At 43.9% G+C, this 71,205-nt stretch overlaps 3 protein-coding genes across 3 annotated transcripts; all 3 read right to left on the reverse strand.

The window, feature by feature from the left end:
• Window positions 1-21,567: 21,567 nt before the first annotated feature.
• LOC140909922 (interleukin-8-like) lies at window positions 21,568-24,622 on the reverse strand. Its single transcript, XM_073340012.2, has 4 exons — window positions 24,480-24,622; window positions 23,656-23,791; window positions 22,853-22,936; window positions 21,568-22,333 (listed from the first exon to the last, which is right to left on the reverse strand). The coding sequence occupies exons 1-4, from the start codon at window positions 24,541-24,543 to the stop codon at window positions 22,303-22,305; spliced, it is 315 nt and encodes a 104-aa protein (XP_073196113.1). The 5' UTR covers window positions 24,544-24,622; the 3' UTR covers window positions 21,568-22,302.
• A 6,355-nt stretch (window positions 24,623-30,977) lies between these two features.
• On the reverse strand, window positions 30,978-34,217 carry LOC140910126 (interleukin-8-like). Its single transcript, XM_073340367.2, has 4 exons — window positions 34,071-34,217; window positions 33,123-33,258; window positions 32,297-32,380; window positions 30,978-31,776 (listed from the first exon to the last, which is right to left on the reverse strand). Exons 1-4 carry the CDS (start codon window positions 34,132-34,134, stop codon window positions 31,746-31,748), a joined length of 315 nt encoding a protein of 104 aa, XP_073196468.1. The 5' UTR covers window positions 34,135-34,217; the 3' UTR covers window positions 30,978-31,745.
• Window positions 34,218-41,068: 6,851 nt separating this feature from the next.
• On the reverse strand, window positions 41,069-44,398 carry LOC140910127 (interleukin-8). Its single transcript, XM_073340368.2, has 4 exons — window positions 44,228-44,398; window positions 43,281-43,416; window positions 42,448-42,531; window positions 41,069-41,927 (listed from the first exon to the last, which is right to left on the reverse strand). The coding sequence occupies exons 1-4, from the start codon at window positions 44,289-44,291 to the stop codon at window positions 41,897-41,899; spliced, it is 315 nt and encodes a 104-aa protein (XP_073196469.1). The 5' UTR covers window positions 44,292-44,398; the 3' UTR covers window positions 41,069-41,896.
• Between the last annotated feature and the right edge of the window lie 26,807 nt (window positions 44,399-71,205).

The following is a 71,205-nucleotide window of genomic DNA, read 5'->3' on the forward strand; positions in this document are numbered from 1 at the left end:
GATAAACATCACTACTCTCATTTTACATATGGGGAGCCTGAATTACTGAGTGTGACACTGTGCCCCCATATTCTTCATAGAAATAGTGTTATGAAATGACAATGGCATAACTATGATATTTTTATACCAGATAGGTCATGTGAGGTGTCATTTAAAAGGTTATGATTTACTGAATATGATTATCCTATTTGTATGCATGTATCATTTTTGTATCTGAAGTTAGGAATATTATCTATGCACCTATTACAAATGTGTTTACGTCTGGAGAACGCCCACTAGACAGAATGCAATCAGTCTGGAGGGCTAATTGGGAATGGTCATTAGGGAAAACAGTAGGTCTTTGAAGATGCTAATCACTCACTGAGAAGTCTTCCTGGGGAGGCTACAAACAGCCTCTGAGTTATGGCTGCAAGGTCAGGTGACCATGTCACCTGGTACTGGACTCCAGGATAATATTAGTATTTTTCCACTGACCGAGGGTGGGAATCACACTGGGAGACAAAGGATTCCCGCCATATGGAAAAACTATTTAAGGTAGGGGAGTGACATCATCGTGGTTCATTCTTCACTAACTCCCCACCCACGAAAGAAGGCTGCTGGAAACACCTGAGCAACAAAGAGATTGAGCTGGGGCAGGGGGAGGGGAAGGGCTGAACCCAGGCTAGAAGATTGGCTAGCCTGTGCATGGATTATCTGAAGTTTTAAACTGCAAGCAAGTCTCTGCAGTCTGCCTAAAACACCATTTAGGGTGAGAATTTGCTACTTGGAACCAGTTTCTTTAGTATATTAAGCTTAGATTGTGTTTTGCTTTATTTGCTGGGTAATCTGCTTTGATCTGTTTGCTATATCTTATAATCACTTAACAGCTATTATTCTGTAGTTAATAAACTTGGTTTTATTTTGTCTAAAACCCAGTGTGTGGAATTCATAACTGGGGTGGGGGTGGGCAAAAAGCTGTTGCATATCTCTCTCCAAATTGAGGAAGGGGACAAATTTCATGAGCTCACGCTGTACAAATCTCTGAGCAGTGCAAGACAGTACAATTTTGGGTTTGCACTCTAGAAGGGGGGGTGGGCATTTGAGTACTGGGCAGTTCCTTGGCTGAGCAGATCTCAGCATCTGTGTATAAAGCTGCAGCTGGGTGGGTCCCTACCTGTATGTGTGCTGGTTAAGTCTGAAGCCTGCGGGAAGGCTTGGCTCAGCCATACAGTGTAAAGGGAGCCCAGGCTGGGGGTCAGGCGGGCTCAGTGGCATCCCAGTCCGCACCCCAAAGAAGTCGGGGGAAACTCATCACATTGAGAGGGAAGGTGACTTATTCAAAGCCACCCAGGAAGCCAAGTTGGGAATAGATCCCAAGTCTTTGGGGTCCCAGTCCAGTACACCCTCCATTAAGCTGCACTGCTTTCAGTTTATGAATGTTTCTGAAAGTTTGTAATATCATTGGATTAAAGGTATCTGAACTAGAGCTAAATAAGTCTGACTACTCAACCCCAAAAGAAAGGTTTGATTTTTAATATGAACTAATATAACTGGAAGATTTACAATTCTCACGACTGTATTGTGAATCTCGAGATATTTGGTAGTTTTTCTTAAAGCCCCCAGTGTTGGGAGCAAAAGCATATTTAGGCCTGACAGAAGCCTGCTGTAGATGTTAAGACTCTCTTCTGATAACCTTTAACAGTGTAAGCATAAGTAGAGCTGTGTATGTGTAAGAAATTGCAGAGTAATTATGTTTCGTGTTGTGCGTGGGTAAGAAACTGTAGAATCATCATCGTTGTGAAAGCAAAATAAAGTAACTAAAAAGCTAGAAAGGACTGGTTTGGACTAACACTAAACCTGTACTGACTGGTGGAGGAAAGTTAACATAGGGATGAAAGACTAATAAATATGTATAAGAAAAGACAACAAAAAGTTATTAACAAGTTTGTGTAACAAAGGGAAGTTGAAGCTATATTGTCCGGTGGGGAGGCAACTGTGGTGAATTGTCCTGATGAGCTTTCCACTTGTGAGTAATTGAATAGTAGCCCTCCATATTAATATTTCTGGAACCTGAGGAAGAGGTATGGGCTCATTCTGTTTAAGTGCCATCTGTCCCTAGAAAGGCAGAATTCTTTCACCCATCTAGAGAAGGGGTTTACTTTTTTTTCCAGGATTTAAATTTTTTTTTCAGCACCCTATCCTAGCTTCCCTTATGGTTTCAAGGGCTTTAGGGAGTTTGAATCCATTCTAGAACCAAGCGAGACCTTTGCCCATCCCTTAATCTTTGTCATGCATCATTCCACATCTTGACAATGAAAAGACATAGGAAGTTCATCAGGGTCAGGTCTGGAAGAGACCATTTTCAGTACAAGGTGCTGTCTTCTGGGTTGGTGAACTCCCCAAAGAGGTTCACCACATGTCTGCCAGTGCAGTCTGTACATCGTCTTTGTCAGACTTTACAGGTGTACCTCCTGCCAAAACACTGGCTTAAAGAATATGATCTGATCAAATGGTGCCTCACACCGGGACACCAAAATGAGAGCCTCGCTGACAGTGGAGAAATGAATGGTGATCACACTGTGGAAATTTGCAGCACCATATTGCTACCGGTCAGCTCGGAATCAATTTGGAGCCAGGAAACCGACCACAGAGGCTCTTGTCATGCATCTGTGATGCTGGCAGACTAGGTGCCAGCTCATGTCAAGGTCCCAGGCTGCACTGAACACTTACAAATGCATAGCTTGGAACAAGTTGTTTTTACCCCTGTGTTAGCATCATCAAGATAGATATTATAGATGACGTTGATAAGAACATGTTTAATTTTAGACATTATAAAATGTTTATAGGATCCTGCAAGTATTGATCTCACTTATAACCTCTATAGCCCAGACGGTATAAAGTTATACTGAGTGTTTGCATTGTAAACCTCTGTGACTGTGTAACTAGTGCAAACAGAAAAAGAAGCTCTGATTACAGGTAAAGTGCTTGCCCTGCATACAAGAATGGCCAGTTGAAGACAATTGACATATTGTGTAACATCAAAGGACAGAGATTTTGATGATTGCATTCCTAACTCCCTCTAGGAAGGAGAGACCTACATAAGAACTCATCCCACCATTTCTGAACACTACAAAAGAAGGGATAAAAATCCCTGACAAGGAGAAACTGAATCTCTTTTATGCTGTCTGGACTCTGAGATATAAGGATTCCTAAACATAAGCATAGAGATTCCCATGCTGCTTGGCATGGGTTAGCCCTGAAGAAAGACATTTTGCAGTCACAGATCACTACAACTCTATCACTCTTAGGATTTAGACTACAACTCATTTGTATTATATGCTTGCTTGCTTTAACGTGTAAATAACTCATTTCTTTTTCTTAGTTAATACACCTCCAGTTAGTTATTATAGAATTGGCTACAAGCGTTGTCTCTGGTGTGAGATTTAAGATACCAGTTGATGTGGGGTAAGTGACTGGTCTCTTGGGACTGGAAGCAACCTGAATTTTGGTGTAAGTGACCATTTATCACTAAGTCCAGCTTGTCTGGCTGGCAAAGTAGACTGGAGACCCTAAGGGGTCTGTCTGTGATTCTATGATAAAACTGATATAGTGAACCAGGAGTTACTGGGTTAGTGAAGTCTAATGATAGAACATACCACCAGTTTGGGGTACATGTCGTACCCCTTCTCCTGCATCCCCCAAGCAATGTGCTCATAGATGGCGATGTTTCTACAGCTGGTTTAGGCAGTGTCTGCATAGCCTTCTCTCCCCACAGGCCCAGGAGATCCAATACCTTCTGTCTACTCCAGGCAGGAGTGCATCTGGAGCGTGTAGCCGGCCTGGTCAGCTGGGCAGTGGCACTGAACAATGGAGAGCTGCTGGATGTGCTCAACAAGCCGGCAACCAGGAAAAGGAATTTCAAAAATTGGTGGGGCTTTAAAGGGCAGGATGGGCTTCTGGCCTCTGTGACCTCTGGGCAGCAGAGTTCACAATGGTGACCAGAACGGTCAGTTTGGGGCATTGTCGGGCAGTTGCTGCAGGAGATTTAAGACTGACATAAGTTATGCAGTGTCTACATTCACACTGCATCAACCTAAGTACATTGACTGTGGCTATATGCTGCTCGGCATGGTGGTGTTATTAACTTGGCGTAACGGGACACTTATGTCAGCAGGAGCCAAATTTAAGTGTAGACACAAGCACAAGTAAGTCAGTGTAAGCTGCCTTGCCTGGACCTGACTGTGTAGCAAAGACCAGGCCTAAGCCCTGGTCTACATTAGGACTTTAGGTCAAATTTAGCAGCATTAAATCGATGTAAACCTGCACCCGTCCACACGATGAAGCCCTTTATTTCGACTTAAAGGGCTCTTAAAATCAATTTCCTTACTCCACCCCTGACAAGTGGATTAGCGCTTAAATCGGCCTTGCTGGCTCGAATTTGGGGTACTGTGGACACAATTTGACGGTTTTGGCCTCCGGGAGCTATCCCAGAGTGCTCCATTATGACCGCTCTGGACAGCACTCTCAACTCAGATGCACTGGCCAGGTAGACAGGAAAAGAACCGCGAACTTTTGAATCTCATTTCCTGTTTGGCCAGCGTGGCAAGCTGCAGGTGACCATGCAGAGCTCATCAGCACAGGTGACCATGATGGAGTCCCAGAATCGCAAAAGAGCTCCAGCATGGACCGAACGGGAGGTACGGGATCTGATCGCTGTATGGGGAGAGGAATCCATGCTATCAGAACTCCATTCCAGTTTTCGAAATGCCAAAACCTTTGTCAAAATCTCCCAGGGCATGAAGGACAGAGGCCATAACAGGGACCCAAAGCAGTGCCGCGTGAAACTGAAGGAGCTGAGGCAAGCCTACCAGAAAACCAGAGAGGCGAAAGGCCGCTCCGGGTCAGAGCCCCAAACATGCCGCTTCTATGATGAGCTGCATGCCATTTTAGGGGGTTCAGCCACCACTACCCCAGCCGTGTTGTTTGACTCCTTCAATGGAGATGGAGGCAATACGGAAGCAGGTTTTGGGGATGAAGAAAATGATGATGATGATGATGATGAGGTTGTAGATAGCTCACAGCAAGCAAGCGGAGAAACCGGTTTTCCCGACAGCCAGGAACTGTTTCTCACCCTGGACCTGGAGCCAGTATCCCCCAAACCCACCCAAAGCTGCCTCCTGGACCCAGCAGGCGGAGAAGGGACCTCCGGTGAGTGTACCTTTTAAAATACTATACATGGTTTAAAAGCAAGCATGTGAAAGGATTACTTTGCCCTGGCATTCGCGGCTCTCCTGGATGTACTCCCAAAGCCTTTGCAAAAGGTTTCTGGGGAGGGCAGCCTTATTGCGTCCTTCATGGTAGGACACTTTACCACTCCAGGCCAGTAACACGTACTCGGGAATATTGTACAACAAAGCATTGCAGTGTATGTTTGCTGGCGTTCAAACAACATCCGTTCTTTATCTCTCTGTGTTATCCTCAGGAGAGTGAGATATAATTCATGGTCACCTGGTTGAAATAGAGTGCTTTTCTTCAGGGGACACTCAGAGGAGCCCATTCCTGCTGGGCTGTTTGCCTGTGGCTAAACAGAAATGTTCCCCGCTGTTAGCCAGAGGGAGGGGGGAAGGTTGAGGGGGTAGCCACGCGGTGGGGGGAGGCAAAATGCGACCTTGTAACGAAAGCACATGTGCTATGTATGTAATGTTAACAGCAAGGTTTACCCTGAAAGAGTGTAGCCACTGTTTTATAAAATGTGTCTTTTTAAATACCGCTGTCCTTTTTTTTTTCTCCACCAGCTGCATGTGTTTCAATGATCACAGGATCTTCTCCTTCCCAGAGGCTAGTGAAGCTTAGAAAGAAACAAAAATGCACTCGAGATGAAATGTTCTCCGAGCTCATTCTGTCCTCCCACACTGACAGAGCACAGACGAATGCGTGGAGGCAAATAATGTCAGAGTGCAGGAAAGCACAAAATGACCGGGAGGAGAGGTGGCAGGCTGAAGAGAGTAAGTGGCGGGCTGAAGAGAGTAAGTGGCGGGCTGAAGACAGGGCTGAAGCTGAAAGGTGGCGGCAGCGTGATGAGAGGAGGCAGGATTCAATGCTGAGGCTGCTGCAGGACCAAACCAGTATGCTCCAGTGTATGGTTGAGCTGCAGCAAAGGCAGCTGGAGCACAGACTGCCACTACAGCCCCTGTGTAACCAACCGCCCTCCTCCCCAAGTTCCATAGCCTCCACACCCAGACACCCAAGAACATGGTGGGGGGGCCACCGGCCAACCAGCCACTCCGCCACAGAGGATTGCCCAAAAAAAAGAAGGCTGGCATTCAATAAATTTTAAAGTTGTAAACTTTTAAAGTGCTGTGTGGCATTTTCCTTCCCTCCTCCATCACCCCTCCTGGGCTACCTTGGTAGTCATCCCCCTATTTGTGTGATGAATGAATAAAGAATGCATGAATGTGAAGCAACAATGACTTTATTGCCTCTGCAAGTGGTGATTGAAGGGAGGAGGTGAGGGTGGTTAGCTTACAGGGAAGTAGAGTGAACCAAGGGGTGGGGGGTTTCATCAAGGAGAAACAAACAGAACTTTCACACCGTAGCCTGGCCAGTCATGAAACTGGTTTTCAAAGCTTCTCTGATGCGTACTGCGCCCTCCTGTGCTCTTCTAACCTCCCTGGTGTCTGGCTGCGCATAACCAGCAGCCAGGCGATTTGCCTCAACCTCCCACCCCGCCATAAACGTCTCCCCCTTACTCTCACAGATATTGTGGAGCACACAGCAAGCAGTAATAACAGTGGGAATATTGGTTTCGCTGAGGTCTAAGCGAGTCAGTAAACTGCGCCAGCGCGCCTTTAAACGTCCAAATGCCCATTCTACCATCATTCTGCACTTGCTCAGCCTGTAGTTGTACAGCTCCTGACTACTGTCCAGGCTGCCTGTGTACGACTTCATGAGCCATGGCATTAAGGGGTAGGCTGGGTCCCCAAGGATACATATAGGCATTTCAACATCCCCAACGGTTATTTTCTGGTCTGGGAATAAAGTCCCTTCCTGCAGCTTTTGAAACAGACCAGAGTTCCTGAAGATGCGAGCATCATGTACCTTTCCCGGCCATCCCACGTTGATGTTGGTGAAACGTCCCTTGTGATCCACCAGAGCTTGCAGCACTATTGAAAAGTACCCCTTGTGGTTTATGTACTCACCAGCTTGGTGCTCCGGTGCCAAGATAGGGATATGGGTTCCGTTTATGGCCCCACCACAGTTAGGGAATCCCATTGCAGCAAAGCCATCCACTATGACCTGCACATTTCCCAGGGTCACTACCCTTGATAGCAGCAGATCTTTGATTGCGTGGGCTACTTGCATCACAGCAGCCCCAACAGTAGATTTGCCCACTCCAAATTGATTCCCAACTGACCGGTAGCTGTCTGGCGTTGCAAGCTTCCACAGGGCTATCGCCACTCGCTTCTCAACTGTGAGGGCTGCTCTCATCTTGGTATTCTTGTGCCTCAGGGCAGGGGAAAGCAAGTCACAAAGTTCCATGAAAGTGCCCTTATGCATGCGAAAGTTTCGCAGCCACTGGGAATCGTCCCAGACCTGCAACACTATGCAGTCCCACCAGTCTGTGCTTGTTTCCCGAGCCCAGAATCAGCGTTCCACAGCATGAACCTGCCCCATTAGCACCATGATGCATGCATTGGCAGGGCCCATGCTTTCAGAGAAATCTGTGTCCATGTCTTGATCACTCACGTGACCGCGCTGACGTCGCCTCCTTGCCCGGTATCGCTTTTCCAGGTTCTGGTGCTGCATATACTGCTGGATAATGCGTATGGTGTTTAATGTGCTCCTAATTGCCAAAGTGAGCTGAGCGGCCTCCATGCTTGCCTTGGTATGGCGTCCGCACAGAAAAAAGGCACGGAACGATTGTCTGCCATTGCTCTGATGGAGGGAGGGGCGACTGACGACACAGCTTACAGGGTTGGCTTCAGGGAGCTAAAATCAACAAAGGGGGTGTCTTTACATCAAGGAGTATTTCAGGCAGGACTTCACGGAGGGTTCCAATAAGAAATGGTGCACCTAAGTTATTGTTCTTATTGGAACAAGGAGGTTAGCCTGGCCTCTGATTGATACATGGCTAGATTTACCTCGCTGCACCTTCTCTGTGAGTGTCTGCAGTGTGACCTAGAGGAATGAGTCCCCTAGACAGGAGAGGAGGCAAATGAGCACAAAACAAATCTGGTCTATTTCTTGTTTTGATCCACTCCATCTATCTTTTACATCTTTGGCTGGCAGCAGACGGTGCAGAAGGACTGCATGCCATCCACATCTCATGGCTGCTCAACAGAAGATGATGCAATAAGACTGCTAGCAATCCGTATCGCCTGCCTGCTCACCATAAGACAGTTCAATAGGACTGACTGCAGGACTAAAGAGAATGACCTGGTCAAATCACTCCAAATTTAGTCCCTGCGCCCATGTCTGCCCAGGCGCTCCCAGCTGACGTGGCCAGAGCACCTCGGACACGACGAGGTCGGCTACCAGTCGTACTGCACCGTCTGCTGCCAGAAGGCAATGGGTTGCTGCTACTGTGGAGCAATGCCGTACCGCGTCTGCCAGCACCCAGGAGACATAGGGTGACGGTTACCTGAGCGGGCTCCATGCTTGCAGTGGTATGGCGTCTGCACAGGTAACTCAGGAAAAAAGGCGCAAAATGATTGTCTGCCCTTGCTTTCACGGAGGGAGGGAGGGAACGGGGGCCTGACGATATGTACCCAGAACCACCCACGACAATGTTTTAGCGCCAACAGGCATTGGGATCTCAACCCAGAATTCCAATGGGCAGCGGAGACTGTGGGAACTGTGGGATAGCTCCCCACAGTGCAACGCTCCGGAAGTCGACGCTTGCCTCGGTACTGTGGAAGCGCTCCGCCGAGTTAATGCACTTAATGCACTTAGAGCATTTTCTGTGGGGACACACACACTCGAATATATAAAACCGATTTCTAAAAAAACGACTTCTATAAATTCGACCTTATTCCGTAGTGTAGACATACCCTAAGCAACTCACAGGGAGAAGTTAAGCTCCCCGGGTCCTTGTGCAATTGCTAGCATCTTGGTCTGAGGTGTGTGTGGCATCTTCAATCACTGGGGGAGGCTTGGGGCTGCTACAAGGGGAGGAGGGAGATTGCCTTTGACACTTTCCAAATGGCTTCTACAGGTTTCAGCCAAATGCCAAGTTTGGACGTGGAGGAAGCGCTTAGGTGGGGCTACTTGTTTCTGAGGCTGCAGAACACGCCAGCAAGAGGGAAAGAGGAACGTTAAACAGATGGAGGCCAGTTATAGGAGCTAGTGGCACCAGCTTCAATTTACACTCAGGACGTGAAAGCTTGTGAAGTTTCATTCTCTCTCCTTGTGCAGCTGAGCGGCTGTGTGGGAGAAAGCTGTAAGAGGTTTGTGATTCCCTCCGCTTTGTGGATGTCAGCACCGGTGCAGGAAGTGAGTGGGTAAGAAAGTGGCATGACTGGCCATTGTTTCTCAGTGGGTGGAAGGAAGAGAGACAAAGAATAACCAGGAGATATTAACAAGAAGAAGAAAAAATAAGGAAAGAGAAACTGATAATTACAGGAAAAAATAAGCATTTAAAAATACAAAATGATAGAGTATAAAAGACATAGTTACCATATGGAGCTTTTCAATAATCCCTCTCTTTTCTAGGAATCACTTTATCGAATGAGATGCAGCTTTCCTGTGCAGGTTGGTGCTGTATTACTGAAGCCTTTGCCAGAATATTTCTAATATTATTGAGGATATCCTTTTGGTTCTTTGGAGAGCGACCTTGGAGTCAGCTTAGGCCTTACACATGATGCCTCCGTGCATTTTGGGTGGAGTTCTGTCAGGGCTGTAATGAGGCCAGTATGACTATCCTGCAGGGGGAGATGTTCTGGCTCACCCGTAGCTCTTGAGGCTTGGGCTGGCTAGAAAGTGAGACTTGTTGCCATCGTCTCTCCGTGAACATAAAAGGAAAGAAAAATATAGGTACAAGGAAAGGCACGAGGAACAGGTAGGAAAGAGAGCTAGAAAGAGACACAGACAGTTAAAGAAAAAAAGACCGTTTTAGTTTATTTTAAAATAAATATTCTTCCCCGCATTTGGAAACCCCCGCATTAGCCTTCCTGCTTTTGAACTTTACTTTGTTTGAATCCCTTCATGCTGCCAGAGGAAAATTACACACACTGTCCAAGTCAGCCCACATGAATTGGTGTTGACGAGGGACTACCATTCTACTTCAACCTTATTTCCATCTTCAGAATAAAACCACAGAAAGTAAATATTGTGTGGATTATTCATCCTTGTCAGCAGAGCATGAAACTTGGCCAATGGAATTCTCAGAATGACTTTCAGAGTTTAAAAAAACAAACAATGGCTGTATTCTGACTACCCATGACCTTGGATAAATCAATTAAAGCTAGTCGTGCCATTTAGCCACAGGCTGGAGCAGCTCCTAGGGGACAGTTCCTGGGGGATGGCGATTGTCCACAATCTCAGTGTCCCAGGCTGTACAGAGGGAGCATGCATGCTGCAGCAACACACAGGATGGAACAGCCTGCTCCCCTCTCTGCTCCCAGCCAGCTCTGCAGGCTGTTATAGGGAAGGGACAGCTGTGATTCCACTTCTTCCCTGCCAGGGGCTTTGCATAGGAGAGGCAGGGGAGGGAAGTTCTTTGTACCTTCTCTCAAACTCTAGGGCAAGGGAGATGCTGGCCTTCAGTGACAGATAGAGCCAAAAAAGACCAGGCAGACTGGGAAACCTTGCAGATGACATCACCTGGTTGGTTGGTTAATTTTTAATTAACTCCCTTTTTACGGGCATCATGTAAGAAGTGAATCTTTCAGAGGGACTTGACGAAGGGTAGGATGATGGCTAGTGAAGCTGGATGGGGAAGGCTTTCCAAACGTAAGGTGGTCACATGACTAATTTGCAACATCTCTATTGCAGAGGGGGAAAGCTCTAGAAGACCCAGAAGAGACCAGTAATAAGTGTATCCCTGAGGAAAAGACACACGATTAAGAGGCACCACTGTGTTGCATCTGCTTTCAGTTCTCTCCCTTCCCATATGGGACCAGGCCAACAAGCTTACTCTCTGGAGAAAGGTCTACCAGGTCAATTATTAAGGAGGCTTTGGCAAAATCACCTGGGCCATCGAAAACCCACACAGATCTCAGGAAGGACAAACATTAAATGATCATTGATATACAATCCTTGAAGATGAATTCAGAGAGAGATTGTTCACAGTGATGAGACTGGGTACATAGCAGGGGAACAGAGTGCTTATTTTTGGACACACTGGATTTATCAAAGGTTTCATGCTCTGGGGGTGGAGCAGGCTCTGAAAATACCAGCTCTGTAAGTTACCCACCCTGGCTGGGGCTGTGTTTCTCAGTTTGCTCATGTTTCTATCATGGTCTGGGCAATGGGAGGTTGTCACTGGGTGGCTAGCCCCCTTTAAGGGAAGATGGGGGCCAGCCCCACCTGTGTCATAATTAATTAGCTGCTTCACAGCCTGAGGGGTTCGCAGTAAGGAGAGACAGGTGGTAATGGATACCTGGGCCTCATAAAAGGTTTGAGAGGGAGAGAGCTGTCTGGGCTACAGAACCACAAGAAGCAGGCAAGCTCCTGTGGAAGGCCCTGAGCCAAATTTTGCAAGAGATGAGGTTTTCCAGGGGAACCAACCTAGAAGCCAGAGCAAGGAAGGATACAAGTGACAGTGGCAAGCAAGGGGACTGGGGGCCGAAAGACACTGAGAATGGTACACCAGCCTGGGGACCAACCGGGGGCCAAGTACTCTACAGAGGAAAGAGTCAAAGGATGCCCAGAAAGGAGCTGAGAAGCCCATGAAGAGTGGGAGAAGCTTTTGTGTGTTGGGCCTTACTTTTGCTGTAAGTTTGTTTGTGCCTTAGGGCATGCCCTACGCTGGCAGTGCTGCAGTGGCTACCAGTACCAGACCAGCCGCGCCGCTGCAGTGCGTGTGGTGAAGACGCTCTATGCCGACGGGCGAGAGCTCTCCCGTCGGCATTTAAAAAAAACAAACCCCGCAAGCGGCGGAAGCTATGTCAGCAGGAGAAGCTCTCCTGCCGGCATAGTGCTATGCATGGTAGCACTTATGCTGGCGAAACTTATGTCGCTCAGGGGAGTGGAATATTCACACCCTTGAGTGACAGAAGTTTTGCCAACCTAAGTGGTAGTGTAGACACAGCCTTAGCCAGAGGGTTAAGCCACATCTCCAGCACTGACCTGTATGTGGAATGCTGACGAGACCCATCCTGGGGAAGGAAAGTGAGGCAGGGAATGCTGGCAGTGCCACGCTTAAGCAGAAGGGGGAGCTTTGGGATAGTCATGCCCTATGACAGAGTAATAAGCCAATATCTAAGACATGCATTGCAGAGGAGCTGTCCAACTGTTCCTGGGCAGTCCTGGCTGTAACCTTATGTATGTAAGCTACCAACAGATAGGATAAAGGGTTCGAGAATGTGGCTGGCATGGGTATGCAGCTCCTCTCAGTGATAGCTGCAGCACGGATTGTCCAGACAGGCTTTGCCCTGGATGCAATGGGAACTGTAAGGCGCTGAAGCCCATGGAGGGGGTTCCTAGGATGATGGGGGTGCTAGGATTTCAGCACCGTTGGAAACACTTAGCATTGATACTTAGCAGTGATAGGGGAAAACTGTCCAAAGAGAAGAAGAAAATGACTGAGAAGCACATCTCTGCACATCCTCACCTACCTGAATCTCATTATCATATGCAAATCACTCATCACTCTATTCTAATGAGATCTGTGCACTCAGGGAAGTTCTTGGAAAAGGTGAGACACTTTTAGGAAGGCACTTAGCATCCCAAAATACATACACCACATGGATGATGCATCAGGCGCGGGATGTTAAAGATGACTCTGCTCATGGCAAAGGAGCTGACAACCACAAGAAGGCCAAAAGATGGTCAGTCTCAGTAAGTGTAAAGTCAGTCTTGACCCAGCCAGAGTGCATACATGTTTTACACTGATATTTGTAATAAAACTGCTGCTTTCTATTACCCATTTGCCCGGCATGGCTGCTTGGTGCTAAAGGAAAGGTTGAGCCAAGACACCATATGTCCTGCTTCCTGTACTTGTGCAGCAGTCCTGACAGAGGAGAGAGCATGGTGGTTAACTATCACAAGGAATCATCTTGTGACTCCTCAGGTAGTTGTGCATTAGGTATAATTATCTCAAAGGGTCCTTGCAGTGTGTATGCGGGCCAATGGGCACTTAACCACACCCTAGCCCTGCCCTCAGACAGAGTGCACAATACTCAGGGGCTTGACAAGGACTTACACACTGTTGAAAATGCCTTGACCATCTAAAGGAGGTGAGAGTGGGGATGCTGTAGGCCACCCAAACCACCAATTTGGACAATGCAAGCTTCTGCAAATGTCAGCCAGCGCTTTTTAAGCACAAAACTGGCTGCTTGGCACTAACTTTTATGGCCTGCATGCCTCTACTGTGATTTCCTTCTCTGTGCCAATAAGTTTAAGTTCAAAGCTCAAACGAGACCATTGGCTTGCATGCGGTTATTGTGCTCTTGTCACTATTTCTGACATAAAAGATAGGTAGCTAACTGGAAATGGTTATTTGTTTGGCTGGTTACAATTGGGTGTTTCTCTGAACTCTGTTGGTCCCTGGCTTTCATTCAGCCAAAAAAAAAATTATCAGGCTTAGGTTATTTAACCTGAAACTTGGGTAGAGTCCAACTGTAAATTATAATAGAGCAGGAGGCCATTTCCTTTACATGCAAATTAGTTTCTTGTGGAGGGCATCATGATCAAATTTGATCAAACTTGTTTCCAAAGCCAATTACAATAGGCTTGTAAGTGAAGGAAATTCTTTGCTCCGGAGGAAGCACATAATATACTGGGTAAACAATCCTGCCCAAGGCAAGGCTCATTCTTCTTTAGATCCAAATCATGCCCTGGAAGATTTTTTTTAAAAAAAGAAATGAAGCTGTTTTCAAGGACTCCATGTCACCTGTCACCCTGACTAACAACGGTTGAAGCCCTCGTAAGCTCAGCACCACTTCCCAAACTGAAGCAATTTAAAGGTTTAGGGTCAAATCCTGTCTCCACTCCTTTGTGGTCGTGGAGGTCCCTGGCTGCAGTAGAACTGGTGTGTTTCTGGTGTCTGAGGAAAGGAAGAAGGCAGTGATCCTGGTCAAAGGTCTGGAATGCCCCCATCTTGCTATGGAACTAGTCAGGAGCTTCCTGAACTCCAGGTTGCAAGAGGGTTTGGGCTGACCAAGTGGAGGATCAGGGATGAGGCTTGGGAGATCCACATAGCTTCAGATACACTAGCGTAAGTGCAATCCTGGGACTGGGGATGGTGGAGGAGCTGTGGCAGCTATGCCAGTCTTCAGGCTGATGTGACAGCAAAGCAGTTCTCTTGCTACCCTGAGACCAGGAGGAGGATTCTTCCCTCCACCCCCATTCCTTGTAGCTCCTTCCCTGTGCTTTCTGCCTATTCTGCCAGAGAAGCAGTAACCTCCTCCAGGGAAGATCTCATTTATCCTCCTCAAAGACTCTCCTAAAAAGAGGCCTTTGAAGAGAGAGCATCCAGAAGGTGTTAATAGTAAGCAGGATGGATTTCATTGTGGGTTATTATGCAAACAAAGTGTTTGTGAGCAAAAGAATTCTTTAAAATGGGCAAATGTCTTTTGGTGTATTCAATGGGCCTTAATCCACATTACAACCTCATGCATTCTAAGTGGAATCGGGCCCCCAGAATCATGAGATTGGCTTTAAAAAGCATGAGATTTAAAATTAATAAATTCAGGGGGTTGTTATTTGCCTTCAAGTGTTTCAGCCTTTAGGGGTCATATTTTCAAGTTTTTCCTCTGCAATCATGAGGGCAAGAAACTTTTTTTTAAATGAAAGTTGAAAGTTTCGTGTCATCACATGACTCCAGGAGCTGGGGCTTTGAGGAAAACACCAAAATACTGGGAGACTTGTAATAAAATCATGAGAGTTGGTAACATTTCATTTCTCATGAAATTAGGGGCAAAATGACAACAGGTTTTGAATCAGAAACTTAATTTAATATATTGCAATTTAAAGATATTAACTGGTGGCTTTATGCCATCTCCATTTGGCCAAGCTGGGGGACACTTAAATGGCTTAAAACGATTTCCCTCCTTCTGGTTCTGTGCCAAGCACAGCTCAGCCGGAGCAGAGGAGATGGCCTCCTGTTTCCTGACCTGAAGGAAGGCACAAACAGAAGAAAAATCACAGACCTATACAAGTACTAGTGGAATTCCTTACTACAGACATAGCTTAAGCTAATAGAAGGAGTTTTTCTGGTGGTATAATAACACCACCTTCCTAATGACATTAGCGATGCTGACAAAAGCACTCTTCTAGCTGCATAGCTTTCTACACTGAGGGTTTTGCTGGCATAGTTATATCAGTTTAGGGGGGCTGTTGGTTCCCCCCCACACACATATCTGACCAACACAGTTATTCTAGCAAAACTTTGTCGTGTACAGGCTACAGTCCAGACAATAAATCAAAGGCCTATGAACTGTATTACTGCCAGCAAAGGGTGCTACAGGGAAACTGATTGTCATCAGGGGAGAAGGGGGACAGTCTAGAGAACAAGAAGACTGCTTGAACGGGGGACATTATTTCCAAGAGGTTTTTGAGCAAGGGTGCATGCAAAATCAAGAGGGCAAAGAACGGAGAGTCAAGAAATGTGAGCTATTTTTCCACAGACTAATTATGTAACCTAGGGCAAGTTATTTCACTTTCGTATGATTCCGTTTCCCCATTTGTAAAATGGAGATAGTTATGCTCACCCTCTTTCATAAAGGGCTTTGAGACGTAAGTTTTAGGCTTTATAACTTATCGCTAGTTTGGTTTGTATAATTGTAAATTAGAGCACAAATTGAACAATAGAACATTTGTTTCCTGCTTCAATATCTATTTATGCAACCAATCTCTTAATGTGTACTATGAACTAGCCTTGGAGACATGCCAGAGTCAACACTGCAATACTTTCTGTACTCCCTGCTTTGGGTATCTGGTGTTGGATTTTCCCATGCTGAGGATTTAACTGTGTCTCTTCCTTTATGGAGGTGGATGTTATTGTTTTTTGGAGAAAAACAAAAAGAATCCATTGTTTTGGAACCTCAGACCTGGCATAACGAGGGAACACATTCTTCTCTCAAAGAGGATTCCTTGTCCATGAGGTACAGCTCATCACAAGGGGCAAAAAACTTCCCAGAGCTTCCATCACCCAAAGGTTATGTATGCTTTATAAAACCCCTTCATAAGATGCTGCTGTGGCCTACCAGTTCTGCAGGCTGCTGCATTGTGATGGGCTGGAGCCATAGCCTCCTGCCTGCCCCTTCTCACCCCCTTTGAGGTGCTATTCATCCTCAGGGAGGTGGGGAAGGAGCAGTCCCTGTAAACTCCTTATGGACCCACTTTGGACCCTCCTTATGGACCAGGTGGAATCTGGCCTGCAGACTGTAATTCCCAAAGTAATTCCTTTTCTGGGCATTCAAGTGACTTTTCGGATGGGGATGCTCCCAGGAGCTGTTGCTATGTAGTGTCCTCAATGTCTGTTGGATCTCCTCATGCATATTAAGGTACATTCAGGGTTAGGTCAAAAGCAAAACCCTATTACGTTTTTGTGTAAGCTTTGTCTAAAAGTTACTGGTATGGTGGACGGTTATCAGATACACAGACTTGTTCCCTGCCACCCTGGAGCCAAGTTCTGAGGAGTGTGAGGAGTAATGGAGAGAATGAGACAGCAGTGGTCAAGTGGAAAGCATCTGCCTGTGGATGACTCTGCATGGCCTGCGGCAAGGTGTTCTATAGGGACACGCCACCCTGGCTTCCCTCCATTTCTATCGTCTCACTGCTAATGCTCTGACGGGAGCACGCTCAGGCCTCCAAGCTTAGGCCTAGGCTGCCCGAGAAAAGATTTGCCAACAGAGCCGAACTGGCAGAGCTCCTCTGCCAAACAGTCCTAGGCCTTGTCTACACTACCAAGTTTTGTCGCCAAAAACTGCCTTTTGGTGACAAAACAGCAAGAGTGTACACACTACCATGGGACTTTTGTCACAAAAAATGCCCAGTTTTGGCGGCCAAAAACTTCCACCCATAGGAGAGATTTTTGTCTTTTCCCCTCCCTTTATTGTCAGCAAAGAGCCAGTGTAGACACTGCTGATTGTTTTGTCAACAGAACTGGCTTCCGCCAGTATCCCACAATGCCTGCCCTGATTGCTCTGCTCCCTGTTGTGATCTCTGCTTGCCCTGCATGCGCCCCTCTCCTTTCAAAGCTCCGGGAAGTATCTGTGTGCTGCTGTGGGGGAGGGGACAGACTGCTGGGCTGCTTTGCCATTCCTCAGCAGGGAGAGCTCCCAAAGCTACTCCGGATGCTGCTCTCCACAGCTGAGGGGGCTGTGGGAGAACTCGGGAGAGAATCCCAAGATGCGCAGCGAACAGCTCTTCCTTCCCACAACGCTGTACTGGGGCACACCTACCCACGGTGCATTGCTCGCCCTGTCGATGATGGTGCCCCCAATGTGGACATGTTCTGTCGGCAGAGGCAGCAAGTGCGAACGCCCTTTGGCGATTTTTCTTTTGTCGAGTTTAGGGTGTCGACATAAGTTTTGTCAACAAAACTTGGAAGTGTAGATAAGCCCTACGTCATTCCATCACTGGGGAATTGTTAAGTGGTCCATGTAAAGCTTCCTAGCAGCTCTAGGGGGGTTTCCGCCAATGCCTTTGAATTTTAGGCTGCTTTTACTTGCAGTGGGACACCAGCTCAGTTCGGAGCTGCTTCCAGATTGGGAGGGGTGGGTGTGTGTGTGTGTGTGTGTGATGACACAAAAGTGAGTGAAGCCAACTTTTCAACTCTCCCTACACAGCAGAACTCAGGGCCAGCTTTTTAAAGGCATCTAAGGACCTAACGTGGCAGTTAGGTGCCTAATAGAATTTTCAAAAGCACGCAGATGCCTACATCCCCGGGGAGAGGCACAACACAAAGGTCTTTAGGGGCCTAAAGATGAAAATAGGTGCCTAGTTGGATTTTCAACAGAGACTAATTAGGCTAAATGCCTAACTCTCATTGAAACCAACAGAATTAGGCACCTAATCTGCTTCGGTGCATGTGAAAATCCCATTAGAAGCCTCAATACCCCTATACACCTTGCCTTGAGTGTTCCTGATGTCAGTGGAGGTACGCTCCTGATTGATATCAGTATAGTTGAGATCTGAATCAGTTTCCTCTTCTTGAGCTACTGAACTCTTTAAAAAGCAAACAAAAAATAACTGGAAAGACATAACACTTTACAAGCATGGTCCACGGACATGCGGCTGCAGATATCCATGGATATAAAATGAATATCCACATTTTTCAGGGTTCTACAGATGAGGAGTAGCTTCTCAAGCAGAAGTGGCAGAAGCTGGAGCAGGGACATATTGGGTTTGTGCACCATTAAGGCAGCACAGCTGTACAATTTTCCGTGGGGGTCGGTGGCATGGGAAGGGGGTAGAGTTTGATGGAACAGTGTCTGTGGGAGGGAAGGAGACAGAAGCAGAGGATCAGGCGTTACATGGATCTTCCAGTTTTCCCTCTACAGCAGCAGCAGCGTACTAAAGCCAGGGAGGCTATTCCAGCCGTGGTTGTAGCAATCACATCTGGCTTTTTGAATTTTCTGAAGTTCAGAGGTGTTTGAGTCTGAGGTTTTGGTTTGTCTCAATTTGGAAGTAGGGCCAGCCACTAAATTTGGATCTACACCTAAGTTTGGATGCAAGGCATTAGTGTGAGCTGGCTCATTTCTGCACAGTTATTGTTGCAAAGCTTGGTCATATCACCAGCATGAGGTTTAACTGAAACTCTTTCTGAGCATTGGTTGAAACTGCCTTGTAATTACTGTGACTAAATATTATTTGTTCACTCCTTTGTATCTCTTTCTACTTAATAATTCTTTGGGGGGGGGGAGTACAAAAATGATCATAGACCCTCTGAATACATTGAATTCAGTCAGTTGAGGAGGCACAGAGTCAGAAACTGTCAAGGTTCCTCCCCCACTCTGAACTCTAGGGTACAGATGTGGGGACCTGCATGAAAAACCTCCTAAGCTTATCTTTACCAGCTTAGGTCAAAACTTCCCCAAGGTACAAAATATTCCACCCGTTGTCCTTGGACTGGCCGCTACCACCACCAAACTAATACTGGTTACTGGGGAAGAGCTGTTTGGACGCGTCCTTCCCCCCAAAATACTTCCCAAAACCTTGCACCCCACTTCCTGGACAAGGTTTGGTAAAAAGCCTCACCAATTTGCCTAGGTGACTACAGACCCAGACCCTTGGATCTTAAGAACAATGAACAATCCTCCCAACACTTGCACCCCTCCTTTCCTGGGAAATGTTGGATAAAAAGCCTCACCAATTTGCATAGGTGACTACAGACCCAAACCCTTGGATCTAAGAACAATGAAAAAGCATTCAGTTTCTTACAAGAAGACTTTTAATAAAAATAGAAGTAAATAGAAATGAAGAAATCCCCCCTGTAAAATCAGGATGGTAGATATCTTACAGGGTAATTAGCTTCAAAAACATAGAGAACCCCTCTAGGCAAAACCTTAAGTTACAAAAAAGATACACAGACAGAAATAGTTATTCTATTCAGCACAAGTCTTTTCTCAGCCATTTAAAGAAATCATAATCTAACACATACCTAGCTAGATTTCTTACTAAAAGTTCTAAGACTCCATTCCTGGTCTATCCCCGACAAAGACCAGCATATAGACAGACCCACAGACCCTTTGTTTCTCTCCCTCCTCCCAGCTTTTGAAAGCATCTTGTCTCCTCATTGGTCATTTTGGTCAGGTGCCAGCGAGGTTACCTTTAGCTTCTTAACCCTTTACAGGTGAGAGGAGCTTTCCCCTGGCCAGGAAGGATTTCAAAGGGGTTTACCCTTCCCTTTATATTTATGACAGAAACAGTAGCGAGGTTGACCATAAATGGAGTTTACCCACTTCTCTTTTGGAAAATATTGAGTTATATTAGGTATTTAGCCCCTTTCTTGCCACTACACCACTGATCAGAAATAATTCTAGTCATGTTCCCTCAAAAACCAGTATTAGAAAGCATCTGTTACTAATTCACTATAGTCCGTTTGTTCCTATGACTCCAGCAATGCTGGGCAAGTTTCTTGGATATGTGGACTATGGTTTTCTAAAGTCCAAAACTCAAATATTTCCGACTACTAACAATATGCCTCTCTGAAAAGAAATGCTCCATTGAACCACATCAGAACCATGATGCCAGGAATGCATCCTCTACTTACTGGCTCATGGAGCTCCTCTGTACTCAACAGGTTTGCCCATGAGTTCAGTAGGAGAAATGATGCTATAAAGCTGTGGTTTTCAACCCGGGGTATGCATACCACTGGGGGTATGCAGAGGTCTTCTAGGGGGTACATCAACTCATCTGGATGTTTGCCTAGTTTTACAACAGGCTACATAAAAAGCACTAATGAAGTCAGTACAAACTAAAATTTCATACAGACAATGGCTTGTTTATTCTGCTCTGTGTGCTATACTGAAAGGTAACTACAATATTTATATTCCAGTTGATTTATTTTATAATTATATGGTAAAATGAGAAAATAAGCAATGTGTCCGTAATAGTGCGCTGTGACACTTTTGGATTTTTATGTCTGATTTTGTAAGCAAGTCGTTTTTAAGTGAGGGGAAACTTGGGGTACACAAGACAAATCGGACTCCTGAAAGGGGAGCAGTAGTCTGGAAAGGTTGAGAGCCACTGCTATAAAGAGCAGCCGTCCCCACAGCCCCAGCACGAATTCATCCCTTTCAGAACTGTGGAGACCAAACCCCATGGAGCACCCAGAGAAGAAGGTTAGGGGTGTGCATGGCATTGAGACAACAAAGTCCCCCATGTGCCTAAGACCAGGCCCAGTGGGTTCTGCTGCCCTCTGCTCATTGAGCTTGCATTTGGCCTTCATTTTGAGAAATGCCAGCTTCACCCTAACTGGGTTACTTCCACCTGCTGCAGATCTGCAGTTGAGCTCTACTTGACTCTGGGTAGAGATACATAAGAGCAGCCATACTGCATCAGATCAAAGGTCCATCTAGCCCAGTGCCCTGTCTTCCAACAGTGGCCAATGCCAGATGCCCCAGAGGGAATGAACACAACAGGTAATCATCAAGTGATCCATCCCCTGTCGCCAATTCCCAGCTTCTGGCAAACAGAGGTGAGGGACACCATCCCTGCCCATCCTGGTTAACAGCATTGATGGACCTATCCTTCATGAATTGATCTAGTTCTTTTTTTAAACCTTGATTTTTTTTTTAAACCCTGACTTTTTTTGATGACAAAGATTGTGCCAAGTGCCAACCAGTAAGAGAGAGAACACACCTATTTTTTTAAGCATATAGTTTAATGTAAAAATGATGGAATTCCAAAATGCGCAGGAATAAGAAAACTGGAACATGAGCCTCAACATTTTCCCATTCATTGAACAAAACAATTAACAACCAACACAACAGCAGGAATGTGAAATATTCTATTTTCATAAAGAATTAGCATATGAGAAAAAAATCCAGATGAATCAAAATAACTTAAATAAATAGAGCTTTTTCTACCCAAAGATTAACTTTTTAAATATATATCTATATAAACATTGATGTGCTATAGCACAATAAATAATGCCTCCCAAATAACAGCACTTTGGCGGCTTAATTTCTGAAAGCCACAAAGTCCCAATCAGTAGCTAGCCTCAGGCTGGCTAGGACTCACTGTGCTGTTGATACAACATACTCGTGCAGGGGAGGGGTAACTGTTACCCGTTTACTGCTCTACTAGTAAAAGAGCAAGGCTTAGACTAAATACAGCTGTGCTGCGAGTGCATTGCACTCATACAACCCTGTTCAGCTTAAGGGCTTTCCAAAGGGTCTTCATTTCCCTCAGCAAATCCCTTTTCTCTACCCAGGGTTTTCAACTTCAGAAAGTGGCATATCCCATAGACAACTGAGCCTTTTTAAAAAAAAAAAAAAAAAAAGTCTCTTAACATGATGCTCCTCAATAAATAAATAAATAAATACATACATAAATATATAAATAGAAAATAGATAATGCTAGCTGCAGTCCGCCTGAAAACATGTTAACAGAAGGAGGTGGGCTGCTTGCAGACTGATTGGCACTTTCACAGAGAGGTTTCCTTCAAGGGGAAACTGGAGAACATCGGGGATTTTTCTTCTTTGGCCTCTTTTAGCGTTTTGCCTCACCATTGGCTTCAGCTCTGGAAAGAGGGATAGAAAAGGAATCGTTTAAAAACCTGTTCATGGAACAATTATCAGTAGTTAGAACATGAGAACTCTTGGGGCTCTGAGCCTGCTCTCAGCCATATCAACTGAAACTTCATTAACTTTGACATAGCTCCTCATGGTTCACACCAAAGGAAAATCAGCTTGGGGGCGGAGGGTTTTTTTTTCAGAAGCACTGAGCACCTGTGAGACCAATAGTCTCCAGAAGGACTTGCAGCTGCCCAGCATATGTGGCCATTATCAATGACTTGCCCAAGCTCATACAGGAAGTCTGCAGCAGAGTAGGGAACAGGAAGAACCTAGTTCCATAATCTAACCACTAGGCCACCTTTAAGGTAGGATATGGTTTTATATTGGATTGAGAGAGACAAGTTTTGGGAGAGATTACTGTGCCCTGAGGAGAGGTAACTTTTAAGCAGTTTGTGCTAAGGAACCACCTAGTTCTGCCTTTAAAGTAACTTTTCAGGAAATCATTCTGAGAATGAATGACTCACTTGTCCAAAATTGCTTTAATGATGATCTTCACCCATGGAGCAGTGGGTTCCAAACACACTTCTCTACCGTCCTTAAGAGTAGCGCTGCAAAGAAGGAAAAACAAAGGTCAGGCATCTATCTACTTGGTGGGCTCTCATCAGGGTATCTTTCAACCTTTTAAAATACAGGCAAGGCTGGGGTCAGTTGACATAATTCCACTGACTTCACTAGAGAGCCACACCAATTTACACTAGCTAAGGATCTGGCCTGACATCATTTGTTTGGTTAAAAATGTTCCAGGTGTGGGGAAAACAAATCTCCATCCTCTTATATGTCTGCCTTCATGTTTTTTTAATATTGCCTGGTATCTCTCTCTGTACGTGTGTAGATATAAAAGGTCTTTATCTCCATTGGTATTGCTTTCTATGTGAAGGGCTGAATTCTGCATTCCTCTGGCAGGGAAACCACCTATGTACTCAGTGGGGAATTTACAGTGGGAGTTTTGTCTGTAGAAGGACTGGAGGAATTGCGTTGAAAGGTTGTATTGGGTATTAATAATTTTTCCTGTCCTTCTAATGCGGGTTCTAGAACTCGATAGATTATTCCCCATGGGGATTTGGACTTCCACCCCAGAGATGCTGGACACTAAGTGCATTACCTAAAATAATGTCTTTAGAAAGAATAAAAATCACTCTTAGGGAGTCTCCCTGAGTGGTGTGGGCCTGCAAGTGCTCCTCACCCCTTTGAAAACTACTGGCCCAGCACAATGCAAAGCAGTCTCCTCCTAGTTTAGCAGCAGGTAGAATTTTGCAAAACTACTTACATGATTTCAACGTTCTGGCAGTGAGGTCCGCTCGGGGTCAGCTTCACGTCCCGAAGGTACCTCGGAGGGATGAACTTGGAATGCGTGCTGATGCACTGGCATCGGAGCTCATTCCCCATCCTTGCCAGACTCATCCCTGGAAAAGAACAAGAGTTGTGTTCGGTTAGCTGGGTATCTCGCCATCTATATATGTGAAGCAGAGCACTTGGTTTTGCTTGATCAAACATGCTTGGTCTCTGTTTCTTCACAAGGGTCCAGGTTTTTTTTGTCGGATTTTTGTTTTAAACTTGGCCACATTCTTATCTAGTTACAATGATGATGAGTCTAGATTTAAAATCATGTCACTGAGATTAAGATCTGGCCTTTTGCTTTTCATCAGTTTTGAGGACTACCTCTGATCATGTTCTGTGCTCCTGTTGCTTATTCCCCACTCCAGGTTGCATCCTCCTGTGTTTGAGACAACGTGGTGTCACAAACAGGATGATGGACTCATGCAGGGAAGGAGCAAGAGGCGCAGATGAACATTGTAATCAGATGAGCCCGCCTTCGGTCAAATGCCTTTAGAACCAGGGGAAAAGCAGATAGTGAAAATGATGCAGAACCCTAACTTTCTAGAGCAAGTAGAATATTTCTCAAAACTTCCCACCAGGTGTCAGCAGCTCTTCAGAGCAGTGACTGACTTATAGCTCTCTCCAATGATGATCGTTTGAAAAAGTTTTAACAAGACATCAACTTTTTAAAAATCAGCCTAAAAGTGTCTCTCCAGGCATAATATGTGTATAACTAAGCAAAGTCCTTTGAGCACGAGGAATGATTTTGCTTACCTTCTGACACGGTTGCATAGATTAGGAAAAGAGCCAGGGCAGCAACAACCAATTTACAGCTCATGATGAGAGGCGAGGCGAGCTTTCCTCCTTGATTCGTCGGGCTCTGCTTGCCAGGAAGGAGCAGTGAGCTTCTCTTGTTATCTCGGAAGGTTTCTGATGTCTGAGGTGTGTAACCCAACCCTCTTATATACTGTCTTGGGGTGTGCAAGATAGCTCTGTGTTTGGATTGTGTCAGAGGAAATTCCCAAAGCGTGCAAGCCCCTATTGCAAAATGAGTCACATGACGGTGGGTAAACCCCCTTCCTAGATGACCGTGAAATTAGTTATCCTTCAAATATAGCTCCTTATTAATGAATTAAATATAAAAGCTGTACAACATCGCGATGTCGTTAGCTCAGTGTAACTGGTGGGTATCTATTACTTATTATTATTTTTTTATTATTAATTTGACTACCCCTTTATATTCTTTTGTCTTATTCTGTGGCTGGTTAAGGAGACATTCAACTCGTGACTTTCCCTGAGCATTTCTTTGATTAGGTATGCTGGGCGGGGTTCGTAGAAATTAATTATTCCTTAAATCCAGTGGCCTATCTCACAAGTAGCTCTCTCTCTATATATATTTTCTCTTTCTGAAAGTGGAGTTAGCTCCTACTTTTCTATTTACGTTGATTTTAAATACCTGAAGTTGCGGCCCCACTAAAATCAAGGTCAAAATTCCACACCGACTTCAATGGGGTTGGAAGTTCTGACCCTCTGTAGGATATAGTCTTATTCTCCTACAACCAGCATTTTCTCCTCTCCGCCCTAACCAGGAGTTTTCATCTAACACAATAGTTGCTATGTAGTGTCCTCAATGTCTGTTGGATCTCCTCATGCATACTGAGGTATGGCCAGTGTTTGGTCAAAAGCAAAATCCTATTATTCTTTTTTGTAAACTTTGTCGAAAAGTTACTGGTACGGTGGATGGTTATCAGATGAACAGACTTGTTCCCGGCCACCGTGGGGCCAAGTTCTGAGGAGTGTAAGGAGCAATAGAGAGAATGAGACAGTAGTGGGCAAGTGGAAAGCACTCTTGGAATGTGGCTGGTGAACATATTCATGATCTGAACCCACAGTGCTTAATTAAATGAAGAAGGTGCATGATGGAAAGAATAGCGGGACTAAGGGCAAGCGCATCCCAGTGAATCTGATTCCTACACCAGTTTGTGGCCTTCATCTTCTCCTGTGCCGGGGCAGCTGTGTGCCACTCCAGTGGTGTGCACCTGCCCTAAAAGACTGACTTCCCAGCTCGATCATTCCATCACTGGGGAGTTGTTAAGTGGCCCACGTAAAGCCTCCTAGCAGCTCTAGGGAGGGTTTCTGCTACTGCCTGTGAATTTTAGGCTGCTTTTAGGGGCGACACCAGCTGAATTCAGAGCTGTTTCCAGATTGGGGCTGAAGAGCTGAACTAATCCAATTTCCAATATCAGAGTCAGGGCCGGATTAAGGTTATGAGGGGCCTAAGGCTAATGGGAGGGTAGGGCCTAAGTATCAATGACATATTGCAAAAAAATTATGAAGTCATCAAACATTTCTCTACGTACATATTTACATATGACTTATTTATGTAAAATTAACAAGTTATTCTACTCTCACGACACTCAGTTCTTCAGACAGATACTTCTGAGTAAGAGGTAGCCCAAGGAATGGTACGCTGTCCTTCTCTTGGGCCTCCTTCCTCCTAGATAGTGGAGTGCTCGTCTGTGTGAGGATGAACACTGCAACATTCCCCATCCTGTTCACCTCTTTCCACCCTGTGCTTCTACCCTCAGCTCTCCACATGGCACAGTGCAAAGCCAAGCCCTGCAGATGTTTCCCACAAGCTATGGACTCTATATCACACACCCTATCTCACTCTGACTGCAGTCTGGGAGGCAGCCAGCTCTTATTATGGAAAAGAAAACCACTCAGGTGTAAAATCCACTGGAGTAGAGGAAGTAGTAGTGGGGAAATTACATGGGGTGGCATTGTATTGTAGGCTGTCTTGCTCTGAAAGCTGCCTCCCAGTGTTGCACTGGCTGAGGAGAATGAATTACTGTTTTCACATTGAACACAAATATTATTTGTGGGATGATACCCAGTTTGTGTAGTTAATATCCAGTGATTCACCACATCAGGCCATTCTGTCACCAAGCTCTTCCACAATTAAAATCAGAGAATAGAATCATAGGACTGGAAAGGACCTCGAGAGGTTATCTAGTCCAGTCCCCTGCACTCATGGGAGGACTAAGTATTATCTGTTCTAGAACGTGTGATCAGCAGCTCTGACATACGGTTTTTTAAGCATGAGTTCTGTGTGCACCAGCCCCTTACGGTTTGCATTTGTTTGTTTTAAGCTTTCTGTAAGAAAAAGATAACAGCTAGAAGGGATGCAGATCTTTAGATGGTTTCCCAGTCATAATATTTAGTACTTCTGTACTATATTAGCTCTTCAGAATCAGGATACAAACATTTAACAAACTTAATCTAAAGCCTGCCAGCTTTTGAATGACTAGGAGCTGACAAAACAGAGCTATTCCCAGTTGTGTTATCTGCCCCCCTGAACAAAAAGACTTCCTGTTTCATATGCATGTGTAAATGAAGCAGACCTTGCTTTTTTTTTTTTTTTTTTCCTTAAAGTGCTCAGAGATTAAGGGAGGAAAGTGAATGAGATTCTTCTTAGACCAGGTGTGAAAAAGTAGAAGGGACCAAAATCTATTCTTGTGCAAAAATCTGTTCTCTCTGCAGTCAATAAGGCTACACAGGTGTAGCCGTCAGCAGGAATTGGCCTGTGATCTCGTTCCCTTCTTGAATCACACACATTCCATTCTTGTTCAACATTTTCCACTTGGTGAAGAAGTTAGTTTGAGTTGGGGGCAAAAAAATGAGGACTAACTTCAGGTTTATTTAGCTTTCGTTTTTGGAATGAAACTCAAAAGAAATCAAATGTGAGGTACTTTTATGATGGATTGAATGGCTAGAGAACCAGCAGCACCAGCCTTTAGCCTATTCAGCCAGTCTCTCTATCCTAGCCTTCTAAGAAGGGGATTTAAAATCCTTGAGGGAGAAACCTACAACATTGTGTGTAGAGCTTCCTCCAGTGCAACCCCTTAAAAGTACAAAGATGCGTTGGCCTGTGGAACTAGGCTGAGCATAAGGAAAGAACCTGGTGGCCTCTACATCCCAGTACAAAAAATTACACCAAATCAAAAAATTGGATTTCTTTGATTTTTTTTTAGTACAGTTCAATACAGTATTGAACACAGTGCATCGAAAATCTGAAGCGCCTCGATGGAAGGTTCTCTAAAAGTTAAAGGACTGGCATCCAGAATGGGCTGTTTTGTTTTGTTTTTCCTACAAATGTGTGGGAATTCATTCCTTATACATGGAAGGGGCAATTGTTCTGGCTGGAGCTGAACAGAGTGTGTGCAGGTTCTATGCAAGTTTCCCACCCTACCGCTGTGGTAGTGCCTCTTGCCCCATGACCCCCTTGCCCTGCCCCTCCACAGGCACTCACCAGTTGTACAGAAATGGGACCCAGCAAACATAGACCATCACAGTGACGGGCTCTAGGACCCAGGAGGCAGCGCCCTGCCAGCATCAGCCCAGGAGAGGGACAGAGGGAGCTTCTTCCCTCCCTGACAGCTAAGCAGAGCTCTGGAGAAATCAGGGGTGGGAGGAGTAGAAAGGGGACAGTGCCTGCTCAAACTACACCCATGGCTGGCATAGGTTTCCACGGTAACCGGATTTTTAGTGTCTGGTCACCAGTGTTAACCGGATCCCTGGCATTGCGGTCCTGCAGCACGGGGAGATGCAGCAGGCTGCCGGCTGAGCTCCTTCCAAGCCACAGGGGGCTGCTTTGCCTTTCCTGCTGACAGGAGCGCTCCAGCAGGGCTGTGTGAGCAAGCTCACTTGCCCTCACGCAGCTCTGGCCGTGCCCCCTGCCTGACCAGTAGGGCCTAAAAAATAGGAGGGCCTAAGCTATGGCCTTATTAGCCTATGGGTTAATCCGGTCCTGAGCAGAGTTGGGGGCTGAACCAAAAATCCCACATCTCAATATCCCCAAATGCACAGACGTTCAGATCCTAATTTTTCAATTCGTACCTCTCCAGTAAAAGTCTCATTGTTATTGCTAATGGACGAAAATGTTACGTGATTCCATATTTAATAACTTGCATGCTACGCTGTTCAGGGCTTCCTTATATAGGGAAAGCAAGCAGAGCTTGTAGGCGGGAGGTGGGGGGCAAGAAATGGGAGATAAAACAGGAAGAGGAAGTAAAACCACAAAATACTAATATAATCTCTTATTTAATTTTAAAAATGGTTTTAAATCAACAAGTATTACAAATCAGGACATTCAAAGCACTCTGTTAGGTTTACTAAAACAGCAGTCTAATCTGATTCCAGAGGGATCTATTCAGCAGCCCCCTCCTCAGCTCAGTCACCGGACTTTAAAACATAAGTGCCATGTAGAAAGTTTGTTGCAACAATGTATAATTGCTTCAACTAGTCCAGACCCTTTTAGCAGATAAAAGAACAGCGGCCTACCATGCCTCCAGTTTATTTATATGGCTGTACCTCAGAACTGATTAATACCTGAGATGCTGCATTAAAAACTGTGACAATTTACTTTGACCAAGAAATAAGCCAAGTTGAAAATATTTGAGTCACTCTAACATTGACACTATGTAAATCCCTTACTCTCAAGCAGTAGGATAAATGTATTACATGTATACATTTGTCAAAGTATTAAAATTAATATTTGCCGAAAGAAATGTAATGCAGGTGAGCATTTGGTTAAAGATTTAATGAATTAAGAACAAAACCCTGGCACCGCCTCCCAAGCATGGTGCAGGTGAAGACACATGTTTCCTTTCACCTCACTCGTGTGAATCAGGAGGCGTGTTCCTTTAGGGCCAGCTACTGTCACCATTTCTCACATTGAATAGTATCTTACTCCACAGGTGGTTGCATTGATTTCAGTGGGATTATTTGCAGAGTGTGATACTACTCCAGAGGAGTAAACTTCAGATGAGGTTGTATCCGTTGGGTAACAGAGCATTTTTTCACTAGCTTCAAATCCCCTTTTAATACATCGGAAAGGTTGATCCTATGTGACTTTTTCTGCAATGTATTGTGATGGTGCTCGAAAAGAGACTGCTTGTGGTAATAGCTCTTGTGTTCCTAGATGGGCGAAACCTGTGGTTTACCAATCACAGTTACAGTGCCTGAAATAGTCAAGCGGTTGAACAACAATAGATTTCCCCATCAGTCACTCATATAGGGCACTTTTAATTTTTGTTAGTTGGCCACCCACAGACTTAAATCCAAATAATTACCAAAAAAGAATCATAAAGGACACACTTTCTAGTTAGATTTGATCAAGTCATGTCAGTTAAGGTCAACTCTGTTGAAGCCAGGCCCTCAGCTGGTGGGAATCCGTTATCTCCATTGATTTGGTTGGTGCTACACCAATTTACACGAGCTCAGGCTCTGTCGTATAGAGAAAACAGGTAAAAATTACAAAGCTAATCTTTTTTTCTCTTCAAACGTATTTAGTATAAATGCAGTTTAAAAATACTGCATACGACACTATAGAACAATTCCTGCTCCCAAGGGCAACAGATCAGCAGAGCCCTGCGTGGATACAAAGTTTGTACCGTATCTGATCCGCAATGCACAAGCACGGTCCATGGATATGCAGATGCAGACATCCACGGATATAAAATGAACATATAAAATGATCCCTGGCAGTGCGGTCCTGCAGCGCGGGGAGACGCGGCAGGCTGCCGGCTGAGCTCCTTCCAAGCCACAGGGGGCTGCTTTACCTTTCCTGCTGGCAGGAGTGCTCCAGCAGGGCCGCGTGAGCAAGCTCACTTCCCCTCACCCAGCCCTGGCCGTGCCCCGTGCCTGACCAGTAGGGCCTAAAAAGTAGGAGGGCCTAAACTGTGGCTTTGTTAGCCTAATGGTTAATCCAGCCCTGATCATGCAGGGTTCTACAGATCAGGAGTGGCTTCTCAAGGGGGAGTGGCAGAAGTTGGAGAAGTTTTCAACCGGGGGTATGCAGAGGTCTTCCAGGGCGTACATCAACTCATCTGGATATTTGACTAGTTTTACAACAGGCTACATAAAAAGCGCTAATGAAGTCAGTACAAACTAAAAGGTCATAGGGACAATGACTCCTGAAAGGGGAGCAGTAGTCTGGAAAGGTTGAGAGCCACTGCTATAAAGAGCAGCCGTCCCCACAGCCCCAACACGAATTCATCCCTTTCAGAACTGTGGAGACCAAACCCCATGGAGCATCCAGAGAAGAAGGTTCCGGGTGTGCATGGCACTGAGCCAACAGAGTCCCCCATGTGCCTCAGACCAGGCCCAGTGATGACAAGAATCGCGCCAAGAGAGAGAACACATCTTTTTCTTTCTTAAGCATATTGTTTAATGGAAAAAATGGAATTCCAAAGTGTACAGGAATAAGAAAATTGGAACATGAGCCTCAACATTTTCCCATTCATTGAACCAAATAAAATAACTAACAACACACAACAGCAGGAACATGAAATATTCTATTTTCATAAGGAATTAGCATATGAGAAAAAAATCCAGATGAATCAAAATAACAAATAAATAGATTACTCAAAGATTAACTTGTTAAATAGATATATATATATATATATAACATTGATGTGCTATAGCACAATAAATAATGCCCCCCAAATAACAGCACTTTGGCGGCTTAATTTCTGAAAGCCACAAAGTCCCAATCAGTAGCTAGCCTCAGGCTGGCTAGGACTCACTGTGCTGTTGATACAACATACTCGTGCAGGGGAGGGGTAACTGTTACCCGTTTACTGCTCTACTAGTAAAAGAGCAAGGCTTAGACTAAATACAGCTGTGCTGCGAGTGCATTGCACTCATACAACCCTGTTCAGCTTAAGGGCTTTCCAAAGGGTCTTCATTTCCCTCAGCAAATCCCTTTTCTCTACCCAGGGTTTTCAACTTCAGAAAGTGGCATATCCCATAGACAACTGAGCCTTTTTTTAAAAAAAAAAAAAAAAAAAAAAGGCTCTTAACATGATGCTCCTCAATAAATAAATACATAAATAAATAGACTGCTAGCTGGAATCTGCCTGAAAACATGTTAACAGAAGGAGGTGGGCTGCTTGCAGACTGATTGGCACTTTCACAGAGAGGTTTCCTTCAAGGGGAAACTGGAGAACATCGGGGATTTTTCTTCTTTGGCTTCTCTTAGCGTTTTACCTCACCATTTTCTTCAGCTCTGGAAAGAGGGGGAGAAAAGGAATCGTTTAAAAACCTGTTCATGGAACAATTATCATTAGTTAGAACATGAGAACTCTTGGGGCTCTGAGCCTGCTCTCAACCATATCAACTGAAACTTCATTAACTCTGACATAGCTCCTCTTGGTTCACACCAAAGGAAAGTCAACTGGAGCGGGCGGGGGCTGGGGGTTCAGTAGCACTGAGCACCTGTGAGACCAATAGTCTCCAGAAGGACTTGCAGCTGCCCAGCATATGTGGCCATTATCAATGACTTGCCCAAGCTCATACAGGAAGTCTGCAGCAGAGTAGGGAACAGGAAGAACCTAGTTCCATAATCTAACCACTAGGCCACCTTTAAGGTAGGATATGGTTTTATATTGGATTGAGAGAGACAAATTTTGGGAGAGATTACTGTGTCCTGAGGAGAGGTAACTTTTAAGCAGTTTGTGCTAAGGAACCACCTAGTTCTGCCTTTAAAGTAACTTTTCAGGAAATCATTCTGAGAATGAATGACTCACTTGTCCAAAATTGCTTTAATGATGATCTTCACCCATGGAGCAGTGGGTTCCAAACACACTTCTCTACCGTCCTTAAGAGTAGCGCTGCAAAGAAGGAAAAACAAAGGTCAGGCATCTATCTACTTGGTGGGCTCTCATCAGGGTATCTTTCAACCTTTTAAAATACAAGGCAAGGCTGGGGTCAGTTGACAGTTCCACTGACTTCACTAGAGAGCCACACCAATTTATACTAGCTAAGGATCTGGCCTGACATCATTTGTTTGGTTAAAAATGTTCCAGGTGTGTGTGGGGGGAGGGGGGGGCAGGAAATCTCCCTATATATATATATATGCCTTCCTGTTTTTTTAATATTGCCTGGTATCTCTCTCTGTACGTGTGTAGATATAAAAGTTCTTTATCTCCATTGGTATTGCTTTCTATGTGAAGGGCTGAATTCTGCATTCCTCTGGCAGGGAAACCACCTATGTACTCAGTGGGGAATTTACAGTGGGAGTTTTGTCTGTAGAAGGACTGGAGGAATTGGGTTGAAAGGTTGTATTGGGTATTAATAATTTTTCCTGCCCTTCTAATGCTTGTTCTAGAACTCGATAGATTATTCCCCATGAGGATTTGTACTTCCACCCCAGAGATGCTGGACACTATGAAAAGCAAAGTGCATTATCTAATATTCTGTCTTCAGAAAGAATAAAAATCACTTTTAGGGAGTCTCCCTGAGTGGTGTGGGCCTGCTAGTGCTCCTCACCCCCTTGAAAACTCCTGGCCCAGCACAATGCAAAGCAGTCTCCTCCTAGTTTAGCAGCAGGTAGAATTTTGGAAAACTACTTACATGATTTCAACGTTCTGGCAGTGAGGTCCGCTCGGGGTCAGCTTCACGTCCCGAATGTTCCTGGGAGGGATGAACTTGGAATGCGTGCCAATGCACTGGCATCGGAGCTCATTCCCCATCCTTGCCAGACTCATCCCTGGAAAAGAACAAGAGTTGTGTTGGGTTAGCTGGGTATCTTGCCATCTATATATGTGAAGCAGAGCACCTGGTTTTGCTTGATCAGGCATGCTTGGTCTCTGTTTCTTCACAAGGGTCTTGGCTAAAAGGTTACCTTTGTCCTCACCTCTAAAACCTCTAATTATGAAAAGTTATGGAGAGCGGTTCATGCTGCTGCAAAATCATGTTTGGATTTTTTTTTTTTAAAGAAAATTCTAAGTTACCAGGTTTTTTGTTGGTTTTTTGTTTTAAACTTGGCCACATTCTTATCTAGTTACAATGATGCTGAGTCTAGATTTAAAATCAAGTCACTGAGGATAAGATCTGGCCCCTTGCTTTTCATCAGTTTTGAGGACTATCTCTTATCATGTTCTGTGCTCCTATTGCTTATTCCTCACTCCAGGTTGCATCCTCCTGTGTTTGAGACAACGTGGTGTCACAAACAGGATGATGGACTCATGCAGGGAAGGAGCAAGAGGCGCAGATGAACATTGTAATCAGATGAGCCTGCCTTCGGTCAAATGCCTTTAGAAAGAGGGGAAAAGCAGATAGTGAAAATGATGCAGAACCCTAACTTTCTAGAGCAAGTAGAATATTTCTCAAAACTTCCCACCAGGTGTCAGCAGCTCTTCAGAGCAGTGACTGACTTATAGCTCTCTCCAAGGATGATCATTTGAAAAAAGTTTTAACAAGACATCAACTTTTTAAAAATCAGCCTAAAAGTGTCTCTCCAGGCATAATATGTGCATAACTAAGCAAAGTCCTTTGAGCACGAGGAACGATTTTGCTTACCTTCTGACACTGTTGCATAGATTAGGAAAAGAGCCAGGGCAGCAACAACCAATTTACAGCTCATGATGAGAGGCAAGGCGAGTTTTCCTCCTTGATTCTTCGGTCTCTGCTTGCCAGGAAGGAGCAGTGAGCTTCTTGTTATCTCGGAAGGTTTCTGATGTCTGAGGTGTGTAATCCAACCCTCTTATATACTGTCTTGGGGTGTGCAAGATAGCTCTGTGTTTGGATTGTGTCAGAGGAAATTCCCAAAGAGTGCAAGCCCCTATTGCAAAATGAGTCACATGGCTGTGGGTAAACCCCCTTCCTAGATGACCGTGAAATTAGTTATCCTTCAAATATAGCTCCTTATTAATGAATTAAATATAAAAGCTGTACAACATCGCTATGTCGTTAGCTCAGTGTAACTGTTGGGTTTCTATTACTTATTATTATTCTTTTTATTATTAATTTGACTACCCCTTTATATTCTTTTGTCTTATTCTGTGGCTGGTTAAGGAGACATTCAACTCATGACTTTCCCTGAGCATTTCTTTGATTGGGTATGCTGGGCGGGGTTCGTAGAAATGGATTATTCTTTAAATCCAGGTTTCAGAGTAGCAGCCGTGTTAGTCTGTATTTGCAAAAAGAAAAGGAGGACTTGTGGCACCTTAGAGACTAACCAATTTATTTGAGCATAAGCTTTCGTGAACTACAGCTCTGTAGCTCGCGAAAGCTTATTCTCAAATAAATTGGTTAGTCTCTAAGGTGCCACAAGTACTCCTTTTCTTTAAATCCAGTGGCCTATCTCACAAGCAGCTCTCTCTCTCTATATATATATATATATTTTCGCTTTCTGAAAGTGGAGTTAGCTCCTACTTTTCTATTTACGTTGATTTTAAATACCTGAAGTTGTGGCCCCACTAAAATTAAGGTCAAACTCCACACCGACTTCAATGGGGTTGGGAGTTTCCACCCTCTGTTTGTAGGATATAGTCTTATTCTCCTACAACCGGCATATTTTCCTCTCCACCCTAACCAGGAGTTTTCCTCTAAAATATAGTTGCTATGTAGTGTCCTCAATGTCTGTTGGATCTCCTCATGCATAATAAGGTATGTCCAGTGCTTGGTCAAAAGCAAAATCCTATTACTCTTTTTTGTAAACTTTGTCTAAAAGTTACTGGTATGGTGGATGGTTATCAGGTGGACAGACTTGTTCCCGGCCACCGTGGGGCCAAGTTCTGAAGAGTGTAAAGAGCAATAGAGAGAATGAGACAGTAGTGGGCAAGTGGAAAACATCTGTCCCTGGATGACTCTGCATGGCCTGCGGCAAGGTGTTCTATAGGGACACACCACCCTGGCTTCCCTCCATTTCTATCGTCTCACTGCTAATGCTCTGACGGGAGCACGCTCAGGCCTCCAAGCTTAGGCCTAGGCTGCCCTAGAAAAGATTTGCCAACAGAGCTGAACTGGCAGAGCTCCTCTGCCAAACGGTCCTAGTGTAGAAGCACCTTATACCAACAAAAGAGGGCTGCTGTCAGTGTAGCTTATACCGGTTCCCTGAACAAAATCAGCTATGCTGACATGAGGACTCTTTTGCCAGGATAACTGAATCTACACTAGGGCTTTTGCCAGTTTAGAAATGTTGTACAAAATTCATTCCCCTAAGTGACTTTAGTTTCTAGTGTAGACCTGGCCTTAATCTTACATTCATTCCCAAAGCCACACGAGCTCACAAGCTCAACTCTTGTGGCATATTCCCAGGAGCACAAGTAATCCCACCCCTAGGATAACTGAGGTAAGTAGGTACAACAAACACTTCTAACTGATAGGGATCTGTACACTGAACAGCTGCCTTTTGGATTATACCTTTTGCTGGTTTATGTTATGCTCGTATTTGTCAGCTGTTAGTCAGAATGCATTTAGATTGCAATACATACCAGTTCTCCGTTTGTTATATCCCTTTGTAAGTGTTTACTTAAGGAATTACCATAGTTCTGTGTGTCTTTCTTATTCCTGCCAGTGAACAACTAGGAGTCGCAGCCGTCCCTTTACTGGTCTTCATTTAGAGAAGAATGGTAGATCAGTTCTTATTTTATCTCAATTGTATATTCCATCCCTAACAAGGGCCCAGAAATGTGAACTATTTTTGCATGTAGTCTATTGGGTGCTGAAGTCTACAAAGCATAACTTAAAATACAGCTATTTTCCCCTCTCGGAATGTGGCTGGTGAACATATTCATGATCTGAACCCATAGTGCTTAATTAAATGAAGAAGGTGCATGATGGAAAGAATAGCAGGACTAAGGGCAAGCACATCCCAGTGAATCTGATTCCTACACCAGTTTGTGGCCTTCATCTTCTCCTGTGCCGGGGCAGCTGTGTGCCACTCCAGTGGTGTGCACCTGCCCTAAAAGACTGACTTCCCAGCTCGATCATTCCATCACTGGGGAGTTGAAGTGGCCCACGTAAAGCCTCCTAGCAGCTCTAGGGAGGGTTTCTGCTACTGCCTGTGAATTTTAGGCTGCTTTTAGGGGCGACACCAGCTGAGTTCAGAGCTGTTTCCAGATTGGGGCTGAAGAGCTGAACTAATCCAATTTCCAATATCAGAGTCAGGGCCGGATTAAGGTTATGAGGGGCCTAAGGCTAATGGGAGGGTAGGGCCTAAGTATCAATGGCATATTGCAAAACAATTATGAAGTCATCAAACATTTCTCTACGTACATATTTACATATGACTTATTTATGTAAAATTAACAAGTTTATTCTACTCTCACGACACTCAGTTCTTCAGACAGATACTTCTGAGTAAGAGGTAGCCCAAGGAATGGTACGCTGTCCTTCTCTTGGGCCTCCTTCCTCCTAGATAGTGGAGTGCTCGTCTGTGTGAGGATGAACACTGCAACATTCCCCATCCTACATTGTAGGGAGAGTGGTCACTTTGGATGAGATATTACCAGCGGGATAGTGAGTTTGTGTGTGTGGTTTTTGGAGGGGGGTGAGGGAACCTGGATTTGTGCAGGAAATGGCCCACCTTGATTATCATGCACATTGTGAAGAGAGTTGTCACTTTGGATGGGCTATTACCAGCAGGAGAGTGAGATTGTGTGTGGGGGGGGGGGGGGGGGGGGAGGGTGAGAGAACCTAGATTTGTGCTGGAAATGGCCCAACTTGATGATCACTTTAGATAAGCTATTACCAGCAGGACAGTGGGGTGGGAGGAGGTATTGTTTCATGGTCTCTGTGTGTATATAATGTCTGCTGCAGTTTCCACGGTATGCATCCGATGAAGTGAGCTGTAGCTCACGAAAGCTCATGCTCAAATAAATTGGTTAGTCTTTAAGGTGCCACAAGTACTCCTTTTCTTTTCGCGAATATAGACTAACACGGCTGTTATTCTGAAACCTGTCATTCCTCATCCTGTTCACCTCTTTCCACCCTGTGCTTCTACCCTCAGCTCTCCACATGGAACAGTGCAAAGCCAAGCCCTGCAGATGTTTCTCCCAAGCTACGGACTCTATGCCACACACCCTATCTCACTCTGACTGCAGTCTGGGAGGCAGCCAGCTCTTATTATGGAAAAGAAAACCACTCAGGTGTAAAATCCACTGGAGTAGAGGAAGTAGTAGTGGGGAAATTACATGGGGTGGCATTGTATCGTAGGCTGTCTTGTTCTGAAAGCTGCCTCCCAGTGTTGCACTGGCTGAGGAGAATGAATTACTGTTTTCACATTGAACACAAATATTATTTGTGGGATGATACCCAGTTTGTGTAGTTAATATCCAGTGATTCACCACATCAGGCCATTCTGTCACCAAGCTCTTCCACAATTAAAATCAGAGAATAGAATCATAGGACTGGAAGGGACCTCGAGAGGTCATCTAGTCCAGTCCCCTTCACTCATGGCAGGACTAAGTATTATCTATTCTAGAACGTGTGATCAGCAGCTCTGACATACGGTTTTTTAAGCATGAGTTCTGTGTGCACCAGCCCCTTACGGTTTGCATTTGTTTGTTTTAAGCTTTCTGTAAGAAAAAGATAACAGCTAGAAGGGACGCAGATCTTTAGATGGTTTCCCAGTCATAATATTTAGCACTTCTGTACTATATCAGCTCTTCAAAATCAGGGTACAAACATTTAACAAACTTAATCTAAAGCCTGCCAGCTTTTGAATGACTAGGAGCTGACAAAACAGAGCTATTCCCCGTTGCGCGTTCTCTGCCTCCCTGAACAAAAAGACTACATTGAAAATCAGCATCTTAAAAGAACCATTAAGGATCTTTCAAAAGAAAAGTCTAACCAAGGCTGATGTAGTGACACCCTTGTTACATCAGGTCTGGGATTTCTTTAAAAGGCTGGTGTAGAATGAAGGGAGAGCTTCCTGTTTCGTTTGCATGTGTAAATCAAGCAGACCTTGCTTTCCCCCGCCCCCCCGCCCCACCTTAAAGGGCTCAGAGATTAGGGGAGGAAAGTGAATGAGATTCTTCTTAGACCAGTTGTGAAAAAGTAGAAGGGACCAAAATCTATTCTTGTGCAAAAATCTGTTCTCTCTGCAGTCAATAAGGCTACACAGGTGTAGCCATCAGCAGGAATTGGCCTGTGATCTCATTCCCTTCTTGAATCACACACATTCCATTCTTGCTCAACATTTTCCACTTGGGGAAGAAGTTAGTTTGAGTTGGGGGCAAAAAAATGAGGACTAACTTCAGGTTTATTTAGCTTTACGTCTTTGGAATGAAACTCAAAAGAAATCAAACGTGAGGTACTTTTATGATGGATTGAATGGCTAGAGAACCAGCAGCACCAGCCTTTAGCCTGTTCAGTCAGTCTCTCTATCCTAGCCTTCTAAGAAGGGGATTTAAAATCCTTGAGGGAGAAACCTACAACATTGTGTGTAGAGCTTCCTCCAGTGCAACCCCTTAAAAGTACAAAGATGCATTGGCCTGTGGAACTAGGCTGAGCATAAGGAAAGAACCTGGTGGCCTGTACATCCCAGTACCAAAAAAATACACCAAATCAAAAAATTGGATTTCTTTGATTTTTTTTTTTAGTACAGTTCAATACAGTATTGAACACAGTGCATCATAAATATAAATCCCTTGCTATCAAGCAGTAGGAAAAATGTATTACACGTATACATTTGTCAAAGTATTAAAATTAATATTTGCCGAAAGAAATGTAATGCAGGTGAGCATTTGGTTAAAGATTTAATGAATTAAGAACAAAACCCTGGCACCGCCTCCCAAGCATTGTGCAGGTGAAGACACACGTTTCCTTTCATCTCACTCATGTGAATCAGGAGGCGTGTTCCTTTAGGGCCAGCTACTGTCACCATTACTCACATTGAATAGTATCTTACTCCACAGGTGGTTGCACTGATTTCAGTGGGATTATTTGCAGAGTGTGATACTACTCCAGAGGAGTAAACTTCAGATGAGGTTGTATCCGTTGGGTAACAGAGCATTTTTTCACTAGCTTCAAATCCCCTTTTAATACATCGGAAAGGTTGATCCTATGTGACTTTTTCTGCAATGTATTGTGATGGTGCTCGAAAAGAGACTGCTTGTGGTAATAGCTCTTGTGTTCCCAGATGGGCGAAACCTGTGGTTTACCAACCACAGTTACAGTGCCTGAAATAGTCAAGCGGTGGAACAACAATAGATTTCCCCATCAGTCACTCATATAGGGCACTTTTAATTTTTGTTAGTTGGCCACCCACAGACTTAAATCCAAATAATTACCAAAAAAGAATCATAAAGGACACACTTTCTAGTTAGATTTGATCAAGTCATGTCAGTTAAGGTCAACTCTGTTGAAGCCAGGCCCTCAGCTGGTGGGAATCCATTATCTCCATTGATTTGGTTGGTGCTACACCAATTTACACGAGCTCAGGCTCTGTCGTATAGAGAAAACAGGTAAAAATTACAAAGCTAATCTTTTTTTCTCTTCAAACGTATTTAGTATAAATGCAGTTTAAAAATACTGCATACGACACTATAGAACAATTCCTGCTCCCAAGGGCAACAGATCAGCAGAGCCCTGCGTGGATACAAAGTTTGTATCCGTATCTGATCCGCAATGCACAAGCACAGTCCATGGATATGCAGATGCAGACATCCACGGATATAAAATGAACATATAAAATGATCTCTGGCAGTGCGGTCCTGCAGCACGGGGAGACGCAGCAGGCTGCCGGCTGAGCTCCTTCCAAGCCACAGGGGGCTGCTTTACCTTTCCTGCTGGCAGGAGTGCTCCAGCAGGGCCGTGTGAGCAAGCTCACTTCCCCTCACCCAGCCCTGGCCGTGCCCCGTGCCTGACCAGTAGGGCCTAAAAAGTAGGAGGGCCTAAACTGTGGCTTTGTTAGCCTAATGGTTAATCCAGCCCTGATCATGCAGGGTTCTACAGATCAGGAGTGGCTTCTCAAGGGGGAGTGGCAGAAGTTGGAGAAGTTTTCAACCGGGGGTATGCAGAGGTCTTCCAGGGCGTACATCAACTCATCTGGATATTTGACTAGTTTTACAACAGGCTACATAAAAAGCGCTAATGAAGTCAGTACAAACTAAAAGGTCATAGGGACAATGGCTTGTTTATTCTGCTCTGTATGCTATACTGAAATGCAAGTACAATATTTATATTCCAGTTGATTTATTTTATAATTATATGGTAAATGAGAAAATAAGCAATGTGTCCGTAATAGTGCGCTGTGACATGTTTGGATTTTTAAGTCTGGTTTTGATAGCAGGTCGTTTTTAAGTGAGGGGAAACTTGGGTTACACAAGACAAATCGGACTCCTGAAAGGGGAGCAGTAGTCTGGAAAGGTTGAGAGCCACTGCTATAAAGAGCAGCCGTCCCCACAGCCCCAACACGAATTCATCCCTTTCAGAACTGTGGAAACCAAACCCCATGGAGCATCCAGAGAAGAAGGTTCCGAGTGTGCATGGCACTGAGCCAACAGAGTCCCCCATGTGCCTCAGACCAGGCCCAGTGATGACAAGAATCGCGCCAAGAGAGAGAACACATCTTTTTCTTTCTTAAGCATATTGTTTAATGGAAAAAATGGAATTCCAAAGTGTACAGGAATAAGAAAATTGGAACATGAGCCTCAACATTTTCCCATTCATTGAACCAAATAAAATAACTAACACCACCACGCAACAGCAGGAACATGAAATATTCTATTTTCATAAGGAATCAGCATATGAGAAAAAAATCCAGATGAATCAAAATAACAAATAAATAGATTACTCAAAGATTAACTTGTTAAATAGATATATAGATATATATAACATTGATGTGCTATAGCACAATAAATAATGCCTCCCAAATTACAGCACTTTGGCGGCTTAATTTCTGAAAGCCACAAAGTCCCAATCAGTAGCTAGCCTCAGGCTGGCTAGGACTCACTGTGCTGTTGATACAACATACTCGTGCAGGGGAGGGGTAACTGTTACCCGTTTACTGCTCTACTAGTAAAAGAGCAAGGCTTAGACTAAATACAGCTGTGCTGCGAGTGCATTGCACTCATACAACCCTGTTCAGCTTAAGGGCTTTCCAAAGGGTCTTCATTTCCCTCAGCAAATCCCTTTTCTCTACCCAGGGTTTTCAACTTCAGAAAGTGGCATATCCCATAGACAACTGAGCCCTTTTTTTAAAAAAAAAAAAAAAGGCTCTTAACATGATGCTCCTCAATAAATAAATACATAAATAAATAGACTGCTAGCTGGAATCTGCCTGAAAACATGTTAACAGAAGGAGGTGGGCTGCTTGCAGACTGATTGGCACTTTCACAGAGAGGTTTCCTTCAAGGGGAAACTGGAGAACATCAGGGATTCTTCTTCTTTGGCTTCTCTTAGCGTTTTACCTCACCATTTTCTTCAGCTCTGGAAAGAGGGGGAGAAAAGGAATAGTTTAAAAACCTGTTCATGGAACAATTATCATTAGTTAGAACATGAGAACTCTTGGGGCTCTGAGCCTGCTCTCAACCATATCAACTGAAACTTCATTAACTTTGACATAGCTCCTCATGGTTCACACCAAAGGAAAGTCAGCTGGAGCGGGCGGGGGCTGGGGGTTCAGTAGCACTGAGCACCTGTGAGACCAATAGTCTCCAGAAGGACTTGCAGCTGCCCAGCATATGTGGCCATTATCAATGACTTGCCCAAGCTCATACAGGAAGTCTGCAGCAGAGTAGGGAACAGGAAGAACCTAGTTCCATAATCTAACCACTAGGCCACCTTTAAGGTAGGATATGGTTATATATTGGATTGAGAGAGACAAGTTTTGGGAGAGATTACTGTGTCCTGAGGAGAGGTAACTTTTAAGCAGTTTGTGCTAAGGAACCACCTAGTTCTGCCTTTAAAGTAACTTTTCAGGAAATCATTCTGAGAATGAATGACTCACTTGTCCAAAATTGCTTTAATGATGATCTTCACCCATGGAGCAGTGGGTTCCAAACACACTTCTCTGCCGTCCTTAAGAGTAGCGCTGCAAAGAAGGAAAAACAAAGGTCAGGCATCTATCTACTTGGTGGGCTCTCATCAGGGTATCTTTCAACCTTTTAAAATACAAGGCAAGGCTGGGGTCAGTTGACAGTTCCACTGACTTCACTAGAGAGCCACACCAATTTATACTAGCTAAGGATCTGGCCTGACATCATTTGTTTGGTTAAAAATGTTCCAGGTGTGTGTGTGGGGGGAGAGGGGGGGCAGGAAGTCTCCCTATATATATATATATATATGCCTTCCTGTTTTTTTAATATTGCCTGGTATCTCTCTCTGTACGTGTGTAGATATAAAAGGTCTTTATCTCCATTGGTATTGCTTTCTATGTGAAGGGCTGAATTCTGCATTCCTCTGGCAGGGAAACCACCTATGTACTCAGTGGAGAATTTACAGTGGGAGTTTTGTCTGTAGAAGGACTGGAGGAATTGGGTTGAAAGGTTGTACTGGGTATTAATAATTTTTCCTGCCCCTTTAATGCTTGTTCTAGAACTCGATAGATTATTCCCCATGAGGATTTGTACTTCCACCCCAGAGATGCTGGACACTATGAAAAGCAAAGTGCATTACATAATATTTTGTCTTTAGAAAGAATAAAAATCACTCTTAGGGAGTCTCCCTGAGTGGTGTGGGCCTGCTAGTGCTCCTCACCCCCTTGAAAACTCCTGGCCCAGCACAATGCAAAGCAGTCTCCTCCTAGTTTAGCAGCAGGTAGAATTTTGGAAAACTACTTACATGATTTCAACGTTCTGGCAGTGAGGTCCGCTCGGGGTCAGCTTCACGTCCCGAATGTTCCTGGGAGGGATGAACTTGGAATGCGTGCCAATGCACTGGCATCGGAGCTCATTCCCCATCCTTGCCAGACTCATCCCTGGAAAAGAACAGAGTTGTGTTGGGTTAGCTGGGTATCTTGCCATCTATATATGTGAAGCAGAGCACCTGGTTTTGCTTGATCAGGCATGCTTGGTCTCTGTTTCTTCACAAGGGTCTTGGCTAAAAGGTTACCTTTGTCCTCACCTCTAAAACCTCTAATTATGAAAAGGTATGGAGAGCGGTTCATGCTGCTGCAAAATCATGTTTGGATTTTTTTTTTTTAAAGAAAATTCTCAGTTACCAGTTTTTTTGTTGGTTTTTTGTTTTAAACTTGGCCACATTTTTATCTAGTTACAATGATGCTGAGTCTAGATTTAAAATCATGTCACTGAGGATAAGATCTAGCCCCTTCCTTTCATCAGTTTTGAGGACGATCTCTGATCATGTTCTGTGCTCCTGTTGCTTATTCCCCACTCCAGGTTGCATCCTCCTGTGTTTGAGACAACGTGGTGTCACAAACAGGATGATGGACTCATGCAGGGAAGGAGCAAGAGGCGCAGATGAACATTGTAATCAGATGAGCCCGCCTTCGGTCAAATGCCTTTAGAACGAGGGGAAAAGCAGATAGTGAAAATGATGCAGAAGCCTAACTTTCTACAGCAAGTAGAATATTTCTCAACATTTCCCACCAGGTGTCAGCAGCTCTTCAGAGCAGTGACTGACTTATAGCTCTCTCCAATGATGATCGTTCGAAAAAAAGTTTTAACAAGACATCAACTTTTTAAAAATCAGCCTAAAAGTGTCTCTCCAGGCATAATATGTGAATAACTAAGCAAAGTCCTTTGAGCACGAGGAATGATTTTGCTTACCTTCTGACACGGTTGCGTAGATTAGGAAAAGAGCCAGGGCAGCAACAACCAATTTACAGCTCATGATGAGAGGCGAGGCGAGCTTTCCTCCTTGATTCGTCGGGCTCTGCTTGCCAGGAAGAAGCAGTGAGCTTCTCTTGTTATCTCGGAAGGTTTCTGATGTCTGAGGTGTGTAACCCAACCCTCTTATATACTGTCTTGGGGTGTGCAAGTTAGCTCTGTGTTTGGATTGTGTCAGAGGAAATTCCCAAAGCGTGCAAGCCGCTATCGCAAAATGAGTCACGTGGCCGTGGGGTAAAGCCCCTTCCTAGATGACCCTGTAATTACTTATCCTTCAAATCAAGCTCCTTATTACTGATTTAAATATAAACGCTGCACAGCATCGCTGTAACTGGTGGGTTTCTATAACTTCTTATTATTCTTTTATGATTTGACTCTCCCTTTATGTTCTCTTGACTTATCATGTGGCTGGTTAAGGAGACATTCAACTTGCGGCTTTCCCTGAGCATTTCTTTGATTAGCTATGTTGGGCAGGGCTAGCAGAAATGAGCTATGCTGTAAACCCAGTGGCCTGCCTCACACGCAGCTATATATATATATATATAATTTCCCTTTCTGAAAGTGGAGTTAGTCCCTACTTTTCTACTTGCATTGATTTTTAAACATCTGACATCCTGGCCCCACTGAAATCAAAGTCAAAACTCCACACTGACTTCAATGGGGCCAGAAGTTTTGACCCTCTGTTTGTAGGATATCGTCTTATTCTCCTACAGCCATTCTCTGCCCCACCCTAACCAGGAGTTTTCCTCGAACACAATAGTCTCTTGTGAGGATGAAACATCCAAAGTGTTCTGTGAAAGGAGTTACACTGTAATTTCCCAAGCTGCCTGCCAGGATTTAGACCCTCAATTCCAGGCCACTTTGAAAATCTCAACCTTAGCACTGTGTCAGTATGTTGCCACTGGGGCTTGAAGCTGGGGTTCGCAAGCCCACCCCGCTCCCATGCTTGGAGCCAGGCTGCAGCCTGTCACAAAAGTCAAAGCAACCTTAGCCCTACAAAAGTGACCCTTTTTTCCTCCCTTCTTGTCAACTGTTGAGAATAGCCCAATTCCACATTAATTGAATTGGCTCGTTAGCGCTGACCCCCCCCCCTCCACTTGGTAAGGCAACTCCCATCTTTTCATATGCTGTGTATTTATACCTCCCTACTGTATTTTCCATTCCATGCATCCGATGAAGTGGGTTTTAGCCCACAAAAGCTTATGCCCAAATAAATTTGTTATTCTCTAATATGCCACAAGGACTCCTCTTTGTTACAGCCACTTTTAGTGCGAGAGTGAGCACAAGGCTGTGGTCGGGTTGGGAGCCTCACTCCAAGATGCAGCACCTCAGTCCCCTGAAGTACTTCTGGAAATGTGACCCCAACAGACTGTACAGAGAAAAGAATGGAACTGACTGTAACAAAGTGTTGGCAGAGTAAACACACACACAACCTCCAGAGGAATAATTCTCTCTCATTTCTTTCAGTTGCAATCATCTTAGGTGTGAACAGATGATAAGCAACATAGATATCATGGAGCTGCCTGCATTATGCTTATCCCCTTTAAGGAATTCAGTTGCAAGGACGCTTATTGTTTGTGATTTAGTATGGCTTTTGTGGGGTGTGTTCGAAAAGGAAAACACACTGGACTGAACACTGATCTGTCGCGTGATCCACCATGGAGGGTTGGCAGAGCATTCTGGGCTACGTGCCATTAGCAGAAATGGATCGATTTCAATGAAGGTAGGGGTACCATCAGGCTGGTAGGGGTACCATCAGGATAACTGAAACCTTGATGCTTCTGCCTTCCCCAGACTGGCCCCACAATGATTTTCTTCTTCCCAGACACATCGCTTCCAGGTTCTCCAGTGTGTAGCGAAGCCCAGTCTGCAAAGCATGTCAAGTGTAGGGTTTATTATGTTGTTAAACACATGCCACTGTTTCAGCAACATCATTCAACACATGGTGCTAAAATCCCTCTCCGGGTAGTACTTCCTGTTTGCCGCTGCTTCAGATTTCTGTGTGGAAATCAATTAAATCCCGGGAAACGCAGGTCATTCTGTGAATGCAGGAGAGAGGCAGGTATTCCAAGAGGCTGAAGGTTGTTATGCTAGGGTGGTTTATATATATATATTTGATTAAATTAACACTGGCTTGACCACCTGCCCTGAGCATGCTTTCTGGTGTGAGCTGTATTTCCTGAGATGTGACATGTATATCCTACCGACTTTATTGGGCTAGATCTTCAGTTAGCGAATATCCGCATAATATTGTGTGCCAATATTTTAGTGTACATAAACCTCTTTGTCAGCCAGCTACTTCTGTGTGATACAGGGCAACCAATAGAGTGGATTTCTATCACACCCGCCTCATTTTCCTTTAAGATCTGTGAGTCCCAGCCACTCCTTTGCTCTAACCCTGGGAGTACCATCCCCTGCCCTCTCTCCCCAGCACCCTCACACCGCTGTGCTGCTGGCCGTGGGTGCGCCTCCAAACTCTGGCGTCACCTGCTTCCCTCACCCTAGCAAAGGGGATTGGCACCAGCAGAGTCTCCGTTCCCTGTTGCTGAAGTCAGGGAGGGCAGCTGTGCCAGCACTGCCAGTGGGGGGAACTGTCAGCACTCGCCCCCACTGCCTGCACCCGCCTGCTCCCACTTTCCCAGGAAAGCCAATTTGCCCAGGGGAAAGGAGCAGTGTGCTGAAAGCCGTCTTTGTTCTTTGGGGCAAGAGGAGGGAGGGGCTACTGAGAAGACTGCAGGAAATGAAGGCCCACCCTCCCCCACTCCTATTCCCCCTCCCCACCCTTTTGTCCCATTTGAGGGCGGAGGAGAGGAAGGGTTCTCCCTGCCCCTTGGTCAAAGGCCTCAGGCTTCCCCCTCCTCCCAGCCTCAGCCTTGTCTAAGAAAAAGCAAGAACTGAGGGAAATGTTGGCCAAGAGTCTGGTTCCGCGGCAGGAGATGCAGTGTTTCCAGCTCTTGCCACTCCCTCCCAAGTGTTGGTTTGGGTGGGGCCGGAATTTAACTTTTGGTGTTTTTCTTCAATCTCCAGCTCTTGGAGCCAGGATGATACAATGATCCCATTTTTTATTTCATTTCACAGCAACCCCAACCGTCACCCAGAATCCTTCTAACCTCCTTAGGTAGTGAGTCCCAACAACATAATGTCCCTCTCTAGTAATCTGGGTACTTAGTCTGATAGCTGGTAGTTAATTTGTTTATATTTAGTAGTTGTTACTGTTTCAAGTAGCTTGTTAGTTAAGGGCCCTGGGGTGAGATTAGCTTGCAAAGCTTTTCTTCCCATCATAAAAGATTCTTCAATCCAAGTTCTCAGGGACAATTGCACAGACACTTTACATAAACAGACATGGAGATTAGGCCTTCTTTGCCAAGAAGCCAGGCAACTTTTGGGCGTGGTGCATTCAGAATCACATGAATGTCACAGCTCTTCTCCTTGCAGGAGAGAAAAACAGTCTAGCGGACTCAATGAGCAGGAAACTGTACTCATTCCACCAATGGGAATTGAAAAATTCAATACCAAGTTTTCCAAGAACGTGGACTTCCGCAGACAGACTTATTTGTGACAGTTAAAAACAGGAAATGTCTGATATTTTGCGTTCAAGCAGGAAAGTGACCCGGATCTCTAGCAGACACATTCCTGAGTTGGTAACACACACACCATTTACACTGATTCAAAGGATGTTACAGAAAATAAGGCAAGAAAAGGCTCGAGTTATACAGGTGGGTCCCCCTGGGCCTTACCAGTTTTGATTCTCAGATCTACTTTTACTGTCAAATCACCAATTTATCACACTCCCAGTTTAGGAAGATGGTATCACAGAGTCCTGGTGGCGTGACTCTCCACCCAAACCCAGCTGCTCTGAATCTCCGGGCCTGGATAATAGCTCAATAGATAGTGTTCTTCAGAGGTGCAGAGCGTTCTTCTCCAGAGTAGAAAACTATCCACTGGGACTAGGTACACTGTCAAATGGAAACATTTTTCCTTATGAGCTAAATCTAAAGGTTACCTCCAGGTCAGTGTTCTATTGCAGTAGCAGTAATTGCCTCTTATCTTTAAAGCACTCAAGACTTCCTGTCTCTTCGGTCTAAGTCCATTTGGCCACAATATCTGCATTTCTTCCTCCAGTAGAGGGAGGTAGATTTTTCTCTTATCAATCAGTGAACAGGTTTACGAAAGGGCTTGCCATGTTTTTCTTCCCATGAGAAAGATCACTCCAGTATAGGACTTAAATATAGTGCTTTCTTCACATATTTTTTTTTCACACGGATAGAGTAACTACAAGACCACATCCATAATTTAATCCTAAAAGTACTGTCAGATTTTTCATATCAATCAATTAATTCATTTACCAGTTTTCCCCCAAAAAACCTCATTCTTCACCTTCTGACTCTAAATTACATACTTTCAAAGTGAGGTCATTGTTTTTATTAGGTAGAACTAATCTTTTCCTAAAACATCCAGACTTTTCATTGTTCATGGTAATGTTTTTTTCATCACTAAGACTTTCAAAATGGGTAGGGGGATTGGATTGGAACTGCTTATGATATTAATAAGAATAATCCTCTGTCAAACATCTGAACTCACTCCACCAGAAATCAAGCTGTGTGGATAGCATGCTTACATTGGCCTTCCAGTGCTGGAAGTATGTGGAGCAGCTGCCAGGTCTTCAGCTCGAAGGTTTCCAAACATTATTGGTCACCTCTTGGAGATCTAGATAATATTCAGTCCTGCCATGAGTGCAGGGGACTGAACTAGATGACCTCTGGAGGTCCCTTCCAGTCCTACAGTTATGATCTGACCCTTTGTTCAGAAGAGCTGTTTTGCAGTATCTTCTCAGATAACTCCTAGCTCCCAGGAACTTAAAGATGACTCCTGACTAATCATGCTGCATGGGTTCCACATGTGGTGTAACTAGAAAAAGAAAGAACTGGCTCTTGGAGATGCTCTGCACATGTGGCTGTCACAACCCACCCTCCATCCAGGCAGCTCAGAGTCTTATCCGTGAGGATTCTGGGTAGTGAAGGAACTGACTAGTGATTGGGGTCGCTGTGCCTTCATGCTGGGGGTGGGGGTGAGGGCATGCAGAGTGCATGTGTGATCACCGCTGGCCACTGCTAGTGAAAATGTTCCAAACTCCTGTGCTGGGGCACATGAACACTGTAAGTGAGATCAACGTGCAGTAATTTCAATGAACCGCTGCCAGTTACCTAACCATTCTTTACATTTATTTAAAGGCTGGAAGGTCAAGGGGAGTTACTCTAACCTTGGAAAGCCCAGTCTGTTATAGAACTCAATATCTTTCTGACAGTGCTGGAATTATCTAACCCTGGATAAAAGTTCATTTGAAATTGTCATAATTATATAACACAGTATTTGCGTAAACAAAGATATCACATACAGCTCAGGAAATAAACATGAAGGCTGTATTTTTAATGATCAGCCAATATGGTCTCTAGATACAGCACTAAGCAACTGTCACTCGTAAATTGTCAACTTTGGAGCAATGTAGCTGTTATCTGGGCAAACAAGCATCCTCTAAGGAGAGGGACAGCTATGATGATAGAGAGAGAGAAGCAAAGATGTTTCCATTAAAAGGTGCAGAAATAGTGGAATGGGCAAGAAGGTTCCCCAGAAACTATTTTTCAATGGAAAATTAGGTATTTTTTAAAAAATCATGAAAAGTGCCTGGCTTATGTGAAAATTTTCAGCTTTTTGTGGGAAAAAAACGGTTTGGGGCTAAAAACCAAAATGTTTTGATTAGAAAATGCCACTGCAGTGCCTCATGGGAGCTGTAGTTTTAGGTGCCTTGTGCCTAGGGTGATCAGATGTCCCAATATTTTATAGGGACAGTCAAGATTTTTGGGTCTTTTTCTTATATAGGCTCCTATTTTCCCCCCACCCCTTGTCCCAATTTTTCACATTTGCTGTCTGGTCACCCTACTCATGCCCCTCTATGGGCAGAGCGCCCCCCTCTCCCCACCAGCTGGATTTTCCCTCTCATGATGCACCAAGTCCAGGCGATTCCCGCAGATGCACCATCCAGCTTGCCAAAAGCGGAGACCATGGTACATCGTTGGGGATGTAGTCTGGCCAGGTCCCTACTGAGGAAAACGGCAGCTTGAGGCACCCAAACCACAACTCCCAATAGCTAGTGCCTGCACAGACATTTCTTAATCAAAGTATTTTTGTTTTCAGATACAATATTTTGGCTTTTGATTTTATTTAACCAAAAACTTGAGATTTTCCTCCAGGCAGCAAAACCCCTATTTTCCAACCAGCTCTAAGAAATAACCTTTTCATTCCTGTTTTTAAAAAAAAATAAAGTGATCATCAAGTTGGGCCATTTCCAGCACAAATCCAGGTTTTCTCACCCTCCGCCCCCCCCCCCCCCCACACACACACACAAACTCACTCTCCTGCTGGTAATAGCCCATCCAAAGTGACCACTCTCTTTAAAATGTGTATGATAATCAAGGTGGGCCATTTCCAGCACAAATTCAGGTTTTCTCATCCCCCCCCCGCCACAAACTCTCTCTCCTGCTGGCAATAGCTCATCCAAACTGACCACTCTCCTTACAATGTGCATGATAATCAAGGTGGGCCATTTCCAGCATAAATCCAAGTTTAACCAGAATGTCGGGGGGGAGGCAGAAAAAAACAAGGGGAAATAGGCTACCTTGCATAATGACTTAGCCACTCCCAGTCTCTATTTAAGCCTAAATTAATAGTATCCAATTTGCAAATGAATTCCAATTCAGCAGTTTCTCGCTGGAGTCTGGATTTGAAGTTTTTTTGTTGTAAGATAGCGACCTTCATGTCTGTGATTGCGTGACCAGAGAGATTGAAGTGTTACCAGCAGAAGAGTGAGTGAGTGTGTGTGTGTGGTTTTTGGAGGGGGGTGAGAGAACCTGGATTTGTGCTGGAAATAGCCCACCTTGATTATCATACACATTGTGAAGAGAGTGGTCACTTTGGATGGGCTGTTACCAGCAGGAGAGTGAGTTTGTGTGTGAGGGGGCGGAGGGTGAGAAAACCTGGATTTGTGCTGGAAATGGCCCAACTTGATGATCACTTTAGATAAGCTATTACCAGCAGGAGAGTGGGGTGGGAGGAGGTATTGTTTCATGGTCTCTGTGTATATAATGTCTTCTGCAGTTTCCACGGTATGCATCCGATGAAGTGAGCTGCAACTCACAAAAGCTCATGCTCAAATAAATTGGTTAGTCTCTAAGGTGCCACAAGTCCTCCTTTTCTTTATACTATCTTGTTGTGGCTCATGGGCTGAGAGACTGTGACTGCAGGATCTCCTGTGACCACAAGGTGAGTAGAAAGAAGGCAAGACAACTGAAAGTAACAAGTCCAGTCACAACTATAAGTGTAGAGATTGATTTGAGCACTGTAATTAGTGTACAGACAGTATTGTTTTGTTGGGACTGGTGTTGCATACTTTTGCAATCTTTGTTCTTTAAGAAAGAAACCATCTCCTGGAGTTATGTAGCTTTCATTTAAAAATGAAGTAAGTTTCTAGCACTCATGGTTGCAGAGAAAAGCTTGTGAACGTGACCCCCCAAAGGCTCAAGAGCCAGAAGGTAAATAAAGAGTCCCAAAATTATTATTTTTTAAATCTCATGATTTGGGGGGCTTGACTCATGATTTTTGAATGCTTGAGACTGGTAATACCATGGACCAGAAGCTCCTGAACATTTTAATGCATATGGTATCTGAATCAAATGCCTTTTGGTACAACTTTCAAAGATGACGATTTGTTTCAGCTGTAGTATGCAGTGATGCTGTCTCTTTAAAATTTGTCATGTGCAATCCAGAGTCAGAGAAAATTCCTTTCCAGCTCCATAATATTTTTTTTTTGTCAAGTGACTGCCACTCCTTGATGAAAAATAAGTCTCCATGCCAAAACTACTTCACACTTTCATCAGAGCTGCAACAATAGCACCTTGATACTTATCAAATCCGATTGCTCATTAGGAACAACAGGAGCAATTAAGCAACAGTGGAATTATAATTGTGTGAGACACAGGGATTTTAGAAAGAGAGAGTGAACTTTATTTCCCGGCCATAGTCAAGTGACTTGGCTCAATGTTACAAAATTTCTACTGTAGGCTGGTTCTAGGGATGGGGAAGCAGGATAGTTGCCCTCCGTGCCACCTTCTAGGGGGTTTTCCTTCCCCTCCCCCCCAAAAAATACACTTTCCACCCTGGCTGGCAAAATGGCTGGGGCTGCTTCTATTACTATCTCAGTCATATGACAGGTCAGCATGCATTCATCTGTGGGGACGGTTGCTCCAATAAAACTGTAGAATGCCACTGATCTAAGCTCCTCCTTTCTGAGTTTTCAGATCTGACTCATTTGGTTTGGAAATTCTGGAATGTTACAGTAGTTGAGTCAGTGAATGAGATTAATTCCTTTTTTTTTAATCTTCAAAAATAGCAGCAGAGTCCATAAACAAAGGATAATCTCACTTAATCAACAGGTTTATTTCAAGCAAATTATTTCTCTCTCTGGTACTTCCAGGAATTTTTAATGCAGAAACCTATGCATAATAATAACATGACAAGGAGAAAAATACTGGATTTGTGTCTGTTTTTGCTGCTGAGCCTGTCATTCTGCCTCTACCAAAGTCCGTATTTTCTTGCGGCAGTAAAGCAGTTTCTGCCCTTAGCCACCCCAAGGTAATTTGAGTGGGATTTGCACAGATGTAACTAAATGAAGAATTCAGTGCAAGGGTCTAGGTGTTTTAATTGCTAAGCCTTTAACCTCCCCTCCCCCCCCCCAAATTGACAACAGAAAAATTCCAGACTGAGGACGTGTACCAAGTTTCAGGTTGAAAAATTTTGGTGCCAAAGTTACAGTGTATGCTGCTGAAACTAGAGATTCAGCTATAGAAGATATATAACTTGGCTATCCATTGGTCTTCAGTAGTCTTTGAATCTGGCCCCATACATATCTGCCTACCCCCTCTACAATGCTTGTTTACTTTTATTTACATAGGCTGATTACTCACTTTGAGTAGTGCCTTACTCCCCAAGAAGGTCCTATTGCAATCCATGGGGCCATTTGTACACTAAGGTGCTACTAAATTTGCTAATATTCAAAGTAATTTTCAATAATAGCCACAACATCAAACTTATCTTGACTATGAACAAAGTCTTTACATTTTAGCCAATTGCCAAAAGTGGAGACTGAGTCAAAACATTTATTTGCTGACTAAGAAGTTTGTTGGGAATTTTCCAGATGTATTCAAAAACACAGTGCCCACTTCCTGGTGAGTCAGTCCTCACATTGAGGACAAATGTCCTGTTAGAGACACAGTTAGACTTAGTTTCCGGATCACTTCTGACAGAAAAAGGTGAAAACAGAGCAATATCCAACTTGGTTTATGTCTCAATTCAGAGCAAGTATTTCCCGGGAATCACTCTTCTTGGTTTGTCTAGTATATGGTTTCGGAGTCCTTTGAAATGCATAACACGTCCTAGAATTGACATTAGCCAAAGCTTCTCCTTAAAGAAATTACATCAACTCCCATCACGATGGGTAAACATTGGCATTTTTGGTACAATGAACTCCTAAAACACTTAAACTTAAACTACAATGAGATTTAACTAAGATATTGCAGGATGTGTCATATCTGTCAGTGTATTCCTGGGCTTTTCCCTATGTTGTGTGATCGCACCGTAGGCAATGAAGTCACCTCAAAAGAGGAAGCAGCACATACAAAAAAACTATGCAAAATGCTGGGCTTGCTTGATACATGACTAGGATGCATGTGTTGGTTGGCATGCAACCACGTCTGCAACAAGAAAAAAGGGAACTGAGCAGATAGTTCTTTGACCTGATTACATGGGGTGTTTTGCATTATTTTTAAGAAAAAAGTTTATCACTGAATTTTTCCTGGTCTTTCCAGTAGTTCTTTTTCAGTGACTTTCCCTCCCCCAGCCCCCATGACTCTTGCAATACATATAGGTATGTTTTTATTATTTTATTTATTGACCATCCTAGGTATTTAGGTACTTGATAGAACAAATACCATAGTCCCTGCCCCCAAAGAGCTTACAATATCCGTATAAACCTAGCATAACAAAGGATAACAACAAACAGTACAGTGGGGGTTAAGGAGAAGGGAACCTAAATAAAACAAGGTGGTTGCTTAGGTTTGTTTTGGTCATATTTCCCCTTCAACTGAGTTGAAGGGAATAAAGGAGGTGGAAGGGTATGTGAAAGTGCAGAAGGAAGGTACAATCCGAGAAATACAGGGCTGGAAGGGACCTTGAGAAGTCATCAAGGCCAGGGCCCTGCACAGCGGCAAGACTGAGTAAAACTAGACCATCCCTGATGGGTGTCTGTCCAACCTAGTCTTAAAAACCTTTAGTGGTAGGGATTCCACAACTTCCATTGGAAGCCATATAACAACCCTTAAAGTCAGAAAGTTTTTCCTAATATCTAACCTACATCTTCCTTGCTTCAGATTAAGTCCATTACTTTTTGTCCTACCTTCAGTGGACATGGAGAATAATTGATAACAATCCTCTTTATAACAGCCCCTAACATATTTGAAGACTATTACGAGGTTCCCCCTCAGCCTTCTTTTCTTCAGACTAATAAAGTGCAGGATTTTTAACCTTTTCTCATCGCTTAAGTTTTCTAAACTTTTTATCATTTTTGTTACTCTCTCCTGGACTCTGTCCAGTTTGTCCACATCTTTCCTAAAGCGTGTGACCCAGAACTGAACACACTACTCCGTTGCTGAGTGGAGTGGGACAAAACTCCGTCCCATGTCTTACATATGATTCCTGTTAATGCACCTCACAATAATAGCCTTTTTAGCAGCTGCATCACATTGTTGGTTCCTGTTCAATTTGTGATCCACTGTAACCCCCAGATCCTTTTCAGCAGTACTAGCCAATTATTCCCCATTTCGTAGTGCACTTGATTTTTTTTTCTTTCCTTAGCAAAGTATTCTGCCCTTGTCAATACTGAGTTTCATCCTGTTTAATTCTGGCCAATTCTCCAGTTTGCCAAAGTCATTTTGAATTTGAATCCTGTTCTCCAGAGTGCAAGCAAGCCATCCCAACTTGGTGTCCTCTGCAAATTTTATAAGCAGACTTTCCACTCTTGGGTCCTCTTTGTTCCCCTTTTTAAAGATGGGTACTATGTTTGCTCTTCTCCAGTCTTCTGGGACTTCACTTGTCCTCCAGGAATTCTCAAAGATAATTTAACAGTTCTAAGATCGTTTCCGCTAGTTCCTGAAGTACGCTCGGATGAATTTCCTCAGACCCTGCAGACTTGAATATACCTACCTTATCTAAATATGCTTTAACCTGTTCTTCCACTATATTGGCTCGCATTCCTTCCCCCTTGTTGTTTATATTATTGTGTTGAGTATCTGGTCATCATTAGCCTTTTAATGAAGACTGGCAAAATAGGCATTAAACATCTGTGTTTTCTTGATGTCCTCAGTTATTAGCTCGCCTTCCCCATTAAGTATGGGACCTACATTTTCCTTATCTTTCTCTTGCTTCTAATATATTTAACCTCTTCTTGTTGCCTTTTATGTCCCTTGCTAGGTATAACTTATATTGTGCCTTAGCCTTTCTGATTTTCTTCCTACATGCTTGTGCTATTCTTTTGTACTCTTCCTTGGGAAATGTTTCCACTTTTTGTAAAGGATTCCTTTTTTCTTTTCAGGTCATTAAAGAGGTCCTGATGGAGTCATACTGGCCTCTTACTACTCTTCTTCCTAGCTTTCCTTCTCATTGGGATAGTTTGCAGTTGTGCCTTTAATACTGACTGTGAGAAGATGCCAGCTCTCCTGAACTCCTTTTCCCCTTAGATTTTCTTCCCATGGGACCTTACCTACCAGTTCTCTGAGTTTCTTAAAGACTGCTTTTTTTTTAAGTCCATTATCCTTATTCTGCTGCTCTCAGTCCTTCCTTTTTTTTTTTTTTTTTTTTTTTAGAATGGTGAGATGGTGAAGGGAAAGAGGTACGGGCAGGGGAACCATAAAGGACACATGATTAGATTGACTTCTCAATAGGGAGGTATGGCTTGTCTACATGGTGGAGTAATGTGCTCTATGGAGGTGTGATTTCTAAAACACACTAACGTACATAACTTGATCCTTGTAGACCATGCTGGTGCACACTAAAGGCTCCCTAGTGTGCTTTAACATAGTATTGTTTCAACAGCACTTTATTAAAGCACATCAGGAGGGTCTACACAGAGTTAGTAATACTCAACACATTACTGCACTTGAGAAATCACAGCCCCATTGAACGCCTTACCCCACTGCATAGACAAGCCCTTAGTGAGATGAGCCAAATGTTGCTGCAGGTGTCTGCACTAATGTGGAATGGTCACTTGTTGACCGCACTAACAGAACTTAGCTCTGAGGCAGAGTGGTTCAATACAAGGACAGTGAGAGGATGATGTCAGGAAGACAGAATTCTGAAGATGGAACTTTATTAGAATAAGGAAAAGAATATTAGAAATCCTCAGACATCCCAGCCCAACTGAAGTCAGCTGGAGCTTTGCTTCATTGTAGTACTTTCGCATAGAAATTTCCCCAGCACATGCCTGGCTTCCTGTAGACTAAACATGATTTCAAATGATTTCAAATGATTTCAAGGGGGCTACATCCCTACTTTTCTCTGGATGCCTGAATATTGATTTCATAGCAAAATCCCATATCTGCTTGATGAGCCATAATCCTGGAAATAAAAATGTTGCAGAAACAGTAATTGAAGTCTCACTCTTCCTGTACACATACTGCAGTATCCAAACCCATATCAACAGTAGGGGCCGGGATACCAACAAACCAGGTGACTGCTCTTGCTAAGGCTTTAGGCCTCTGTCAAACACTGGCCAATTCCTTGCTGGAAACCAGTCCACGTCACCTGTGGGTAAGATGGCTATAGGACTTATAACAATGTGTTTAGGCTTTATGAAATGCTTGCAAGTTGCTACATGTATTAATCCTACTTCTGTCTGTATCCCGTGCTATAAGGTAAAACCTAAGTGTTTGCTAAGTAGCTGTAAAATGTTTGTTCTGTACTATGTAGTTCACCAAACAAGGAAAAACTGTACCTAGTACAAAATGCTAAATCCCTATAAGCAGTATTACCTCTTACTCATCAGGAAGGACTATTAAACTGAATGGGCCATTGTAGGACATCACTATACAAAAACTTTGCTAATTGCCCCTGCAGATCCATAAAGAGGCTACATGCAAAAGGACTCGCCCCATCATCTTGAATTCTGGAAGAAGGAAATAAAGGTAGTGGACAAGAAAATTTCTCTCTCCTCGCTGATTAGACTCTCACAGAGCTATAAAACACAAGCAGAGATTCCCCAGGGTTAGCCCTGAAAGACATTCAGTGCTGACAGATTGCTACAACTCTGTCACTTTTTAGAACCATACACTGTAACTCATTTGTGTATATGTTTGTCTGCTTTAACCTGTAAATAACTAGGAAAAAGAAATGAGAGTAAATAATTTCTTATTTAGTTTTACTGTAGATTGGCTGCAAGCATTGTCTCTGGTGTGAGAGCTGAGGTACAAATTGACTTGGGTAAGTGGCTGGTCTCTTGGACCTGGAAGCAATGTGAATCTTTTGTGATAGTTGGTTGCTATACATCAAAGATGACAATATCCAGCTTGTCTGGGTGGCAAGATAGATGGGAGACCCCAAGGGGGCTGTCTGTGACTCCATGGTAAAACTGTCAAAGTGATCCAGGAGTTCACATTTGCTACGGGGCTGGTGAAATCTAATTATAGAACATTCCACCCGTTTGAGGTGTCTGCCCTGCTTTTTCGCAGTCTGCCTGAGGTTGGCATTCCCGATCATGAACCACTCCAGACAGTATGATACAGGCTTCTTTGACATGATCACGATAAACACATGAGCAAAGTGTCTTATTGTAAAGTTTTCAAAAATTCATTGTTAAACTTTTTGGGGAAGGGACCATCTTTTTGTTCTGTGTTTGTACAGCACCTAGCCCTGTGTGGCCCAGGTCTAGGATTGGGGCTCTTGTGTACTACTGACATACAAATAATTATTCATAATAAGGGCACAAAAGGGACACAATCCTGATTAGGGCTTCTCGGCAGTACTGCGATACAATAATAATAGTAGTAACTTTAAAAAATATGGCGTCTAATGGAAGTCTTAAACTGATAATGGTTTACCAGAGGAGGAATAACTGAGCATAAGTTCTTTATTAATAGTCTCCCTTGTCTAACAGGAATATCAGCAATTATTTTCTATTGGCTTTTTGCTCCCTGTTTCACTGGTTGTTTGTTTTTTCTGGCTAATGCTCTAGTGGTTCAAAGCAGCAGCAGTTACAATAGCTCTCTAAGCCTTGGCTTTTGTAAATGATTAGCTAAGAATAGAAGCATTCATGTACAAATGTGTGATGGCTTTTTCCCCCTCATTTGTAATTTCCTCTTTTATTTGTCTGGGAGGAAGCCTTTTTCCCCCAACGCAGTGGCCTGTGGCTATGAGATATGGACTATAACAGCAGGAAAAGCAATGATGATGGTCTATTTAGATGAAGTGAAAGTGAGTTCCAGGCCAACTAGTGTAATAATTTACGTCATCATCTGTTTATCTTAGGGTTTTATACTGGTACTCATTGGTGCATTGATGCCATATGCTGTGTTACATGTGTCTTTGTCTGGCTTTTTCTCTTAGACATTTACTAGCATGGGAGACCTGAGAAGAGACCCAACTTGTGCAGAAATCTCAGGGAATGAATATCCGCAATCGGAGCTTCTGGGTGACTGAACTGTAACCTAAATACTGGGATGGCTCATGCAAGGTGATTTTTCAAAAGTGCCTAAGATACTTAGGCCCCAATCCCCAAAGGCATTTAGTTCCGTTACTCGCAACTGAAATCCATGGGTCTGAGAGGCCTAAATGCCTTTGAGAATGTGGGCCTCAGTCAGTGGAATCTGTGCTCCTAAGAATCCTAGGTGCTCTTTGAAAATCCCACCCGCCATCAGTACACACTGTGAGCATAGGCAGGGGAGATATGATGTACTCTGCTGGGAGCACACCTCCATAAGCGCCGACGTCGTGGGTGCACCAGGGCTGGAGCACCCACGTGGAAAAAATAATGAGCGCTTAGCACCCACCGGCAGCCAATTCTCCTCTCCCGGCCCCACTCCCTGCGCCTCCTGCCCACCATGGGTCAGCTGTTCCAGGGTGTGCAGGGGGGAGGGGGAGGAGCAGGGCCGGGACATGCTCAGGGTGGGGGCAGGGGCAGGAAGAGGCGGAACAGAGGTGGAGGCTTGGAGGAAGGGGTGGAGTTGGGGCAGGGCCTGGGGCGGAGGGGGGAGTCAAGCACCCCCCCAAGTAGAGAGGAAGTTGGTGCCTGCGCATATATTGTTCCTTTAGTAGAGACTCCTGTCAGGGAATCTTGGATGTCAAAAGAAAAGCCATATAGGAGAATAGTGCAGGTGTCGTGTTTCTTTAATAGTATTCCAACAGAATCTCGTTTGCCATGTAAGTCAGTGGAGTTGCACCACTATAAAACTGCAGTGATGCTGGGGTGAGGCAGGCCAGGAACTTTATTTGTATTGAGGGCAGATCCTGCCATCCTTACTGAAGCAAATCTGTTGATGTCAGTGGGGTTTACATCAGTATAAGTGAGAAGAAAATTCCCTAACATTTTTAGGGATAAATAAATGGGAGTGGTCATTTTGTCATTCTTACTCTAATTTAGTTTGAACCAACAAACCAGAGTACACGTTAAATACACCTTTAATAATTAAACAGAGAACAGGCTTGCCAGAGTGCTCAGAGCTCTATAACCGAACTGATTAATGATGATATGATCAAATAATTAACTTTCAACTTAAAAAGAACAGGAAGACTTGTGGCACCTTAAAGACTAACAAATTTATTTGAGCATAAGCTTTCGTGAGCTGCAGCTGTAGCTCACAAAAGCATGTGCTCAAATAAATTTGTTAGTCTCTAAGGTGCCACAAGGCCTCCCTTTCTTTTTGTGGAAACAGACTAACACGGCTGCTACTCTGAAAACTTTCAACTTAAGTTGATCTAGCTATGCAATTGAGGGGTGTGAAAAATTCACACCCCTGAGACATGTAGTTAAGCAGTCTAAGCCTCACTATATACACCACTAGGTAAGTGGAAGAATTCTTCTGTCAACCTAGTTACTACTCTTGAGGAGGTGGATTTACTATAGTGATGGAAAAACTCCTTCCATTTCTGTAGCAAATGTCTACCCTGCAGCTATGCTGCTGTTGTGTAGATATTCCCTCAGTCACTCTGGGCTCCACACCCCTGGTTTCCAACAGCACTTCCTTTCCACCTATAGCCCCAAAACTTTAGAGCAGTGGTTCCCAAACTGGGGTTTGCAAAATGTTATAGGGTGTTCTTGGGAAAAATTCCCTAATGGCGGACAGAGCTGTCCCTAGGGACCCTGGGCAGCGTGGGGCCAGCAGCCAGGAGCCCCTGGACTTCCAAGAACTAAGCAGATCAAAGCAAGTATATCTAGCACGCTGAGGAGATTTAAAGTTCAAGACTCCTTATAAGAAATAGAAAGGGAGGTGGATAGTTTTTGATGTTTTTAAAATTAAATAGGCAGCTGCCTAGTGGGAATCACTGCACTAGGGTTAAAACTGGTCTAAGTGAGAGGTGACTCAAATGCATGACCTTTCTCTTTTACTTTTAAAAAAGTACTACTCTCTAATGTATTTATCTGGGAAATTATCTACCTAAATGACTTTTAAATAAAGTCAAATTGTGCAGAGGACCAGGTTAAGGTAACACCAAAATATGGGGACTGTTTGTAGGATAATAAACTTATGTACCATATGGGTCAGATTTTTCAGAAGAGCTCTGCACATTGGGAGCTTGTTGGGTGCTGAGCATGTTCAAAAAAATAGGCCCTTACTTAGGGGGTCTACGTGGGAACTGAGCTCTTTGGAAAATCCCACCCTAGCTGTAGATGTTGAGCCCTTGAAAATCTCCTCTCACCTTACATTTCTGTTCTTTTACATCAACTACTGCCACAAGATCCATTTTATTTCTTTAACAATTTTATTCGAAAAAAATGAATCCAGCTCTTAAAGAGCATTTTGTCTGCAAACAAATTACATAATTTTAACCACAAACTTTACTAATATCAGTTATTTTTTCCTAGTGAAAATCCAGAAAAAATAGAAGGATTTGGCAAAACAGAAGGTAGCTGACAGAAGCATATGTTCGGAGGTTTATAGTCATAAGAGAATCCTGATACAAATTTAGTCAGCCAGTGACTTGTTGAGCAATAAGAGTTAAGTTTTTGTATTTTTATTTTATTTTATTTATTTGTGTGGGACTTTTAGAATTGATCGCATTGGTCTTACCCTGTTCCCAATTAAGTCAGGGTTAAAACTGCAGTTGCCTTTAATAAGACCACAATTAGGACTACACTGTGTTGCTTTGGAAAATCTGTCCCTTACACTCCTTCCTGTACCTATCCAAGTTTAAAGAAAACAGGATAAGCAATAACCATAGAAGGAGCCAGGGGGGAAAAAACAAACAAACAAACCCCCTGAAACGTAAAGTGACTGCCTACAATTTAAAACATTCTCAATACATCACAGAAATCGCTGATCTTTCCGGACCAGAGGGCTGCGATTAGTGTGTAAGTCAGCTGCTCAGTTACTGTACCTTCTCTCACTGCTTTTCTGTGACTATCTTCCAATAAAGAATTATTTTAAAATAAATTCTCCGTTTTGAATCCATGCGATTCAAATGAATGCCTGTCTGTAATCCACTTCTCAATGGAGGTAGCATGGGGATGAGCGAGCTATTTCATTTGAGGAACTGTCTTTGGCTTCACTGGGCTTCCACAGGGGGGAATGGTTACGACTCTGGACTCTTTTTGTGTAAACAACACAGTCCATCATCTCCTCTATTTAAAAAGCTTTTGCACTGGAAGGAACTGGTGTTTTGTAACATGCTCTATGGGATTGAGGCAGATGGACTGGCTCTGCGTGACAGTGTAGGAGATGGACTGGGGTCTTTGACAAGAATACATTGTGTGTTTGTTTTGTGTAAGAACTGTTATGTGCAAACTGGGTTTAGGCAGTGGGCCTTTCATGTCACTGACGGTAGTGACCCAGCGGATCAATTCTTACGGTCAGAGATCAACCAAACCACTGAGCATAGATCCAGATTCAAATCTGAATTTGCCCCAGATTTAGAGGAGTCATTGGATTTGGTGTTCAGGTCTAGGTCAGGCCCTGCCAAAAGCTAGATAATTTTGGCATGCATGAGTTTACCAGCTCAGAAAGAATGACACATCTTTTTGAGCATGATGTGTCTGCAGTTAAAGATTTTTATCAGCTTGTAGAGTGCCACTTAGGACCATGATATCAACTGGTGTGGTAACAAAATGGGCCCAATCAATTTTAAAATGCCCTGAGGAACATAATTCATCTTGGCAGGGAGAAACTTTTGCTCACGTGCAGGTACCTCATTTGGTCACGTTTTGATAACTCTTTATGTAGTGATCAATGACCGTGGTAATGATCAAACAAGAGAGAGGACACCCAGATTAACCCTGAGAACAGAACTACTCTCAAAAATCCAAGCTGGTAAAATCTACAAATCTAACAAGCTTGCTCAGATGCCAACAAACTGAAGGCTAGTTTGTGTAATTTTCACAGAGCCCTCTGTAAGGGGCAATACAGAGCTCTGCTGCCCTTTGGGCTGGATGGGAGAGATTGTGCCTTTTTCATTTTAACAGTTTATTTTGGTGCTGTTATGGGCCAAACATCTAAATATGTGATCTTCTCACCTTACTTTCTTGTGGCTCTTATGCTGTGAAACCCAAAGTTCCTATTAACTTCTCCTGTATTCACACCCCAACCTAGTCCCAAAGGGCACTAAGTACCTATAATGTGACACAATTTCTGACAATTCCAATGCTACTCGCCCTTCCAGGTATGTACTGAGTTTCTGCTGAGCAGGCTCATGCATGTTCATAAGGCACTGTGGAATTCCCCAAAGGCTCTGGAAGTTCACTTCCCTTCAGAACTCTTTCCCCATCCCATCTCCACCTCCTTTCAAGTGGTATTTCCAACCGCAGCTCTCTAGCTCTGTGATAACACTGCTCAACCAATGTATTCCGCAGATTTCACTGCAGATCAGTTGGTAGCTGGACTTCCGGCACCGTAGTCTCTTTGCAAAAGAGGAAGTTATGCTGGCACAGGAGGTTGATAGTCATATTGCACAAATCCATGTAGGTCAAGGGTAACAATTTTGTATTTAATGAGGTCATTGTTAATGTGAGAGGTGACATCATGGAAATATGTGCTACCCCTTCATGCGTCTATCGCCCGCCCATTGCATGTGGGTGCTCCCTAAAATGCTAGGAAATATGATGCTAATCTATCACTCCCAGAATTCTGGATAGAAGGAAGAGAGGACTGATATGAAATGGTAGCACATGCCATGTTATACCAATAAAACAAAAACCAGCAGGATCTTATTAAAGGGAAAAGGCAAAATACCACATTTATTGTGAATACAGAAAGAATCATAGTAAGCAGTTAGTTATAGCTATAACATTCCATTCAATCTCATATTTATTCACACATTCATTCCTACACACACACACACAGGTTCTGCACGGTTGTTATCATAGTTACCAGCCTTGTCAGATGCTCATCTGATGCTCCTGGAAGTTGGTTTGCAGAATCAGACCCCAAAGTTCTCACTTTCTAGAGTCCATTTTTATAGGAATTTCTTCCTATGCCAATCTATGGGAATTGCTTCATCATGCTGTTGCTGAATCAATCAGCAGATGGCACATTCCTGACGGCTCCGTGCTGCCACATGTTATCTTGTTCTTTGGGTCTCCCATTCTTGAGGCTGTTGGGTGGATTCCGGTCTGCCCTCCAGGGGTCCTCTGGTTATTTTAACTTGACGCCTTCTTCAGCCGATGGACACTGGATTCTTAGGCTGGCACCTCCCTGATCATTCAGTTATTATCCACACCAAGCATCCATCCACATACATCCTCTATCTCTATTTTAATCACAATTGTTAATAGAACAAAAGGGCGGGGAGTCTCTGGGTGTTGTTTCTGTTGTTACAGAGTATTGCTTTGAGTCTCTCTCTCTCTGAATTGCTTTGAGAACAGACTCTGTCTTAGAATGTACTAACGCAATTAGCAGCTTGCAAGTTTCACACATAGAGGGAGAGAAACAGCACCAAAAACCAAGAGACCTCTTAATTAGTAATACCCTGGAATTTAAACTATGGGGAATCAAACTCATTTGTGATTTTAATACAGAACTTCTTTAATATGATCCAACAGCCATAGGTCGAAGGTAACCTGCTCTGCCCAGAGCTACTGCCAGGACATTTTTGCCACTGCCACTGAAATGGGCTCAGACACTGAAGACGCAACATTCCTCATCTAAGTAGAAATCACAAGCTCAGGCCAAGACTGGGGCTCCCACTCTTTGTCCTTGTAGGGGTAGGTCACTGCAATGGAATAGGCTGGGTGTATATAGAAGAAATGCCACAGGCCTATTATATATTGGACTGGGCATATAATGTATCAAAATGGCAATTTGTGGGCAAGTTAATGATGGAAAGGTAAGGGAGGTGTCATTTGGGTCGTAAAAATCTACAGAATCCTAATTTCAGTGGTGTCAGGGGGACTTACTTGCCCCTCAGCTCCAGGTCCTCCGTCACTTGGAAATTTTGATAATACAGCGTTGTCAGAAATGGATTGAGTCGGATGTCATTCAAAAGCCCTTTCTCCCACAAATACAATGGTACCAAATGTGACAAAGCTAGAACAATTATAAAGATACATATTGGAGAAAATGTTTAAAAACAACTGTTTAAAATCCTACTTTAACACAGGGATGTATTTATTACATGGAAAGATGTTGATCTTTGGCAGTCCCAGGAAAGTTAGCCTTGACGTGTCGGACTGAAAACTTTATTTATCGAAGTCCTTATCAGTGTCGTCTCCGTCTAGGGCACCGCTGCTCGGTATCTGATACTGAGCATTGTCCACTCACCCATCTCCATGCAAGGCAGGCTGCTGACCAAACAGCATGGTGAGCATCTGGTCTTTGTCCATGAGCATAAGACTAGCTGAAGGATTGATTCAGGAGACTCACCCATGTCCGAGACGGGAGGGCAGTTTTGGATGCATTTGATCATCCCAGAGCCATTCCGTTGCTTGATAATTTGCCTTCTTGATAGCAGGTATCAATGCAGCCCTTGTTTGGTGGTAATTTTTCTGAGCAAACTGAGTGATCCCTGGGGATAGCAGATATGATTAGCAGGATGCATACATGGATCATTTGCTCTGGCACCTTCAGTAATGCTGAGTTAAAGGCTGACCATTTGGAATGTACCCATCTCCTGAAATGGTGTGGTACAAAGAAAAGGAGTACTTGTGGCACCTTAGAGACTAACCAATTTATTAGAGCATAAGCTTTCGTGAGCTACAGCTCACTTCATCAGATGCATATCGTGGAAACTGCAGCAGACTTTATATATACACAGAGAATATGAACCAATACCTCCTCCCACCCCACTGTACTGCTGGTAATAGCTTATCTAAAGTGTACAGTGTGTCTGGATCATTTCAGGATATATCTTCTATCTTGTCAGCTGAAGACATAATCAATTATTTTCCCCTTCTGGAGTCTATCATCTGCTATGCAAAATATAAACCTACCCTTGAGGAGGCCTGGGGGAATGTACAACCCTTCATTCAGTTGCAAGTGTGGTCTCTAGGCTACGTAGTTGGTTGTAGTCAATGGAGGAGCCAATGCTGTGTATAAGCTGCACGAGGAATTTGCTACTGTTTTTTAAATGAATTGTTAAGCCAACAGACACATGTAGTGGAAGATTTACACATATGTGGCACAGTTCTGTATGTGTTGGAAATCTGCCTTTTCTCTCAAGCACTTGTACATGAGGCTTTGTGATCAAAACAGGAGCCTTATACTCAACTTGCTGGTGCTGAAGTCATTGTGACCACCCATGCACCATTTGAAGAAGTAATACAGGTCACGCATTATTATGTTTTCTGGTTTGGATCCCTGAAACTTCCACATACTGCAGGACAAAATGGTTTTCTGTAGAATATAATTAAATAAATTTAGCAGCTGCAAACAGAATCTTCATATTACGGTTGACATCAACTCTTTCTTCTGCCTTTGAGAGGGCCATGTCTTTTGCAGTTTTTAAGGGTATGGGCTGTGAATCATTTCATGAAGGGACTGCTAAAAACTACATCCATATCCCACAGCTCATCTTCAGTAAGTGCTGTAAGAGCGTTTCTGCTCAGCATTTGTTCCCCTTCAACCCATTCAAAGCACTTCTCTGTACTTAGCCTCTGCATTGGCCACCACCTCCACGTTCCCATCCATTAGATTATGAACTCCAGCAGAGGTGCACAGTTTGAAGTAGTAAAATCAGTATTTGTTTCTGTTGCTTTTGATGCAACATGTTACATACATTCTTGGTGTAACATTCAGTGTGATACACGTCATATGCAAAAAGAAAAGGAGGACTTGTGGCACCTTAGAGACTAACCAATTTATTTGAGCATAAGCTTTTGTGAGCTGCAGCTCACTTCATCGGATGCATGCAGTGGAAAATACAGTGGGGAGATTTTATATACACAGACAACATGAAACAGTGGGTGTTACCATACACACTGTAAGGAGAGTGATCAGGTAAGGTGAGCTATTACCAGCAGGAGAGGAAAAAAACCCTTTTGTAGTAATAATCAAGGTGGGACACTTCCAGCAGTTGACAAGAACATGTATGGGGGGAAAATAAACATGGGGAAATTATTTGGGCCTAATGACATCAGCCACACTATCAGAGGCTCGTTCACCTGCACATCTACCAATGTGATATATGCCATCATGTGCCAGCAATGCCCCTCTGCCATGTACGTTGGCCAAACCGGACAGTCTCTACTTAAAAGAATAAATGGACACAAATCAGACATCAGGAATTATAACGTTCAAAAACCAGTCAGAGAACACTTCAATCTCTCTGGTCACTCAATTACAGACCTAAAAGTTGCAATTCTTCAACAAAAAAAACTTCAAAAACAGACTCCAACAAGAGATTGCTGAATTGGAATTAATTTGCAAACTGGACACCATTACATTAGGCTTGAATAAAGACTGGGAGTGGATGTGTCATTACACAAAGTAAAAGTAAAACTATTTCCCCATGTTTATCCCTTCCCCCCACCACTGTTCCTCACATGTTCTTGTCAATTGCTGGAAATAGCCCACCTTGATTATCACTACAAAAGGGTTTTTTTCCTCTCCTGCTGGTAATAGCTCACCTTACCTGATCACTCTCGTTACAGTGTGTATGGTAACACCCACTGTTTCATGTTCTCTGTGTATATAAAATCTCCCCACTGTATTTTCCACTGCATGCATCCGATGAAGTGAGCTGCAGCTCACAAAAGCTTATGCTCAAATAAATTGGTTAGTCTCTAAGGTGCCACAAGTACTCCTTTTCTTTTTGCAGATACAGACTAACACGGCTGCTACTCTGAAAAATGTCATATGCATGGACACATTTTGGGTCAATGCACCCACTTAACTTTACATTCCATGCAAGGTTCTCACTAAGAGTGACTGATCTATAGTTTTTCACTTGTCATATGGGTAGGGTTGCCATCCCTCCAGGCTTGTCTTGTAATCTCCAGAAATTAAAGATGAATCTTTAATTAAAGATTGTCATGTGATGTAATCTCCAGGAATATGTCCAACCAGAATTAGCAACCCTACTTAGGTGTTAAAACAGTGCTTAAGGGATGCCCTTGGGCTTACCACAGAAGAAGCAGGTGTTCTTTTCGAAACTCATGCCATGAAACCTAGTCTAGGGTGAGTCTCATCCCCGTCTGGCACTTGTCCCGGCATCTTCAAACTTCTTCCTGATGCGCAATGTACTCCCCCTCCAACCTCCCAAATTCAGTTTGTGGGTGCATTTCTTATAATATGTAAAGTGTCACCAAGCATTGTGTTTAACCAGGTCTTCCCAGGTGGTATTCTCCAAAAATTCAGCTAATAGGCAGTACTCTTTATCCCCTCCTTTTGATGCCTAAAAATGATCAAGACCAAAGTATAGACAAGGATTTTGCAATAAATTATTTTGGGATCGTAATTAATTACGATGTGTAATGTATGTTATGTAACTATGTGAGTGCCATTTGTATTCCAGTAATTTCTGGCTGGATGCTGAGAACTTAACCAATGCCTCATTACAACTCCTTCAGCATAATAAACAAAGCTGCTAACTAATACCACTAAATCCCTTCTTTTTTGCTGATGATGGGAAGCCAAATTGAAGCACTTCTTCCATTCAGAGTAATCTGTAACATTAAAAAAATTAATCAGGTATCATGTTCTGAGCATTAACTGATAACACAGTAGTGTCAGTCAAGGGACGCAATTTAACTTGGAGGGCTGCATGTTTGACATGCCTGTGTTAAAAGATAATTTTATAAAACTGACTTTTAAATATTTTCTCCTATATGTTCTAGGTTTGTCATGTTTTGGTACCATTGCGTTTGTGGAAGAAACGATTTTCAGATTACGGTAGAATCTCAGAATTACAAACACCATGCGAATGGAGGTTGTTCGTAACTCTGAACAAAATGTTATGGTTGTTCTTTCAAAAGTTTACAACTGAACACTGACTTAATACAGCTTTGAAACTTTACTATGCAGCAGAAAAATGCTGCTTTTAACCATCTTAATTTAAATGAAACTAGCACAGAAACAATTTCCTTACCTTGTCAACTTTTTTTAAACTTTCCACTTATTTTTGTAATCATTTATGTTTTTACACCGTTCTGTACAGTATTTGGGTTCTTGGGTCTCTGCTGCCTGATTGTGTACTTCCAGTTCCAAATGGGGGGTGTGGTTGACTGGTCAGCTCATAACTCTGAGTTTCTACTGTATACCCAACTAGAACCATTTCCAGTGACACTGTATTATCAAAGTTTCTACAAACTGGAGGACCTGGAGCTGAGGGGGCAGCAACTCCCCCTTGCCGTGCCACAGAGCTTGATACCACTGAAGTTACAATTCTGCAGCTTTTTATGAAACAAACGACACCTCTCTTTTATCATTAATGTGCCCATGAAATTACACATGCTCCCAGACTCATGGGCTGACTTCTGCTCTGGTATAAATTGACTAACTGCAACTAGGATTGCATTTGGCAATGTTTCAAACGTATGTCTTGTGGATGTGTCATTACACAAAGTAAAACTATTTCCCCTTGTTTATTTCCCCTCACTACTGTTCCGCACACGTTTTTGTCAATTGCTGGAAATAGCCCACCTTGATTATCACTACAAAAGTTTTCTCCCTCCGCCCCCACTTTCCTGCTGGTAATAGCTCACCTTACCTGATCACTCTTGTTACAGTCTTTATGGTAGCACCCATTGTTTCATGTTTTCTGTGTATATAAAATCTCCCCACTGAATTTTCCACTGCATGCATCCGATGAAGTGAGCTGTAGCTGACGAAAGCTTATGCTCAAATAAATTGGTTAGTCTCTAAGGTGCCACAAGAACTCCTTTTCTTTTTGCGGATACAGTCTAACACGGCTATTACTCTGAAACCTGTCTTGTTTTACTGTCACCTAGTGGTGAAAGTATATAAGAAGCAGGTAAATCAAGATGGCTGACTTGACCCAGAAGTTTGTTCATATAAAATATTTTGCTCATGCATTTTACCCTATAAGTAGTTATGCGTTGAAGAGAAGTGTTGTGAAAACAGGAAAAAGTGAATACCACACAGTTATGAATATTTCTGTAGAGTATGAATGTAGCAAAATGTATCTAGTTGAAGGAGTCGCAGAGTTACTGCATTCATGCTCAGGAGCACTGCTGTAAATGTGTAGGGGAAAAAACCATTTGGCTCACAATGGCTGAGGATTAAGAAACATCACCTGGGTGCATGCGGAATGGGAGTGCAGTGTTTAGCCCGTTCTAACCAACCTCTGAGTAACTACCAAAACCAGAGAGTACAACCTGTTAGACTGAGAGAGACTCATCTGCTGAGTCAGTGAAACACAGCGGTTCTCAAACTTCATTGCACCATGACCCACAGGTGCCGACATTTCAAAGTGCTGGGGGGTGCTCGAACCCCGGCTCCACCCCGTCCCAGCTCTTCCCTGCCCCCACTCCACCCGTGCCCCGACTCTTCCCACCCATTCCCGCCCCCTACCCCGAGCATGCCACATCCTCACTCCTCTCCCTCCCTCCCGGCCTCCTGCATGCCGCAAAACAGATGTTGGCAGCGGGCTGGTGGTGCGGGGAGGGAGAGTGAGGTGCTGATCCGTGGGGCCCATGGGCGGGAGGTCCTGGAGGTTGGGGAGGGAGGTGCTGATGGGGGTTGCCAGTGGGTGCTGAGATCCCACCATATTTTCCCCCGTGGGTGTTCCAGCCCCAGAGCACCCACTGAGTCGGTTCCTATGCCATAACCCCCTTCTGACAATTAAAATTACTACATGACCCCAGGGGATGGGGCGAAGCCTGAGTCCGCCCAAACCCTGCTCCTCTAGCCAGTGGGCCAAAGCCCAAGGGCTTCAGCCCAAGGCAAGTGGCCTGTATCCTGAGCCCCACCACCAAGGGCTAAAGCCAAAGCCTGAGCAATGCCGCTCAGGGCTTTAGCCCTCAGGCTTCAGCTTTGACCCTGGGCAGTGGGGCTCGGGCTTCGGCCCCAGGCCCCAGCAAGTCTAGCACCAGCCCTGGCGACCACACTAACATGGGGTCGTGACCCACTTTGGGGTCCCGACTCAGAGTTTGAGAACCCCTGGCTAACAAATTAAGGCAAAACACTCAGAAGTAGTGATCAATTGCTTACAAGGGG

The sequence above is a fragment of the Lepidochelys kempii genome, chromosome 4 (genome assembly GCF_965140285.1).
Source record: "Lepidochelys kempii isolate rLepKem1 chromosome 4, rLepKem1.hap1, whole genome shotgun sequence".
In the NCBI taxonomy this organism is placed as follows: domain Eukaryota; kingdom Metazoa; phylum Chordata; order Testudines; family Cheloniidae; genus Lepidochelys; species Lepidochelys kempii.

Excerpts from the sequence above, each read along its gene's own strand:
- LOC140909922 (XM_073340012.2), bottom strand. The coding sequence starts at position 24,543 with ATGAGCTGTAAATTGGTTGTTGCTGCCCTGGCTCTTTTCCTAATCTAT. Across the intron at positions 23,792-24,479 it reads CTATGCAACCGTGTCAGAAG|GGATGAGTCTGGCAAGGATG; the intron begins GTAAGCAAAATC and ends GTTCTTTTCCAG. Across the intron at positions 22,334-22,852 it reads ATTAAAGCAATTTTGGACAA|AGCTGAAGCCAATGGTGAGG; the intron begins GTGAGTCATTCA and ends CCCTCTTTCCAG.
- LOC140910126 (XM_073340367.2), bottom strand. The coding sequence starts at position 34,134 with ATGAGCTGTAAATTGGTTGTTGCTGCCCTGGCTCTTTTCCTAATCTAT. Across the intron at positions 33,259-34,070 it reads CTATGCAACAGTGTCAGAAG|GGATGAGTCTGGCAAGGATG; the intron begins GTAAGCAAAATC and ends GTTCTTTTCCAG. Across the intron at positions 31,777-32,296 it reads ATTAAAGCAATTTTGGACAA|AGCTGAAGAAAATGGTGAGG; the intron begins GTGAGTCATTCA and ends CCCTCTTTCCAG.
- LOC140910127 (XM_073340368.2), bottom strand. The coding sequence starts at position 44,291 with ATGAGCTGTAAATTGGTTGTTGCTGCCCTGGCTCTTTTCCTAATCTAC. Across the intron at positions 43,417-44,227 it reads CTACGCAACCGTGTCAGAAG|GGATGAGTCTGGCAAGGATG; the intron begins GTAAGCAAAATC and ends GTTCTTTTCCAG. Across the intron at positions 41,928-42,447 it reads ATTAAAGCAATTTTGGACAA|AGCTGAAGAAAATGGTGAGG; the intron begins GTGAGTCATTCA and ends CCCTCTTTCCAG.